The following is a 64,537-nucleotide window of genomic DNA, read 5'->3' on the forward strand; positions in this document are numbered from 1 at the left end:
ACATTTTTAGCAGCAGAATACGCACAATATGTGCACATTTTGCTTTGGATTTCACCCTTTCTACATTGAAAAAGCTGAAAGTCTGCAGCATTTCCATCCTGTGAATATCCAGCCTTACGCTCTTATGCCAAAAGTATGAAGAAAAGTCCTGATGTAAATATACCTTGAGTGACAATCTGCCTCTTTCCTCCCACTTAGGCCCTGTTCACACGGAGTTTTTTGACACGTTTTTTGACGCGGAAAACGCGTCGGAAAACGCGCCAAAAACGACCCAAAATGACTCCCATTGATTTCAATGGGAGACGGAGGCGTTTTTTTACCGCGAGTAAAAAAAACGCCTCGCGGCAAAAAGAAGGGACATGACCCTTCTTGATGCGGTTTCCGCGTCCAAAACCGCATTGAAAGCAATGGGGACACGTCAAAAAACACCTCGAACTAGTGAGGTGTTTTCTGACGAGTATATTGCCGAGTGTTTTGCAGGAGTCGTCTCCTGCTGCTAGTCCAGCCCAGCAAGGGGCTGTCATTTCCTGTCTGCTCGTGGAGCCTGAAAAACATCGTGGACAGAACTCAGGGATACAGAAAACCGAAGTCCTGCATCCAAATCGAATACAAGTAAGTGCAATTGCTCCTATGTTCCATACATGCTATACATGTATGGAGCTGTGCATTTTTTTTTTTAGAATTTTTTTTTTTAATTTTTTTTTTAGATTTTTTTTTTCAATTTTTTTTTTTTTAATTTTTTAATTTTGTTATGCAGTTGTTCATGTATGTCATCTCTTTTTTATTTTTTTTTAACATTTCAGGAACAGAAATGACGACAGCAGAGGTGTACCACCGAATGGACATTGATGTTGGGAAATTGATTCAAGAAGTAAGTATACTTTTTTTTTTTAATGTGGGCCTGTTCACATCAGCGTGGTTTCCGCTGAGGGGTTCCGTCGGTGCTTTCAGTCAGGGGAACCCCTCAACGGAAAGGCAAGTGTGAAGTGGTGACAGATCCGTTGCTAATGGTTTCTGTTTGTCCCCGTTGTGCAAAGGGTTCTGTCGTTTCGACTGAACCAATACCGCAGTGTAGGGAATCCCATTAGCAACGGATCCATCAGCATTGAAGTCAATGATGATGCAAACAGAAAACAATGTTTTTTTTAATGTGGGCCTGTTCACATCAGCGTGGTTTCTGCTGAGGGGTTCCGTCGGTGCTTTCAGTCAGGGGAACCCCTCAACGGAAAGGCAAGTGTGAAGTAAGTTCCGTTTGCATCACCATTCATTTCAATAGTGACAGATCCGTTGACAGAAGGATGTCAGGCTGGGTTCACACGACCATGTTACGTCCGTAATGTACGGAACGTATTTCAGCCGGAAGACCCGGACCGAAGACAGTGCAGGGAGCCGGGCTCCTAGCATCATAGTGATGTACGACGCTAGGAGTCCCTGCCTCGCTGCAGGACAACTGTCCCATACTGTAATCATGTTTTCAGTACGGGACAGTAGTTCCACGGAGAGGCAGGGACTCCTAGCATCGTACATAACTATGATGCTAGGAGCCCGGCTCCCTGCACTGTCTTCGGTCCGGGTCTTCCGGCCGAAATACGTTCCGTACATTATGTACGTAACATGGTTGTGTGAACCCAGCCTCATGCGTGTGAAAACCTCGGCAAAAACAGCCTGAAAAACCGCCTGGAAAACCGCCTCAAAAACCACGTCAAAAACCACGTCAAAAACCACATCAAACATGAAAACCTCCAGGGTCAGTTTTTACAGGAGGAATTTTCCTCCTGCAAAAAACTCCGTGTGAACAGGGCCTTAATGCAATCAGGGAGCATGCACACTAGTATATACACAGCCGTGTAAGATGCAGTTACTACACATAACCATTCTCTAATGCCCTGTGCACATCTATAAAAGAAAATGAATACAGAGCCATGTATTTAAATACAGTTTAATATATATATGACTTGTTCTTTTTCTAAAGGGTTTCCTGTTAAATGTGAAAGATTTTTCATCCCCTCTTCAGTGTGATCAGTCAGAAGCAGCTACATGGGGCAAGGGTTTCTCCCATTCAGAGGCCGAGGTGTGGCTAATCTGACACAAGTAACTTCCCACTTTTTACTGTTCAGATTCTTCCCCATACCAGCTAACGCAGCAGCAGCAGATATGGAGCTCTCTGCATTTGGGACACTGTTGCTTGTCTTCATGCTTACATTCCTAGTGACCATGTGGGTCAGAAGTAAAAGACAGCAATCCAAGTTTCCCCCAGGTCCTACTCCACTACCTTTCCTGGGGAATATCCTGCAAATCAATTTCAAGAACATTGTAGAAGAGTTTGTCCAGGTCAGTTTAAAGGTTTCTGATGTATTATTTTCAACCAGTTGTAGAAAACAAATACTAAAGGAGACCTGTCATTAGGTCATATAAATTGAACTGGTTTACTGACCTGGTATAGCACTGTCTCCCTGATTTCAGCACTGTTTTTCTTTTTCCCTGCCCCCCAATGTCAGAGATATGGTCCACTGTTGTGTTGGCTCCCTATATGCTAATTTGCTGTAGTTAGCCAATGGGGTGGAGTTAGCTTCCCTGCCTCTGATGCTGACCAATCAGGGATAGAGCACTATTGAGGTCAGTAAACCAGTTCAACTTATATGACCTAGGTCCTCTTCAAGCTTATGCAATTTTGCTAAGGAGTGGGGATAGTTATTAAGCAACTGCACTATAGGAAAATACAAACGCTTGACAGGTTCCATATTCATCTTAAAGCTCTATTTATGGCACGGAATGAACATTGTTAAAGATATAGTACTTATTTATAATATTGTACAGAATGGCACATTTTAAAACCTAAATAAGGTAGAAATCTCTTGTAAACCATGATTCTGCAACATAATTGACATGCTGCGGATTTGAAAACCTGCAGCATGCCCTAAAATCCACACAGATTTTTTCCGCTACATGTATTGTACTGCACTTTGCTGCGGATTTGCAGTCTGGAGTCTGCACCACAAATCCACTGCATTTAGACTTGGTTTTAGGATAGGTTGCCACCATGTTTGTCCATACAAGTTGACATATGCTTGTTTCAACAACAAAAAACCGCACTATACTGTCAAAAGAGATGCAGATGTACATAGCGGTACACCTACAGTTACATAAGGCCCCATGCACACGACCGTAAAAAACCACCATTTTTGCGGACCGCAAAAACGGAGCCATTCACTTTCATTGAACACTGACCTTTCCGTAGCACTACGGAAGGGTGTCCGTGCCGTGGAAATGTTCCGGGAATTATGGAACATGTCCGTTCTTTCGCATTTTGCGGGCCGTGCTCCCATACTTCGTATGGGAGCACGGCCCGAAAATGCGGCTGTCAGTCAGCGGCCGGCCGTGCCCGCAATCGCGGGCCGTGATTGCGGGCACGGTCGTGTGCATGGGGCCTAAGTCTTCATTTTCAGAGGTATATACCTTTTTTATTGTTGTGCTCTGAAATGTGTAGTTACACACTTTTCTGCACTGTCAAACAAAAGTTAATTCTGTCAAGGATATGCCAAAAGTACACTCTTCTGTCATATGTTGACCACATAGAAGCCTATTGTTAGGAGTATAGCAACAGTTGCAGCTGATACTGGAGGGGCTATATTCAAAGGACAGTAGATGGCGTTGTTTTAACTAGTGGGCTACGTGGCAACTTTGGCCGCGACACATATCGCACGGCCAAAGATTGATGTGTGGCGCTGCCTGCATCGCAAGCAATAAAAGTGAATGTGGCCACGTTGCTGCTACCGCGACACGACTGTTGCAAGAAATCCAAACCCGCAATGTGACCACATTCACCTTCATGACACGAGTTGGAGCCAGTTTCACAGCCTCTGACTCTGTCCAATCAGCACGAGGCAGCTTCAGCGTGGTCTCGTGAGATCACAGTGTCCGAGACTGTGAAGCCAGTTCCACCTGAGGAGTATCAGTGTAGTTCTCACTCTGTTGGCTAACTACAGGCAATTAATATGTACGGTGATAACACAATGTGGGGGTCATAACTCAAGAACAGGGGAGTCCCAGGAATAAAAGAAAAACGGCGCTGGAATAGGGTGGACAGTGGGATTTAGGTCAGATAGACAGTTACCATTATATGACACGTCACAGCTGGATAATGCGTCAAAAATTAGGACAGTTATATACTGATGGTGGATGTTAAGTGGTTAAAAAAATCTAATTACCATTATAGTGTGGACAACCACTTTAAGCTGGCAATACACTTTTTCCCAATATTTGTGCATGCTCAGATCGCCCCGTGTACATATTTATTTCCTGAGGAAAGGAGATAAGCTGTTGTCAGACAAGTCAATCATGCTCGATTCTTGTTTCTCCAAGAGCAAAGCAAACAAATACAAAGTCGCAGATGCACCCTTTGGGTGCTAAGATATATGCATACATTTAATTACTGTATTTTTTCAAATTGCATTACTGCTTTTTTTACTATACTTAAAAATGTGAGATACTTAGTGCACATTCTGATCAAATTGTGTGGGCACAAGACTTCTACAAATGGGTCCCTACACTAAAGATTTAAACTGTTCAACAGGAAACATACCGTATTTTTCAGACTTAACCCCTTTCCGACCCATAATGTGCAGGTAATTCATGAAGCGGGGAGGGGATGTTTGGAGCAGAGCGGGCTCACGTGCTGAGCCCACTCCATACAATGCAGGTGTCAGCTGTGTTTTAGAGCTGAAACGCTGCTCTAATGGCCAGGACCAGGGATTAAGCTATTCCTGGCCGTTTAACTAGTTAAATTCCGCAGTCAATTGCGACCGCGGCATTTATAGGGTCTTCCCATGAAGGACATTTATGAGGTCATAAATGTCAGAAAGATGCGGGTCCCACCTCTGGGACCTGCACCAATCCCTAGAATGGAGCCCTCTGAACCCCGTTCTATCTTATCCGGCTCCGTTGTCTCCCGGCCACTTCCTGGTTAGGTGGTCAGAAGTTACGGAAACAGCCAAGTGCTCACTGAGCTACGCTGCATCCATAACTCCCATAGAAGTGAATGGGAGTTACGGAAACAGGGTAGCACCGTGAGCTACGCTGTTTCCGGAACTCGTTAGCTACGAAAACAGCGTACATGGTCGAGTTACGGAAACAGCGTAACCCGCTAAGTTACGCTGTTTCCGGAACTCCCATAGAACTGAATAGTAGTTAGGGAAACAGCGTAGCATTCTACGCTGTTTCTGTAACTGCCATTCACTACTATGGGAGTTACGGAAACAGCGTAGCTCAGCGAGTTACGCTGTTTCCGTAACTCATCCATGTAGTGCAGTGTATTGTACCAGCGATCTAATGATCGCTGGTTCAAGTCCCCTAGAGGAACTAATAAAATGTGTAAAAAAAAAAAGTTAGATATATTTTCAGGAGTGTAAAAAAATATTAAAAGTAAAAAAAAAACAACCCTTTTTCCATTTTTCGCCAAGCACAATGTAAAAATTAAAAAAAAACAGTATCGCTGCTGTCGTAAAAGTCTGAAACTATTACAATGTAGCATTATTTGACTCGCACGGTGAATGGCGTAAAAAAAAATTATTTAAAGCCCCAGAATCGTTGTTTTTTGGCCACCATAGCGCTAAAAATAATGAAATAAAAAGTGATAAAAAAATCATATGTACCAAAGAATGGTGCTAATGAAAACTACAGCTCGTTCCGCGAAAAACAAGCCCTCACACCGCTCAAACGATGAAAAAATATGTCTCTCAAAATGTGGTAAAACCGAACAAACGTTTTTTTTTTAACCAATAGTTTTTTCTTTATAAAAGTAGTAAAATATGATTTTTTTTCCCTATTTTCTGTTGTCTAAAACCTGGGTGCGTTTTATAGTCAGGTGCGTCTTATAGTCTGAAAAATACGGTACCTCTTTCTCCTCGGCCCAGGCCTACAAAATGTATTCAGTATAGATAGGAACCATCTTCAGTCTACACTAATTAAAAACAGCCTTGGACAGGTGGGAAGAGCGCACGACCAAGATGAAGGGAGTCACCCCCAAAAGTACAATGCAAAAGACAAAGTTAGGGTGCATTTACAGCTGAAACTGTAAAATTAATGTTTCACCAGTAAACCAAACAGCCAAAAACTTGTCATGTAAATGCACCCTTAGGCTTCATGCACACGAACATGTTTTTGCGGCCGCAATTCACCCGCAAATGGTCCCATTAATTTCTTTGGGCACATGCACACGACCGTGGTTTCCACGGTCCGTGCATTGCTGGAAGCGTGGACTGCAAAAATATAGGACATGTCTTATTATGGCTGCATTTTGCAGTCCGGGCTCATTGAAATGAATGTACAGGGCCCGTGATTTGCGGGCGGCCCGCGGATGAGACTCCGCGGCCGTCCGAGCCGCAAATCACGGGCCGTGCACACCACTACGGTTGTGTGCATGAGGCCTTAGTCAGCACCTCCTAACATAGTGAAAGAAATGGACAGCAAATGCTGTGACTGCAATGCAAAGCAACACAAAGACACGGATGCACCCAAGAGCAGAGTCCACCAGCAATATTCTTATATAACTGCCAATGTGCCAGCTGGGACTTAAAGCGAACCTGCCAGGAACTTTATACTGCCCTCTCTGAGGGTAGCATAAAGTAGTGTCAGACACGCTGATTTCAGTGGTCTGTCACTTGCTACATAGTTAGTACGGTTGAAAAAAGACATATATCCATCAAGTTCAACAAAGGGATAGGAGAAAGGGAAGGGGGAAACAAAATTTCTACACATTGACATAGGAGCTGATATTTTTTCCTTCTAGGAAATGATCTAAGCCTTTTTTAAAGCCATCTACTGTCCCTGCTGTGACCAGCTCCTGTGGTAGACTATTCCATAGATTCACAGTTCTCACAGTAAAGAAAGGCTTGTCGCCTCCTAGAGATTGAACCTTTTCTTCTCCAGATGGAGGGAGTGCCCCCTTGTCTTTTGAGGGGGTTTTTCATGGAACAGGATTTCACTATATTTCTTGTATAGGCCATTCTTATATTTATACAAATTAATCATGGCCCCCCTTAGGGTATGTTCACACTACAGCGCAAAATACGTCTGAAATTACGGAGCTGTTTTCGGGCGAAAACAGCTCCTGAATTTCAGACGTAATTGCTCGTACTCGCGTTTTTCGCGGCGTCCATTACGGACGTAATTGGAGCTGTTTTTCAATGGAGTCAATGAAAAACGGCTCCAATTACGTCCCAAGAAGTGTCCTGCACGTCTTTTGACGAGCCGTCTTTTTTACGCGCCGTCTTTTGACAGTGACGTGTAAAATGACAGGTCGTCGGCACAGTACATCATAAAACCCATTGAAAGTAATGGGCAGATGTTTGACGGCGTAATGGAGCCGTTTTTTCAGATGTAATTCAGGGCGTAAAATGCCCGAATTACGTCTGAAACTTGGTTGTGTGAACATACCCTCAGTCATCTCTTTTCAAGGCTAAATAGGTTTAGTTCTTTTAATCTTTCCTCATAACTTAGATTCTCCATGCCCCTTATTAGCTTCGTTGCTCTTCTTTGTATTTTTTCCCAACTCCAGGGCATTCTTTCTATGAACTGGAGCCCAGAACTGAACTGCATATTCTAGATGAGGCCCCACTAATGCTTTGTAAAGTGGTATATTATATCCCTGTCCCGCGAGTTCATGCCTCTTTTAATATACAACAATATCAGCCAATTTTATTAATCAAATAAACATACAGTGATACAGCAACACCACACTCTATGAGCACGTCTGCACCCGGCCTGCCTACACAAGAACCGACCAGGCCGTCACCTGTCCAGGCTAACCTTCGTAGCTACCCGGGCCATGATCTTACCTGGAAACCTGCCGTACGGCTCGTGTTCCCCCACTAGCAAAGGTCACCCTGCCGTACAGCTTATGGCTTGCTCGCTGTGGCCAAACAAATCAATCCGCCCTTCTCAAAGCATAGTGTCGTGATCCGCCACCAAAAAGTAGGGCTCCCCCACTGAACCCTACTTTTTTCCCCCAAATGTAGACTTTGCTTATCTCCATACTCTCCGCTTTATGATTTCCAACCAAAATACCTTCTAATCCAGCCACTGGGCTGACAGTCCACCACCACTACCATAACTTCCTGTAACGAATCCAACATCTTTTCTTGAGATGTAGTTGCCGCTGACCTGCATGTAATACAATGGCAACTGGGCTGCTGTCACCTTCAGTCATCTCCCCGATGAGATGCCTCATCTGTTACCGCCGCAGACCCTCTCTTCCCATGCCCCCTTGTTTTAATCCTGCTGGTCAAACATTCCTAGCTGCGGACTGTATGGCCTCCTTTGTGCCCACTCAGAAGCACCTTACACAAAGGAATGACCGAGGATCCAGGCATTCATACACAACAAGCATTTTCCACATGCTCCATACCGTGTTCCCAATACATTGGCTGCAGATGACTTCCTCACCTCTTGTCCAAGCTCCTCTGTACGCTCGCTAGGTACTAGGCTCCAACGGATTTTCGATAAGCTGTTCTAAAATTGGGTCATAAACTGGCAAAAATTGTTAGGACATACTCTCGCATATTTCTGTGAATTGAGCACCAAAAGAAAATAAAGTTTTCCACTTCCCCCTGGGGACATCCGTGATGGCATTGTTGACACCTGGTACCTGCTCTTTCCTGAAATTTATGTTATATTTTATGCTTACCGAGGCCCAAAGCTACCGACTCCATGTGTGTGAAGTGCCGTAATCCCGCAACAAAAAGTATGGCTCAACCCACCACATACAAATCCTTCAAACGTCTGATGTTGAACAGACCATCCTCTCTAAACGTCCCTTACAGCCCAAGTGCTTGTGCTGCACCACCAAGCCCACTTTTTCAGCCAGCCATGCACATCTGCACCCAGCTGGCCCCCTAGGTAGCTGTTGATCGTCCTGACCAACCTTCGTGGTTACCTGACCATACCACCCTTGTCTGAGAAATGCACACCTTCTCCTATGAAGATACCATTACCATGCCAAGTACAGGTCCTTGTGCTTCATGACCTGTTGGCGCTGTATAAATGGCGAAATCCTGGCTTCTTTCACTGCTTCCCTCTTGAGTCCTGTAAGCACAAAACATTCTGAAATTATCCAATGCCACCCATGCATGCAGACCCTGTCCAGGTAATACGATAAACACTTATGTAAGCAGGTACCGAATGCTTTAAATTAAGCACACAACACGGCGCTCCCCATTAGAAGACATTTATCAACAAAGTTCTTGCCCCTAAACCAATACCCAGTTTACTTAAAACCCTCCGAGTGCAACAGAAATAGCTTTAAGCCCAACTTAATGTCCACTTTAGCCATTAGTGCTCCTCTCCCGCAACACCTCATCTGAATCTGCTATAAGGTAATGATTCTTTGCGAATCGCATCAATTACGATACACTCTTCTGCATAGAATAAATGCTGGATTATCTTGTACTTCCCCCTTCTCCTTTTTTTGAAACCATCCCTAGCGGGGAAGCAACCCTGCCTTTAACCGGGGGTTTGTGAAATGGTCCTGCCATTCTCAACCTTATCTCCTTTACTATTTAATTTTACTAATATTGCTTGCGACTCATCTGCTGATTTCAAATTTCTTCCTTCCACCACCACCCTTAGCCGATAGCTTAAAAACCTAAACCTAACCCCACTCTCCAGGAATTCCATTTTCTCCCTATCTGGATACTCAGCAGCTACATAATCTGTTTATGTTCACTTGAAACTATGCCTTCAAGCAAATTCACAAAAATAAATCGTCCTGGGCTTCCCTTGAAATTTATTTCCTGCAAATTCTACTTGGGAATGACATGTCCCACACTTAGAACATGCATGCAAATTCCTGGTCACAGTCACATTATAGGCCAACTGACCATCCTTTCCCTGCTCCCCTCTGCCCCTACTCCCATACTTACTTTCTTCTTGTCCATAAATCTTGACCACAGATCCAAATCCTTCTGATGAAAGCTAAACATTTTGCCCCCCCCCATCTTTTTCCTGAAAGCCCTATCATACCAGCCCATTCCGCTATAAAAAGCATGTGCGTCCACCACCAGATCAATTTATTTTACAAATTCACATATTCTGGCGTACACCAGAAAACCCTTTATTCCTTCCACTATGGTTTTCCACTGTTCTCTATCTGCCTGGTTAAGCCCCTTCTCCTTTTTCTACCTCCACTTCCTTAGACAAAACAAAGACAACCACATACTTTTCCTCTCTGAGGCTTCGTTCACATCTGCTCTAGGGATCCGTTCCGATGGAGCTTTCCGTCGGAACGGAGCCCTGACAGACACAAACGGAAACCATAGGTCTCCGTTTCCATCACTATTGATTTCAATGGTGACGGATCTGGTGCCAATGGTTTTCGTTTGTTTCCGTTGTGCAAGGGTTCCGTCTTTTTGACGGAATCAATAGCGTAGTCGACTACGCTATTGATTCCGTCAAAATGACGGAACCCTTGCACAACGGAGACAAACAGAAACCATTGGCACCGGATCCGTCACCATTTAAATCAATAGTGATGGAAACGTACGGTTTCCGTTAGTGTTTGTCAGGGCTCCGTTTCGACAGAAAGCTCCATCGGAACGGATCCCTAGAGCAGATGTGAACGAAGCCTCCCAGCATGACATGTGCAGAGGCTTGGACAGGGCGTATTTTTACTTTCGACCAAGTGGGCATTGTACAGAGGAGTGCATGACGCTGACCAATCAGCATCATGCACTCCTCTCCATTCATTTACACTGCACTAGTGATATACTTATATCACTATGTGCAGCTACATACACAAACCCTAACATTACTACAGTGTCCTGATAATGAATACACATGACCATCCAGCCTGGACGTCATGTGTACTCAGAATCCTGACACTTCTGACTCTTTTTTGTGAGGTTCCGGCAAGTGAAACCAAATCTCGTTTTGCTCCGTAATCTCGCGAGATTTGGTTTCACTTGCCGGAATCTCACAAAAAAGTGTCAGGATTCTGAGTACACATGACGTCCAGGCTGGATGGTCATGTGTATTCATTATCAGGACACTAGTAATGTTAGGGCTTGTGTATGTAGCTGCACATAGTGATATAACTATATCGCTAGTGCAGTGTAAATGAATGGAGAGGAGTGCATGAGGCCGATTGGTCAGCATCATGCACTCCTCTGTACAACGCCCAATTGGTCGAAAGTAAAAATACGCCCACTTGGGCATTAAGAAAGATCATTAGCATAAACCAAAATCGCTCCTAACGTTGTGAAAATAGATAGTTTTTTTTAAATAAAAAGCATTACTGTCACCTACATTACAGCGCCGATCTCCTTATATAGGAGACAGGACACTTATAATGTGGTGACAGTCTCTTTAAGAGTAAAGAAAATACACCAAAAATGTAGATTAATAAACTTTTTCAGCTTAGTCCTCTTCATTTTTTTTCTTTTTCGTTTCAATCCTTCTCATTGCATTGCCAGTAATGACCCCCCCAGTGATACTTTGCAGATGTGAAAGTAAAAAAATAACCCCGAACGTCACTTAAAGCGACCCTCTTACTAAGAATAATTTTTCCTCAGCATCTGTGCAGAATTTACCTGATAATCTGCTTTTTCGCAGTTGGTTCAGTAATCTGTAATTTATATCATTATAATTATTCTGTCCTTGCTGTAATTGAAAGCAGCTCTCCATGCACTGACTTCCTAGTGAGCCTTGTGTTTATACTCAGCAGCCAATCTGAGTAGGCAAAGCAACAGGGGGAGGGAGAGAGTAGCAACCTGAACCAATGATGAGAAGGAGGTGTGTCAGACTACCACACGCTACCTGTAGGCAGTGTAGCAAAATGTAGTCACAGATCACAGGTCTGCCCTAATAGAGTTAAAAATCAGCCAAGGAGCAAGATTTGAATAAATAAATAGCAGGTAAGCATCACGTCTGAAAATTGTGCAGATTTCCTGGAAACAGGTGAGCGCGTTTTGCTGCTGTTTCCGGAACTCCCATAAAAGGGGATGGAATTTACATCGTAACTCGCTTTAAAACACTGTTTCCGGAACTCCTATTCACTTCTATATGAGTTTTGTAAACAGCGTAGCAAAACATGCTTTGCTGTTTCTACTGGAAATTTATGGCATATCCTGTGGATATCACATAAATATCCAGGAGGCGAATAAAAAATCTTTAAATATTTCACACTGGCCACTAGAGCTGTTACAATAGGCTGATGCTTTCTGTAGCTCATTTGCCATCTTTCTTGTACTTTATTATATTCATTAGAAGGTGGACAAGTTAATGACTGCTCTATTGTAAAGCACACAACCTGTCGTACTGTCTATACAGACAATACAGTGAGGAAATGTGTCTCCAATATGGCCGCCACTAGGGAAGTTTTTAAAATTACTAAATAATTAGCTATAACATTTTATAGAAGAACAAACACATTATTTCTCTGTGACAGTGACTTAAAGAGGCTCTGTCACCAGATTTTGCAACCCCTATCTGCTATTGCAGCAGATCGGCGCTGCAATGTAGATTACAGTAACGTTTTTATTTTTAAAAAACGAGCATTTTTGGCCAAGTTATGGCCATTTTTGTATTTATGCAAATGAGGCTAGCAAAAGTACAACTGGGCGTGTTGAAAAGTAAAAGTACAACTGGGCGTGTATTATGTGCGTACATCGGGGCGTGTTTACTACTATTACTAGCTGGGCGTTCTGATAAGTATCATCCACTTCTCTTCACAACGCCCAGCTTCTGGCAGTGCAGATCTGTGATGTCACTCACAGGTCCTGCATCGTGTCGGCCACATCGGCACCAGACGCTACAGTTGATTCTGCAGCAGCATCAGCGTTTGCAGGTAAGTAGCTACATCGATTTACCTGCAAACGCCGATGCTGCTGCAGAATCATCTGTAGCCTCTGGTGCCGATGTGTCCTCGCTCGTCTGACACGATGCAGGACCTGGGGAAGTGACGTCACAGCGTGATCTCTCGAGAACACGGCTGTGTCTGCACTGCCAGAAGCTGGGCGTTCTGATGAGAAGTGGATGATACTTCTCATCAGAACGCCCAGCTAGTAAAAGAAGTAAACACGCCCCGATGTACGCACATAATACACGCCCACTTGGACTTTTACTTTTAAACACGCCCAGTTGTACTTTTGCAAGCCTCATTTGCATAAATACAAAAAGGGTCATAACTTGGCCAAAAATGCTCGTTTTTTAAAAATAAAAACGTGACTGTAATCTACATTGCAGCGCCTATCTGCTGCAATAGCAGATAGGGGTTGCAAAATCTGGTGACAGAGCCTCTTTAAGTATAATCAAATAAACTAAAATTAAATACATGGGGCATTGCCTTTAAGGTAAGAAAAAACAATAACCATCACAGTCGTTGGAGGGTGCAAGCTGCTCGATCCTTCATTGTAGATCCCATGCATTTGGCAGTGCATATACTAGTACTGTGTGTTACTATGTAATATTATAAACTCACGTGTATTAAGTTGTTTTAACTAAAAGTGATATTTTATCTAGTTTGGATCAAAGTATGGCCCTGTGTCCATGGCATACTTGGGACATAAGAAGGTGGTGATATTGAATGGTTATGATGTGGTAAGAGAAGCTTTCCTGGAGAACGGTGAAGTGTTCAGTGACCGACCAAGTCTTGTCATTCCAGAGATGGTTTTCAAGGGCCATGGTAAGCTTCCATGATACCACATCTGTCCTTCCAGAAAATAGTGAATTCCAAAAAGTGTGTTTAGATGTACAGTACTATAAAATGAGAAGTATTGTATTCAACCTTTTAAGATGTATTCAATCTTTTTATGATACAGGGGTTCTCTTTACTAATGGAGAGAGGTGGAAACAGATGAGAAGGTTCTCCCTTAGTACGTTAAGAAATTTTGGAATGGGAAAAAGAAGTTTAGAGGAACGTGTACAAGAGGAAGCACGGTGTTTAGGAGAAGAGTTCCAGAAGAGGAGTGGTATTGCAGATTCCTTTATTTCTTTGTCAATTTTGTTTTCACCTCGTTTTATACCCGTCATGCAATGTGTCTTGCTGCACTTATGCAGGTGTATTCAATTTGACACATTTATATACTTTTTTTTAGGAACATTCTTTGATCCCACATTCTTTTTGAGTTTGACTGTGTCAAATGTTGTCTGCTCCGTTGTCTTTGAAGATCGATATGATTATGAAGATAAGGATTTTTTAGACATGCTTGCTCTCATGAAGGAAACGTTCCAAATTGTGTCCTCGCCATGGGCTCAGGTTAGTGCTGCTTTAATCAGTAAGCTTCCAGGACTCTCTTCTCTTTATTCCCTTGCGTGCCAACAATTTTGAGCAGCACAATGAATGCTGGTACATGTAGTGCACAATTATTGTAGCTGGTGACTTATGCACGGGTAGAGCCGTGTGTGGGAGGTTGTACAGCTGCACAGATTCCCTGTGGCTCTGTAGTGCAATTGAAAAATACCTGGCAGAACAAGTTGTTAATGCAACAATAGTATACAAGATCTGTTGTATGTTGTTCTCCACATGTACTGTGAGAAATGCTAGAGATACATTAGGGATTCCTCATGTTTACATGTGTTGTAGTTGTGCTGTGAATTTATGTTTATTTTTGGTGAAATTTTCACAAAAACTGCAGCAAAAAAAGACATGCGTGAACTTGCAAATCTTCTGCCATCCCCATTTATGTGTAAAACATATTGCTGTCTCTGAAGATGGCAGTCACTTCTCCTGATTCAGCTGTGTTGACAACACATTCGGTGTGCAGTCAGCCTCCCCGGGCATATGCTAAACAGGTCCATAGGCACCTATAGACATGACATGCCAAAACAGTCCTTTTGACATCCGCCATGTGCTTATATTGGTATATCTTTTTCTTTTATTGTATAGGAAAGCAAAGCCTGCCAAGCTTACCTATAAAGTTGACAATGGCAAAAAAGATATATGGAGCGATATGTATTTACTGATAAGCTCATAGCATTAGTCTATCCAAGTAAAAGGGTTTTTAATTGTAACCTTGCTTTTATTGTTTTGTATAAACATATATGGGGTGTAATTCCCTTACGCCCATGACAGCACAAGTGAGAGACTGCCTCCTTTCGGACAGGAACCTCCAAGATCACTTTAACCCCTTGACGCATTATCACATACATGTATGTGATAAGGGTCATAGGGAAGTATGGAGGGCAATCTCCATACCCTGCGGGTGTCAGCTGTGTTTTACAGCTGACAGTCCACACGAACGGGTGGCAACATCGATCGCGTTGTTCCTGGCCGTTTAACCCCTCAAATGCTGCGGTCAATCGTGACCGCAGCATCTGAAGCGTTGAAAAGAGGGGGGCGGCCCCACATCGTGATGGGGGGCAATAATTGTCATGGCAGCCCAGGAGCCTAATGAAGGCCCCAGGTCTACCTTTTGTCTGCCTCTGTTAAGCCGTGTCTCTGGCATGGCTTAACACAAGCCTGTGAGAATGATGATATACTGCAATACATTCTAACGATCGCTGGTTCAAGTCCCCTAGGGGGACTAATAAATAGTGTAAAAAAAGTTTAATAAAGTTATTAGTAGTGAAAATATATATATATATATATATATATATATATTAAAAGTTAGAAAAAAAACCTCCTGTCCCATTTTTCCTCTAAAGTAATGTAAAAAATAAGCACAATTTGTATCGCTGCGTCCGTAAAAGTCTGAACTATTACCATATACACTGTTCAATAATAGATATAAGTGGTTTTCCCTTTGGGTAATATGTATATTTCACTGAGTGGATACCAATGGGAATTTATTGGTTAGAACCTAACCTTTAGTGTGAGGTTTGTTTCACTCTGTAGCAGTTTCTGATAGTGATACAATTGTATCTTTCATTCATTAGTGCTTGCGCACTTTACATTAACACATGTAATACATTCGGATAGGACAAGGATGCGTTATGAAATTTTAATGGTTAATACCATCACACTCTAGTATTTATATTTTTATTTTAACCCCTTCCCGACCTTTGACGTATCCATACGTCAAAGTCGGGTAGGGGAAGTACGGAGCAGGCTCACGGAGTGAACCCGCTCCATACGATGCGGGTGTCGGCTGTTTCGTACAGCCGACACTTCAGAGTAACGCGCGTCATCGCGCTCGAGCGCAATCCCGCTCGTTTAACTCCTTAAATGCTGCAGTCAATAACGCCCGCAGCATTTAAATCGTTAGAAAGAGGGGGGCGAACCCCTCTAGCAGCTCATTGCGCCCCCCGCAATGCAATCGCGGGGGGCAATGGTTGCTATGGCTGCCTGGGGGCCTAATGAAGGCCCCCAGGTCCGCTATCTTTGCGCACCTATTAAGCCCTGCCCCCGGCAGGGCTTAATAGTTGCCTGTCAGAATCACGATATACTGCAATACATTAGTATTGCAGTATATCGTGCAGCGATCTGACGATCGCTGGTTGAAGTCCCCTAGGGGGACTAATAAAAAAAGTAAAAATTAGTTAAATAAAGTTGTTTTTTTTTCTGCAAAAAAAAATAAAATTAAAAAAATTAAAAGTTAAAAAAAAAAACCTTTTCCCATTTTCCCCCTAGAGCATAGTAAAGAATAAATAAACATAATCGGTATCGCCGCGTCCGTAAAAGTCTGAACTATTACAATATGTCATTATTTAACCCACACGGTAAACGCTGTAAAAAATTAATTGTATACGCCAGAATCTCTATTTTTTTGGTCACCTAATCTCCCACAAAAAATGAAATAAAAAGTGATCAAACCATCGCATGTACACCAAAATGGTATTATTAAAAACGACAGCTTAATAAGCGACCGCAAAAAATAAGCCCTCATACCACTTAATCGACGGAAAAATAAAAAAGTTATAGCTCTCGGAATTTGGCAATACAATATAAATTTTCTTTTTTACACTTAGGTTTTTACTTGTAAAAGTAGTAAAATATAGAAAAAACTATATATATTTGTTATCGGCGTAATCGTATTGACCCACAGAATAAAATTAACATGTTGTTTTAATTGCACAGTGAATTCCGTAAAAACGGCGCGCAAAAAACCATTGAGGAATCGCTGTTTTTTTCATTTTCTACCCCACAAATAATTTTTTTCCCGTTTCCCAGTACATTATATGGCAAAAGAAATGGTGCTATGAAAAACTACAATTTGTCCCGCAAATCAAGCCATCATAGTACTATATTGACGGAAAAATAAAAATTATTAATTATATATTTTTGTAATGTCGGGGTAGGGAGACAGACAAGTGAGCCCTAATCTACCCGCCACTCTGTCCCTGCCTACTTGCAACGACCCGCCCTAGGCGACGGGGTACAACTGGGCGACAGTCCCTACACTCAATAGGTGCACGACAGACAGACAGACAAGGGTACAAGAAGCCAGGGAAATGGGGAAGTTGCCCACGGGGACACCGTGAGCAACAAGCGAATTGAACGAGCCGAGTCAAACCAGGAGATGAGCAAGGTACAAAAACGCAGAGCAGAAGAGTGGTCAGTAAAGCCAAGGTCAAACACAAGCAGAGGATAAGTAGTTCAAGAAGCTGCAGCAGGGCCAGGAAACCAGCAGAGAAGAATCACAAGCAAAGGAGGAACAGAAAAGGCAGGTATAAATAGACAGAGGGCGGGAGCTAGCTCCGTCTGGCCAGGCTGCGATAGGCTCTCCCACTCCTAAGCCTGCCATCCTGGGTGGTGGAAGATGGAGTCAGTCTCACAGACATAGAAGCAGGTGCAGACTGATTACCTATGGGCGTCGACACAGAAGTTGTGTCTGGCAGATCCTGGAGCACCTTCCTGACATGCTCAATGTGGGAGGACCAGTCCTTGGAAAACACAAGTATGTCATCAAGGTACACTACAAGAAATACCCCCAAGTAATCTCTTAAAATCTCATTTATGAAATTCTGGAAGACCGTGGGAGCATTGCACAACCCAAAGGGCATGACGAGGTATTCCTTACAGTGACCTTATTCAAGTTACGGTAGTCAATGCATGGCCTAAGACCACCATCCTTCTTCCCTACGAAGAAGAAGCCAGCACCTACCGGAGAAGTAGAGGGGCGAATGTAACCCTTGGCCAGGCATTCCTGGATATACTCTATCATGGCTTCACGTTCGGGACAAGAGAGATGAAATATCCTACCCTTAGGGAGCTTAGCTCCTGGTACCAAATCAATAGCGCAATCGTATTCTCTATGAGGAGGTAACACTTCGGAGGCCTCCTTAGAGAAAACATCAGCGAAGTCCTGAACAAACTCAGGTAGCGTGTTCACCTCCTCAGGGGGAGAAATAGAATTAACAGAAAAACATGACGTCAAGCATTCATTACCCCATTTGGTAAGGTCCCCAGAATTCCAGTCAAACGTGGGATTATGCAACTGCAACCAGGCAAGGCCTAAAACCAAATCGGACGATAATCCCTGCATCAACAGTACAGAGCACTGCTCCAAATGCATGGAGCCAACAAGGAGTTCAAAAACAGGGGTATGCTGTGTAAAATAACCATTAGCAAGAGGAGTGGAGTCGATACCCACTACCGGGACAGGTTTAGGCAAATCAATCAAAGGCATAGCTAGAGACATAGCAAATTCCACAGACATGATATTAGCAGAAGACCCTGAATCCACGAAGGCACTGCCGGTAGCAGACCTACCACCAAAAGAGACCTGAAAGGGAAGCAGGATTTTATTACGTTTCATATTTACGGGAAATACCTGTGCGCCCAAGTGACCTCCCCGATCACTTAGGCGCAGAAGTTTTCCGGCTGCTTATTCTTACGCCTAGGAAAGTTGTTCGCTTGATGCTTGTCATCCCCACAATAGAAGCAGAGACCATTCTTCCTGCGGAACTCTCTACGTTGTTGGGGGGAAACGGAGGCCCCGAGTTGCATAGGTACCTCCGAGTCTTCCGTGGAAGAACGAAGCAACGGAACCTCGGGAGGCATCATGGGGGAGTCAGAGGAGAAAACACAAAAACGTTCAAGTTGTCGTTCCCTGAGACGTCGGTCAAGTCGTACCGCTAAAGCCATAACCTGGTCTAGGGAGTCAGAAGAGGGATAGCTAACTAGCAGGTCTTTCAGGGTGTTCGACAGACCCAACCTAAACTGGCACCTTAAGGCAGGGTCATTCCACCGAGAAGCTACGCACCACTTCCTAAAGTCAGAACAATACTCCTCAACAGGTCTCTTACCCTGACGTAAGGTCACCAGCTGGCTCTCGGCAAAGGCAGTCTTGTTAGTCTCGTCATAAATGAGTCCGAGAGCAGAAAAGAAAAGATCAACGGAGGAAAGTTCAGGAGCGTCAGGAGCCAAGGAGAAGGCCCATTCTTGGGGCCCTTCCTGGAGCCGGGACATAATTATACCCACCTGCGGCTCTCAGAACCTGAGGAGTGGGGCTTTAAGCGAAAATAGAGCCTACAACTCTCCCGAAAGGAGAGAAAAGTCTTCCGGTCCCCTGAGAACCGGTCAGGCAACTTGAGGTGGGGTTCAAGAGGTGAGGGGCACTACCATGGTAGCATCAGGCTGGTTGACCCTCTGAGCCAGGGCCTGGACCTGTAGGGAGAGACCCTGCATTTGCTGAGCCAGGGTCTCAAGGGGGTCCATAGTAGTGTCAGGAACAAGGGTAGACTAGGTATATGGGCTTGTGATTATGTAGGCGACGGGGTACAACTGGGCGACGGTCCCTACGCTCAATAAGTGCACGACAGACAAACAGACAAGGGTACACAGAAGCTAAGGGAAATGGGGCAGTTGCCCACGGCAACACCGTGAGCAACAAGAGTGGTGAACGAGCTGAGTCAAACCAGGAGTGTACAAGGTACCAAACGCAGAGCAGGAGAGTAGTGAACAAGCCAGGGTCAATATGAAGCAGGGACAAATAGTTCAAGAAGCTGCAGCAGGGCCAGGAAACCAAACGAGAAGAATCACAAGAAAGGAGGAACAGGAAAGGCAGGTATAAATAGACAGAGGGCGGGAGCTAGCTCCGTCTGGCCAAGCTGTGATAGGCTCTCCCACTCCTAAGCCTGCCATCCTGAGTTGTGGAAGATGGAGTCAGTCTCACAGACATAGAAGCAGGTGCAGACTGATTACCTATGGGCGTTGACACAGAAGCTGTGCCTGGCAGATCCTTTACATAATGACTTTATTATTCAAAGTGACTGGTCATACAACGTCTCTTTAGCTCCATCAATCCCTATATAAGGGACAAATGTGCCAAGTGATGCGGTACACCATAACAAGCCCCTGCCCGGCAAGGTAGGAACCGCCATGTGCACAAAACAACCAATCACCTGTAGAATATATAAAGGGGCAGTGTCCCTCACCGTATGTATAGATACAGTACCACTACTCCCCAAATGAATGTCGCTATTTCTAGAAGTATTGTCGGGTGTAAGAGGTCCACCAAAAACCCGAACAAAACTGTAATAAAGCCCATAGTGTATTGATAAGGAACAGCTCGCTTATTAGAAATCCTCAGAATAAAAAGAAAAAATTATGCCGTATCCCCAGTCAGTAACAGCTATTTATGGCAGGACATAGTCATAACGGAAAAGGAAATAAAAAGCTTTCAGGGCACAATTTTATCTTGAATGAATTTCAGGGCCTTATTCCACTTTATATAACTGGGTTATATCCCAAAATGACTCAATCTAGAAAAGTATATTTCCCTCCCCCCCAAAAAAAGTGATTAAAAAAAAGAAATCTCTAAAAGAACCCTAAATTTTGTCATCTCCTAAATATACAGCGAAGCTGCTTCCCTAAAAAAAAAAAAAAAAAAGAGATGTACAGAAAAATAAAATCCTAAATAAATCCTGCATTTTAACTTTTATAGCTCACAAAAGAAAATTAGTAATGTGCGACGGTATGATAGATTTCAAAACAGGGACTTATGCATAGACCAGGGTTGGAAGGACAAGCGGAACAATAATATTGTGACTCACTTCGCTGTCCTCGTTTGCTGCAGACTCTACACTGTTTTTTGGGGTATTTTTGATTAGATGTTGAAGGGATGGGGTGTAAAAAATGTTTTTCAACAAGTCGGCGTACATCCTCTGACTCATGGACTACTCTCTGGTCTGAAGATTGAAATAGGAGATCTTCAATCACTTTCTCCTGAAATTCAAAGAATGTAGCCCTGCCCGCTGATTTTTTGTACAGGACAAATGCATTGTGCATCGCAACCTGGATGAGGTATATTGCCACTTTCTTATACCACGTTCTGGTTTTCCCTTTAACCAGATAAGGTTGTAACATCTGGTCGCACAAATCTACCCCACCCATGAATTTGTTATAGCCGATGACACACACAGGCTTTTGTCTATCTGCAGAGGCCCCACGTTCTCTAACAGTTGCTGTTGCACTTGTATGGATAGTGCCGATCATGTAGATGTCCTTGCGGTCACGAAATTTTAAAGCCAGCATCTACTCAATTTGAAAAGTGCATGACTCCCCCTTTCGTAGTTTTTTATCCACAAGTTGACGTGGGAAACCTTTGCGATTCCTGCGTATTGTGCCACAGGCTCCGGTGTTGGCACAATGAAGGGCGCTAGACAATGGCACACTGGTATAAAAACTGTTCGTGTATACATGATAACCCTTGTGTAGGAAAGGGCCAATTAAATCCCACACAATCTTACCAGTGGTACCAATATTTGGAGGGCACCCTGGTGGATTAAATTCACTGTCTTTACCCTCGTAGATTTTAAACGCACACGTGTAGCCAGTAGTGCTTTCACATAACTTGCAGATCTTTACCCCGTATTTTGCACTTTTTGAGGGTATGAATTGGCGGAATGAGAGACGCCCTTTGAAATTCATTAGCGATTCATCCACTGCTAAATTTTGTTCAGGGGTATATGCTCCTAAAAAGGCGGAATTAAGAAAATTTAGCAAAGGCCTTAATTTATACAGCCGGTCACGGCTTCTGTCGCTGGAAGGGGGTGCCTGTAGGTTGTCACTAAAGTGGAGAAATCGCATAAGTATTTCGTACCTGCTGCGTGACATAATGCCAGAAAAATGGGGGTGGCATGTATAGGGCTTGATGCCCAATATGACCTAATCGAGGTTTTTTTTATAATTCCCATGTATGAGGCCCAGAATTTTTTTTTATTTCCATTGCATTTGTGGGATTCCACAACCTGGCATGAGGTGACAAACGCTTATTTGCAATGTACTGCCTGGCATACAAATTTGTTTCCTGCGCAAAATGTTCCAAAACTTGGTCCGTAATAAAAATATTAAAATAATTTAGTGGTGAAAAATTACTGACATTGGGACTTATGCCAGGAGTAGCAATAAAGTCATTTATGGTGGGAGAAAATAAACTTGTGGGTTCCCACACTAAATCGGTTTGGTGGGGTTGTGCAATTTCAGGGGCTGCACTTTGAACGGACGTTGTGGCAACTGCACCATCTCTCATATCACTGGTGCTGGGTCTCATATCCGTAGAATCCCTTGAAGCGACACTTTCACTGTCGCTTTCAAGTAAAAGCTCAACTTCAGATGCAGAATCCGTATCTGAGCATAGTATCTGATAGGCTTCCTCAACGCTGTATCTTCTGGCAGCCATAATGATTATATAGTCTAAACCGCAAATAATAAACGTAACTAGCGGTTTAAATTTTTTTATCAACTAAGAACACTAAAGGAATTAAACTTTTTATTTTTTTTATTTTATTTTTTTCAAACCTAAACTCTACGCCTAACACAAACCGTAAACCCAAGCCCAGAACAGCACCCTACGCCGTCTAACAGCGTACACACCGTCTAACAGCGTACCCTAAAAACAAAGTAGTTTATAGTACGATTCTTAGTATATACAGTAAATATACTTATATTTATATATATATGTATATACTATAAAATACTGAAAAAATTGTTGTTTTTTTTTAAACTGTGTGTGAGGAGCAAGTGATTTTGTGAGGGGACACTGACACACTTGTATCTGTTTCTCTCCACATCTAGAACAGAGTGAGGAGAAACAGATACACTAAGATTGGATCTCATAGTGAACACAAAAGATCAGGAACCAATACTATTGGCTCCTGATCACTGCTCTAAGAACAGAGCTGGTAGCAACAGCTCGTTCTTAGAGCAGGAGCTGTCATTTAGACACTCCCGACGGCTCTGTACACAGTAACAGCATGTGACCGCTGTGATTGGCTGTCACAGCGGTCACATGCTGTTACGACGAAATTGGCAGGTCCTGATGGCTGCACTAAGAACCGGACCTGTTACTTACAGCCGGTTTTTAGTGCAGACTTCACCAGGGTGCCGCTAAACCCCCCTCTACTACAGCGACGCCAAAAGGCATCGTTGTAGACTGAGTACATGCACCGCCTGACGTCAAAAGACGGTGGGTGGTCGTTAAGTGGTTAAAGAGGCTCTGTCACCAGATTTTGCAACCCCTATCTGCTATTGCAGCAGATAGGCGCTGCAATGTAGATTACAGTAACGTTTTTATTTTTAAAAAACGAGCATTTTTGGCCAAGTTATGACCATTTTTGTAGTTATGCAAATGAGGCTTGCACAAGTCCAAGTGGGTGTGTTTAAAAGTAAAAGTCCAAGTGGGCGTGTATTATGTGCATACATCGGGGCGTTTTTAATACTTTTACTAGCTGGGCGCTCTGATGAGAAGTAACATCCTCTTCTCTTCAGAACGCCCAGCTTGTGACAGTGCAGATCTGTGACGTCACTCACAGGTCCTGCATCGTGACGGCCACATCGGCACCAGAGGCTACAGTTGATTCTGCAGCAGCATCAGCGTTTGCAGGTAAGTCGATCTTACCTGCAAACGCTGATGCTGCTGCAGAATCAACTGTAGCCTCTGGTGCCGATGTGGCCGTCACGATGCAGGACCTGTGAGTGACGTCACAGATCTGCACTGTCAGAAGCTGGGCGTTCTGAAGAGAAGAGGATGTTACTTCTCTTCAAAGCGCCCAGCTAGTAAAAGTATTAAAAACGCCCCGATGTACGCACCTAATACACGCCCACTTGGACTTTTACTTTTAAACACACCCACTTGGACTTTTGCAAGCCTCATTTGCATAACTACAAAAATGGTCATAACTTGGCCAAAAATGCTCGTTTTTTTAAAATAAAAACGTTACTGTAATCTACATTGCAGCGCCTATCTGCTGCAATAGCAGATAGGGGTTGCAAAATCTGGTGACAGAGCCTCTTTAAAGGCACCAGTAATGCTTATGGTATGTAATTGAGATGCCAGCTCACATTCTGAAAAGACCTCCCTAGCATCACACAACCACTTGTCAGTGTTTATGTCAGTTGTATAACAAGTGTAAAATACAGCTCCGTTTAAAAGTTAGCTATGGTAGCTCTTTATGGGCTCCTTGTTTAATGAACTTTATCCTTTTAGCATTCCGTGCGATGGGTCACAATTTACAACTATTTTTCTACTCATAATGTTTACTGAGATGGGGCACTGAGTGTGCTCTATAGTTCGTTGTTTTGTTTTTTCATCCTACGCACCCAATTGCTTACATCTACAATCGGGTGTTTAGACAGGACTTTGTCATCGGCATAAACTGCAACTGATCACCGCTTCATTGACACAGCCAGTCTGCTCTGTGTTTAGCACACATGCACACTTACCTGTTTATGCAGCAAACGTACTTGTAAACCGCCTGAATCTCCCCTAGAAACTGCTGATGCTTTATGCATCTCTCAGATTGGCGTTTTGGTTACTATGGGCAGGTCGGATCGGTGGGCGTTACTCATACGCTGTGATACACCGATAGGCTCTGTCTGATCTATTACGCCTCTCGTATAGGTGGGGCTAGCTGTATAAGTCTTGTGAGAGTCTCCGGCGCGCGTTAGACCAGGCATTCGTGTCTCATTGCGCTCCGGAGAATACACAAATTCAGCAGCATAATATGTGCTGTATGGTAGCTGCTCAAACTAGTACAAGCAATTAACAAAACCCCTGAGGACGCTTCCCTTTGGTTAGAGGGTTGCAGAAACGCGTTGGGAGATTGCTGGAAAATTGCTTATCTGTGGCAAACAGACCACATTTATTTTTGCTAGGTTCTCTGTTCATGTTTCAAGTAGTGCACATAGTATCGGTGCATGTGGAACATTCATATGGGGCTGAGCTATTTTGTATCGTTACGGCAAACGGACGAGTAGTGTGAATCACTACTCCTGTCGGGTGTTGTACCGACACTAAGGTGTACCAATCACTACCTTACTTTTACACCTGATCAGGGAACTGTGTCTCTGTTTTGCCAATGCCTATTCACAGTAATTTTGGCATGAGTGCCCTATTTTAAATACTACACTAATAAAAATATTTTAAACGTTTATTTAGGCAAAAATTATATGTACCCCAAAATGGTGCAATTAAAAAGTACAACTAATCCTGCAAGAAAATGTCTCCATACAGCTATGTTGACGGAAAAATAAAAAAGTTAGAGCTATTTAAATGCGACGATGGAGAAACGAAAAAAAACAAACTGGTTATTAAGGCCTAAAATAGGCTGGTTAAGCGGTGCGTCACAATACTTTATATAGTATATGTATAAGTGTGTGTGTGTGTGTGTGTGTGTGTGTGTGTGTGTGTGTGTGTGTGTGTATAGTAAAATACCCACTTATAGGTCCATGAAATTTGTTATAGAAGGAGGATGGGTGTGTTCTGCCTTTTAACCCCTTCCCGCTCCTTGACGTACTATTACGTCATGGCAGCTGTATCGTTCGCGCTCCATGCCGTAATAGTACGTCTCGGGAGTAACGGCCGTTTCGGCCGTCCTCCCGACACATACAGGAGCTGTGACGCTGCTGTCTTGTTCAGCAGCTGTCACAGCTCCTACAGCGGGGACCGATCGCTGTGTCCCCGCTGATTAACCCCTTAAAAGCCGCGTTCTATAGAGATCGCGGCTTTTTAGGGGTTAAGCTGCCATCGCCGGCCTGCTACGCGATAGCGGCCGGCGATGGTGACTATGGCAACCGGACACCAAACAATGGCGTCCGGCTATGCCATAGACGGAAGCCTAGTGGGTCCTGACAACGTCAGGACCCACTATGCTTGCTGTCAGTGAGTAGCTGACAGTTCTAATACACTGCACTACGCATGTAGTGCAGTGTATTAGAATAGCGATCAGAGCCTCCTGCCCTCATGTCCCCTAGTGGGACAAAGTAATAAAGTGAAAAAAAAGTTAAAAAAAGATGTGTAAAAATTAGAAAATAAAAGATTTAAAAGTAATAAAAGTAAAAATCCCCCCTTTTCCCTTATCAGTCCTTTATTATTAATAAAAATATATAAACACACAAATAAACTATACATAATTGGTATCGCCGCGTCCGTAACGGCCTGAACTACAAAATTATTTCATTATTTATCCCGCACGGTGAACGCCGTAAAATAAAATAATAATAAACCGAACCACAATCACAATTCTTTGGTCACTTCACCTCCCAAAAAATGGAATAAAAAGAGATCAAAAAGTCGCATGTACCTAAAAATGGTCCTGATCGAAACTACAGTTCGTTACGCAAAAAATAAGTCCTCGCACGACTTTATTGATTGAAAAATAAAAACGTTATGGCTCTTAGAATAAGGTAACACAAAAAGTGAATGATTGTTTACAAAACGTATTTTATTGTGCAAACGCCATAAGACATAAAAAAAACTATAAACATCTGGTATCGCCGTAATCGTATCGCCCCGCAGAATAAAGTGAATATGTCATTTATAGCGCACGGTGAACGCTGTAAAAAAAAACGAAAAAAAACCAATAGTAGAATTGCTGTTTTTTAGTCACCACGCCACTTAAAAATAGAATAAAAACTGATCAAAAAGCCGCATGCACCCCAAGAAAACTACAATGGATTCCTCAAGGGGTCTAGTTTCCAAATTGGGGTCACTTTTGGGGGGTTCCCAATGTTTTGGCACCACAAGACCTCTTCAAACCGGACATGGTGCCTAATAAAAAAGAGGCCTCAAAATCCACTGGGTGCTCCTTTGCTTCGGAGGCCGGTGCTTCAGTCCATTACCGCCCAAGGGCCACATGTGGGATATTTCTCTAAACTGCAGAATCTGGGCAATACGTATTAAGTTGCGTTTCTGTGATAAATCCTTTTGTGTTATAAAAAAAATGGTATAAAGAGGATTTTCTGACAAAAAAAAAATGTAAATTTCACCTCTACTTTGCTCTAAATTTTTGTGAAACACCTAAAGGGTTCATAAACTTTCTACATGCTGTTGTGAATACTTTGGTCTAGTTTCTAAAATGGGGTATTTGATAGGGGTTTCTAATATATGGGCCCCTCAAAGCAACTTCAGAACTGAACTGGAACCTAAAAAAATTAATAAATTAGGCAATACTTCGCTTCTTACATTATACTGATAATGAGCCGTGCCACCCCGAGATGACCCCAGTTTTGACCGTTTGTATAAACGGAGACCCCTATTAGACCGTTCCAGTGCCCGGTTTTCCCAAGCATACACCCCCGAGAAGTGTATTTCTATTGATGAGTCCCTGGTACATTTTAAAGGGAGGGTTCAATTCCGCGAGTACCTGCCGGGTAAGAGGGCAAGGTATGGCGTGAAGATGTATAAGCTGTGAGAGTGCATCATGGTATACCTACAGGTTTAGGATATATGAAGGAAAGGCCACCCCCAAACCAGACTGCATCCTGGACTACAATAGGTACATGGGAGGGATGGACTTGTAAGATCAAGCCCTGAAGCCCTACAGCGCCATGCGGTGTGGTATAAGAAGCTGGCCGGGAACATCATATAGATGGCTTTGTACAATGCGTACGTGCTACGTCGATGTGCAGGCCAGACGGGAACTTTCCTGGAATTTCAAGAGGTGATTATCAAGAACCTAATCTTTAGGGACCAAGAAGGGGGGGCACCCAGTACTTCTGGAAGCGAGGCCACACGCATCGTACCAGAGCAACACTTTCCAGGGGAAGTTCCCCAAACTGGCAAGAAGGGAAAAAGTCAAAAGAGGTGCAAAGTCTGCTATAAGAGGGGGATAAGGGAGGACACAATATATCAATGTGACACGTGTCCCGAATAACCAGAGCTCTGTATGAAAGTGTTTTAAAATTTATCATACATCCCTTGGTTTATAATTTACCCCAATTTTACTTACCCTGATGCACTCCGCACAGCTTATCCCCCCTCGTCTTTCCCCTCTGGGCCCTGCTGTGTGTCCAGGCAGCTGATAACAGCCACATGTAGGGTATTGCCATACCCGGGAGAACCCACATTACAGTTTATGGGGTGTAGGTCTCCGGTCAAAATGCTCACTACACCTCTAGATGAATGCCTTAAGGGTGTAGTTTTTAAAACGGGGTCACTTCTTGCGGGTTTCAACTGTACTGGTACCTCAGGGGCTTCTGCATACATGACTTCGCACTAGAAAATCCAGAGTAGGCCAAATGGTGGTCCTTTCCTACTGAGCCCTCCCATGGGCCCAAACGGCAGTTTATCACAACAAATGGGGTATTGCGGCACTCAGAACAAATTGCGCAACAGAATGGGGTATTTTGTATCTTGTGAAAATAAGAAATTTTCAGCCAAAACTACATATTATTTGACAAAAATAATTTTGTTTTCATTCCCAGCCCAATTCAAATAAGTTCTGTGAAGAAACTATGGGGTCTAAATGGTCACATTACCCATAAATGAATTCCTTGAGGGGTGTAGTTTCCAAAATGGGGTCACTTCTGGTGGGTTTCCATTGCTTTGATACCTCTGGGGCTCTGCAAATGTGACATGGCACCCGAAAACCAATCCAACAAAATCTGTACTCCAAAGAACACACAGCGCTCTTTCCCTTCTGAGGCCTCCCATGGGCCCAAACCGCAGTTTATCACCACAAATGGGGTATTGCCGCACTCAGGACAAATTGGGCAACAAAATGGAGTATTTTATTTCTTGTGAAAATAAGAATTTTTGAGCTAAAATGACATATTATTGGAAAAAATATATTTTTTTTAAATTCCCAGCCCAATTCAAATAAGTTCTGTGAAGAAACTATGGGGTCTAAATGGTCACATTACCCATAAATGAATTCCTTGAGGGGTGTAGTTTCCAAAATGGGGTCACTTCTGGTGGGTTTCCATTGCTTTGATACCTCTGGGGCTCTGCAAATGCGACATGGCACACGAAAACCAAACCAGCAAAATCTGTACTCCAAAGAACACACAGCGCTCCTTCCCTTCTGAGGCCTCCCATGGGCCCAAACGGCAGTTTATTGCCACAAATGGGGTATTGATGCACTCAGGAGAAATTGGGCAACAAAATTGAGTATTTTGTTCCCTGTGAAAATAAGAAATTTTGGTAAAAAATTACATCTTATTGGAAAAAATGACATTTTTTTAATGTCACAGCCCAATTGAAATAGGTGCTGTGAAAAAACTGTGCGGTCAAAATGCTAACAACAACCATAAATGAATTCCTTGAGGGGTGTAGTTTCCAAAATGGGGTCACTTTTGGTGGGTTTCCATTGCTTTGATACCTCTGAGGCTCTGCAAATGCGACATGGCACCCGAAAACCAATCCAACAAAATCTGGACTCCAACAAACATATAGCGCTCCTTTCCTTCTGAGCCCTCCCATGGGCCCAAACGGCAGTTTATCACCACAAATGGGGTACTGCCACACTAAGGACAAATTGGGCAACAAAATGGGGTATTTTGTTCCCTGGGAAAATAAGAAATTTTGCTCACAAATGACATTTTATTGGAAAAAATGTCATTTTTTTCATTTCAGAGCCCAATTCAAATACGTGCTGTGAAAAAAATGTGCGGTCAAAATGGTAACAACAACCCTAAATGAATTCCTTGAGGGGTGTAGTTTACAAAATGGGGTCACTATTGGGGGATTCCTACTGTTTTGACACCTCAACACCTCTTCAAACCTGGCATGCTGCCTAAAATATATTCTAATAAAAAAGAGGACTCAAAATGCACTAGGTGATTCTTTGCTTCTAGGGCTTGTCTTTTAGTCCACGAGCGCAGTAGGGCCACATGTGGGACATTTCTAAAAACTGCAGAATCTGGACAATACATATTTAGTAGTGTTTCTCTGGTAAAACCTTCTGTGTTACAGAAAAAAAAATGAATAAAATTGAAATTCAGCAAGAAAAATGAAATTTGCAAATTTCACCTCCACTTTGCTTTAATTCCTGTGAAATGCCTGAAGGGTTAAAAAAACTTTATAACTGCTGTTTTGAATACTTTGAGGGGTCTAGTTTTTAAAATGGGGTGTTTTATCAGGGTTTCTAATACATAGGCCCCACAAAGCCACTTCAGAACTCAAGAGGTACCTTAAAAAAAAGGCTTTTGAAATTTTCTTAAAAATATGAGAAATTGCTGTTTATGTTCTAAGCCTTGTAACGTCCAAGAAAAATAAAAGAATGTTCAAAAAACGATGCAAATCTAAAGTAGACATATGGGAAATGTGAACTAGTAACTATTTTGGGTGGTATAACCGTCTGTTTTACAAGCAGATGCATTTAAATTCTGAAAAATGCAATTTTTTCAAAATTTTCTCTAAATTTTGCAATTTTTCACCAATAAACACTGAATATATCGACCAAATTTTACCACGAACATGAAGCCCAATGTGTCACGAGAAAACAATCTCAGAATCGCTTGGGTAGGTTTAAGCATTCCGACGTTATTACCACATAAAGTGAAATATGTCAGATTTGAAAAATGGGCTCTGAGCCTTAAGGCCAAAACTAGGCTGCGTCCTTAAGGGGTTAAAGCAAACTTCAAGGTTACTGTTTCCGGTCTATGAGGAGACGTCTCTCACTGCTGCTGTTATAGCCTCATAAAAAATGGATTACCGGTGAGTGTAATCTTAATTTATTGCTAATGGCAATGTCTCCACTTTGTATTCTACTTAGGCCTCATGCACACTTCTGTTGGCCGTTGTATGGCTGTTAATGACGGATCCGTAAAACACGTACCGCACACGGATGGCTTCAATTTTTTTCTTGCCATATTTTTGACGGAACGGCCACATGGTTCCGTTAAAACAACGGAAGTGTGCATGGCCCCATTTAAATGAATGTGTCAGTGTGCTATCAGTTAAAAAAATAGATAGCACCCTGAAGAAAAAACTGAAGTGGGCATGAGGACTTAATATGTCAAAAAAGACAAAAATTATGTAAAAAGTAGCGACATGCACATGTAAGTTTTGTTTTATCACATATGTGGACATGTCTGTATTTGATCATTATTCAAACAGTATATACAGACAAAGGTGATTTAACTGAACAAAGAAACTTTAACAAATTTACTTTAAATTCCAGATATGCCTTTATATCTGGGATTTATAATAGCTCTAATATCTGGTATTGCCGCTTTTGACAGAAACAACCTACAGCAGGCATTTCTTGTAACTGTCTACTAGTCTCTGACATTGACTAAGAGAATTAGTTCCCACTCAACCATGGAGAATATTTTCAACTATCTACATGAACAACCAGTTTAAATTGTCTTCACAGGGTCTCAATAAGAATTAGGCCTCATGTACACAAGTGTGTGTATTTTGGCCAATAATACCATTCACAAATGAACTCCAATTGTGTATTGTATTGCGGCCGCTTCGTTCCTAGTGAGGTTCAATTTCATGGATCAAATTTTCCTTTAGAAGTACTGCACTTTTTTTTTAAGCTGACTGCATGGCTCCATGGAAATGCACAGATACCATATTGCATTTGATACAGATTCAAAATACGTTCATGTGCATGAGGCCTAAGATCCGGGCCTTGGATTGGCCATTAAAGAAAAGAATGGAGGGTTCCTTTTTTTCCCCAGCCATTCTTTGGTAAATGTACTGGTATGTTTAGGGTCATTGCCATGTTGGTCCACTTTTGGATGAGCGTCAATCTTCTGACAGATGTCTGAAATTATCCTCAAACACCAGAAAAGCAGCGTTCTAAAGAAAAAATGCTCCAGTAATTTAATTTTATGGGGAATGCAAGTTTTACTAAACAGACATGTCAACGTACAGGAACGTCTCTTATCAGCTAGTGGTAAATTTACTTTAGTTACTAATGTACTTTCCACAAAAGGAAATGGCATATCTGTGAATTTTTTATTATTATTATCTTTATTGCTATAATCTTATCAAGACCATTTCATTTTCATAGATATTTGATTTAGCTCCAAACCTTTTCAAGCATTTACCTGGGCCTCTGGACAGACTTTTGAAAAACTTTGCCAAATTGAGAAAATTTGTAATGGATAAAGTAGAAGCACATGAGGAGACACTGGATGAGAATTGCCCAAGAGATTATATTGATTGCTTTCTCATAAAAATGAGGCTGGTAAGTTTTTTCTAAATTCATGACAAATGAAGTGGGCTTCCAAAGGCATCATTGCAACTGATCATCCATTTGCTTACCAGCAGATATAGATGTAGGTATTAGGGCTCATTCAGACGAGCGTAATACTCGTCCGTGTGTTGTGCATTGAAATAACTCACAGCACATGGACCCATTAATTTCAATGGGGCTATTTAGACGTGCGTGAGTTTTCAGGCAGCGAGTGTCCATTGCGTGAAACTCACTACATGTCCTATATTGGTTCGGTTTTGCGCACCTAGTCACCCATTGAAGTCTATGCGTGCATGAAAACCACGGACAGCATATGGACGACATCCGTGTGCTGTCTATGTTTCACGCATCAGTTACATAGAAAAGAAGAGAAATCAATTTTAAAAAAAGTGCTTGCACGGACGTGAAAAACGCATACCACACACAAAGCACAATATGCAATGCGCACGCACATGAAATGTAGGAAAAACTGATTTTTTTTTTACGCGCGCAAATCGGACACGCTCGTCTGAATGTAGCCTAAAACCTCTGCAGATGCACAGGTATTAGTGGATTCACATGTGGGAGATTTTGTTTTAGAAATTTCTTTGACTGAAAATCTGTTCCATTCACCTGAATTGGGTTGTTTTTGTAGCTAGCTCATGGATTTTTGCAAGTTCCACTCAGATGAAAGGAAATTATTTTCAGTTGCAGAAATGTCTGCAACAAAATCCACCGCCTGTAAATCCACCCTACGGGTATGTGCACATGGGGCAGAATAACGTGCATAAATTGATCTCCGGTGCAGTTTTTAATTCGCAGAATGTCACCTTTGCTGCGTTTATTCCCCATTGAGTTTAATTGAGAGGTAAAAGCCGGAAAAAGAAATGTTGCGATTTTTGTGGCTTTTTCCTGTTTAACCTCTTCCCGCGCTGCTCCGCAATAGTACGTCCTGCAGAGGGGTTAGTTCCCGCATCCAGACGTACTATTGCGGAGTAGTTCCCGGCGAACCGGGAGGTCAGCTGTCCCTGACAGCTGACACTCCAGCCTTGCCGGTCAGCGGACCATCGCCGCTGATTTCGGCAATTAACCCCATAAATGCGGCGAAGTGATCGTGGGGGCTACCGATGCTTGTCGTGGCAATCGGAGGTCAGACAATGACCTCCGGGTTGCCATGTACGGAAGCCTCGGAGGAGCAGCCTCCTGCCGCTCCTCCGAGACTTCCTGTCAGTGTGACTGTCACGTCACAATGACAGTTCGAGTGCATTACACTACGTGTGTAGTGTAATGTACTCTAGCAGCGATCAAAGCTGCAAGTCTAAGTGTCCCCTAGTGGGACAAGTGAAAAAAGTAAAAAAAAACATAATAAAAATGTTTTAAAAAAGTGTAAAAATAAAAGTTAGAAGTTCTATAAACAAACACTTCATTTTTTTCCTATAATAAGTCTTTCATTATAGGAAAAAAATTAACACGTTAAAAAAAGTACACATATTTGGTATCACCGCGTTCGTAACGACCCCAACTATAAAACTATAATGTTATTTTTCCCGCACGATGAACACCCCAAAAAAAATCAATAAAAAATGACACCAGAATCGCTATTTTTTGGTCACCACCCCTCCCAAAATAGAGAATAAAAAGTGATCAAAAAGTCGCATGTACCCGAAAATAATACCGATAAAAACTACAACCCGTCCCGCAAAAAACAAGCCCTTACACCGCTTTTTTGACTGAAAAATAAAAAAGTTACGGCTCTCAGAATATTGTGACACAGAAAATAAATTATTTTATAAAAAAGTGATTTTATTGCGCAAACGCTGCAAAACATTAAAAAAAACTATATACATATGGTATCGCCGTAATCGTACCAACCCGCAGAATAAAATATAATGGTCATTTATATTGCACGGTGAACGGCGCAAAAAATAAACTAAAAATCATTGTCAGAATTGCTTGTTTTTGGTCACCCGGCTTGCAAAAAAATTTAATAAAAAGTGATCAAAAAAATCACATGTACCCCAAAATGGTACCAATGAAAAGTACAGATTGTCCCGCAACAAATAAGCCCTCACGCAGCTCCGGTGGTGAAAAAATAAAGAAGTTCTGGCAACATCCGACACCATTTATCAGTGCGACACCGGCCACACATCTATGAATTATTATTTATTTACCACATTTTTATACCCTCTTATTATGCCCTGATGTTCTTCGCACAGATTACATATGCCCCCACATTATAAACTGAAATACCAGCGAAACCCAAAACAGAAAAACTACCAAGCAAAATCTGCGCTCCAAAAGCAAAATGGCGTCCCTCCCTTCTGAGCCCTGCAGCGTGCCCAAACAGCAGTTTGCGCCCACATATATGGCATCGCCATACCCGGGAGAACCCGCTTAACGTTTTATGAGGTATTTGTCTTCAGTGGCACAAACTGGGCACGACATATTATGCACTAAAATGGAACATCAGTGCAAAATTTTAATATTCACACCATCCGCTGTGCATTAACCCCTTTGAGCACTATGACTTAATAGCACGTCATGGTGCGGGGGTGATGTATGGAGCGGGCTCACGTGCTGAGCCCGCTCCATACGCTGCGGGCGTCGGCTGTGTATTACAGCTGACACCCAGGACTAACGGACAGGAACAGCGATCACTTTGTTACAGGAGCCTGTAAAAATAACAATATACTGCAATACATTAGTATCTCAGCATATTGTACCCGCGATCCAATGATCGCTGGTACAAGTCCCCTAAGGGGACTAATAAAATGTGTAGAAGAATTCAAGTTATTAGTAGTGAGACAGAAAAAAAAGTTTAAAAAAAAAAAACCTTTTCCCATTTTTCTTCTACAGTAATGTAAAAAAATAAACAGAATTGATATCGGTACGTCCGTAAAAGGCCGAACTATTACAATATACCATTATTTAACTCGCACGGTGAACACCATAAAAAACTTAAATAATTTAAACTGCCAAAATCGCTGTAGTTTTCGTTTTTACCGCACGCCGAAAGCTGTAAAAACGAAAACCCCAAAAAATGGAATCAGATTTTTTTCCTATATCACTATATTTTCCAGTTTTTTTACAGTTTCCCAGTACTTTTTATTTAAATGGTATCAATAGAAACTACAATTCCTCCCGCAATAAATAAGCTCTCATATCACTCTACTGACGGAAAAAGAAAAAAGTTATGGCTCTTGGAAGGCGGGTAGTGAAAAACGAAAATAAGAAAGCGAAAAAATGGATCAGTCCTGAAAGGGTTAATTCATTTCTAATGAAAAAAAAATGTATGACCCCATGTGGGGTATTTCCGTACCCGGGAGAAATTGCTTTACAAAAATTGGTTGTTTATTTCTCCTTTATCCCTTGTGAAAATGAGAAAATGCAACATTTTAGTGGAAAAAATTGTGATATTAATTTTCTCCGCCTATTTCTAATAAATTCTGCAAAAGACCCGTGGAGTCTATATTCTCACTATACCCCTAGAAAAATTCCTTGAGGGGTGTTTCCAAAATGGGGTAACTTGGGGGGCTTCCACTGTTTTGGTCTCTCCAGGGCGTTGCAAAGGCGGCATGGCACCGAAAAACAATCCATCAAAATCCGTGCTCCAAAATCCAAATGCCGCTACTTCCCTTCTGAGCGCTGCCATGGGTCCAATCCGCAGTTTATTACCACATATGGGATATTGCTGTAATCAGGAGACATTGCTTTACAAATGTTGGGGTGATTTTCTTCATTATTCCTCGTAAATATTAAAAATGTCTATGTTTTTTCAGAAAAAAAGTAGATTTTAATTTTTACAGACTAATTCCAATATATTTAGTGAAAAACCTGTGTGGTCAAAATGCTAACTATACACCTAGATAAATTCCTTGAGGGGTGTAGTTTCCAAAATGGGGTAACTTTTGGGGTGTTTCCACTGTTTTGGCACCACAAGACCTCTTCAAACCTGACAAGGTGCCTAAAATATATTCTAAAAAAAAGGAGGCCCAAAATCCACTGGGTGCTCCTTTGCTTCTGAGGCCGGTGCTTCAGTCCAGTAGAACGTTAGGGCCACATGTGGGATATTTCTAAAAACTGCAGAATCTGGGCAATAAATATTGAGTTGCATTTCTCTGGTAAAACCTTCTGTGTTCCAAAAAAAATGTATTAGAAATTAATTTTTGCAAAACAAATAAAATTTGTAAATTTCACCTCTACTTTGCTTTAATTCCTGTGAAACGTCTAAAGGGTTAAAACACTTTGTGAATGCTGATTCGAATACCTTGAGGGGTGCAGTTTTCAAAATGGGGTGACTTCTGGGGATTTTCTAATATATAAGGCCCTCAAAGCCACCTCAGACTGAACTGGTCCCTGAAAAAATAGCCTTTTGAAATTTTCTATAAAATATGAGAAATTGCTGCTAAAGTTCTAAGCCTTGTAACGTCCCAGAAAAATAAAAGGACGTTCAAAAAACGATGCAAACATAAAGTAGACATATGGGAAATGTTAACCAGCAACTATTTTGTGTGGTATTACTATCTGTTTTACAAGCAGATACGCTTAAATTTTGAAAAATGCTAATTTTTGCAAATTTTTTCTAAATTGTGGTGTTTTTCAGAAATAAATACCAAAATTATCGACAAAATTTTTTCACTAACATAAAGTACAACATGTCACGAGAAAACAATCTCAGAATCGCTTGGATAGGTAAAAGCATTCCAACGTTATTACCACATAAATTAACACATGTCAGATTTGAAAAAATCGGCTGGGTCCTGAAGGCCAAAACAGGCTGGGTCCTGAAGAGGTTAAATAAAAAAAGTCCATACTTGCTTCCCTGTCGTTTTGATAGCAATGGCTCCTTCTTTCCTGGCTGTTTTTCGTGCTGCTAGCCTCCTGAAATGATGTTTTATCCCATGTGACTGCTGTAGCCAGTCAGTCTATAGGAGTCACATGGGCTGCTGTGTCATCACAGAAGACCAGAGGTTGGGAGCAGGGGTTCACCGCTATGGTAATGCCAGTGAGGTAAGTATTGATTTTTTTTTTCAGCAGCGACGATTCTTGACGTAGTTTTTCTTACACAGGACATCAATCCAACTTTAAGGGAGGGACCCCTTGAGGAAAGCCTCTATATATATTTCCATTTCCCAACTTCATTTTTTTTCTCACATTTAATAGTTTATGTAAATTAAACACATTCCATGTCTCAGCAATAATTTCCATAAATTTCCAGAATTTACATAGGAAAAAAGCGCTGAAAACTGGGGTCAAAGCTTAGTTCTGACGTAACATGAGGTCAGAGTGATACAAAACAGTTAATAAAAACAGAAGCAATTGCAAACATTGAAGGTAGAAAACATACATATGATTCAGACACAATAAAATCAGAAGATCCAAATCAGCATCGCTTCATTAATTAAAATATTAACTATAATGTTTGCCGAGATAACCTAAAGCCCTTTTACATTGGGCGATTATCGGTCAGACAAGTGTTCACAGAACGCTCGTTCCCAATAATTGCCCTGTGTAAACAGGGCTGCGATCAGCAGATGAACGAGCAAGTGCTCGTTCATCTTCTGATCGTACCATTTTTAAAAAGTTAAATATTATCGTTGTCGGCAGCACATCTCCCTGTGTAAATTCTCCATGATAACATATGGGGACAAGTGATCGGAGTAACGACCGCTCGTCCCAATAGCTCCGTGTCACAGGAGCATAGGTGCGCCGATCAACGATGTCTCGTTGATTGGCGCTCACTGCACCGGCCGAATAGTGGAAATGAGTGAAGAATGCTGCTGTAGGGGAGAGAGACGGGGAACGGCACCTCAGCGAAGGAAGATCACTATCAATGACCCTCATAGAACTGTGTTCCGGACTGATGTCTAACATTAAATGGGTTTTCCGAAGTGTCGGGATTGTGAATAGACATCGCGTCCTGGCTGGACGTGATGTCTATTTACTGTCAAGACACTTCAGTAACGTTAGTGTGTGTGTATGTGATTGCACATCATGATCTAGCAAGATCACTATGTGCGGAGTAAATGAATGGAGAGAAGTGTATGACGCTGATTGCTCAGCGTCCTACACTTCTCTCCACAACGCCCACTTGGTCAAAAAGTAAAAACATACCTAGTTGGGCATTAAGAAAGTCATTAGCATAAATCTAAAATAGGTCATAACTCTGTCAAAATTGATTGTTTTTCTAAATAATAAAACACTGATGTAATCTACATTACAGCACCGATCACATTATGTAGAAGATAGGCCACTTATAATGTGGTGACAGAGCCTCTTTAATGTTAGGCATCGGTCCGGAACACAGCACTACGAGGTTCCTTGATAGTGATCTTCCTTTACTGGCGTGCCGCTCCCCTTCACCTATGTTGATTTGTTCCCCGTCTCTCTCCCCTACGGCAGCATTCTTCACTCCTTCCCCTTCCTCGAGTAAGTTATCTCCGTTACAATTTCATTCATAAAGCAATGCTTATTTGGATCTTCTGAGTTTATTGTGTCTGAATCATGTTTGTTTTGTACCTTCAATGTTTGCAATTGCTTCTGTTTTTATTAACTGTCTGTTTTGTATCACTCTGACCTCATGTGATGTCCGAACTGAGCTTTGACCCCAGTTTTCAGCACTTTTTTCCTATGTAAATTCTCCTCTATATAAGAGAAGCCTGTTCGTCTTTGTACACTTGGCCTGAGGAAGACGTTGGTAGCCTATATGTCCTATTAAAACCTATGTTGTATAATGCAACTAATTTATTTGCCTTTATTCAAAAACTATAAATCCAGCAGCGTCTCACCATAGGTCCCCAACCTATTATTTCTCTTATCTAACTTCATGCAGGAATGTATGCAACATCAGGAATTACCAACACAGTTATCACACGGGCAAACAGAGGAATACTTTGTTTCATTGTTATTATTATAATACTACTGTATGTACACTGCAGGCTACAGTAACATGAACGGAAATCGTGGACAAACAGAGTTATGCTCAGTTTCACTGTTCCAATTCACCTAGTACAGTATGTAACACTACTACAAATTGCGAATGAGAACAATGAAACCGAGCATCACTGTTTGTTCACGACTCCCATCCACTTTACTATAGCCAGCAATGTAACATAGTAGTAGAATGAGGAAAATTATACAGAACGTCACTTTTTGTCTCCCAGGCTTCCATCCCCCTTACTATAGCCTGCAGTGTACACAGTGTTATAATGATAAGAACGAAACAGTGCATCACTCTGTGTGTGCCACGGCTCCTGTCCCCGTTTCTGTTGCCAGCAATATGAGATTCCCCGTTAAATGGGAAATTTGATGCTGAGCGCCCTGCTGTGTTTATTCTAAGGGTATGTGCACATGATAACGTCAATTACGACTGAAATTACGGAGCTGTTTTCAGGAGAAAACAGCTCCTGAATTTCAGATGTAATTGCTCGTACTAGGGTTTTGCGAGGTGTCCATTACGGACGTAATTTGGAGCTGCTCTTCATTGAAGTCAATGAAAAACGGCTCAAATTACGTCCCAAGAAGTGTCCTGCACTTCTTTGACTAGGCTGTTATTTTACGCGCCGTCTTTTGACAGTGACGCGTAAAATTACAGGTCGTTGGCACAGTACGTCGGCAAACCCATTGAAATGAATGGGCAGATGTTTGTCGACGTATTGGAGCCGTGTTTTCAGGCGTAATTCGAGGTGTAAAATGCCTCGTTTATGCCTGAAAGTAGGTCGTGTGAACCCAGCCTGAGGCTCACGTCCCAGTTAGGGTATGTTCACACACACTAATTACGGACGTAATTCGGGCGTTTTTGCCCCGAATTACGTCCGAAAAATGCGGCTTGAAAGCGTTGACAAACATCTGCCCATTGAAAGCAATGGGCTGACGTTTGTCTGTTCACACGAGGCATATATATTTACGCGCCGCTGTCAAAAGACGGCGCGTAAATAGACGCCCGCGTCAAAGAAGTGACCTGTCACTTCTTGGGGCGTAATTGGAGCCGTTATTCATTGACTCCAATGAAAAGCTGCGCCAATTACGTCCGTAATGGACGCGGCGTTCAAGCGCCTGCACATGCCGTTACGGCTGAAATTACGGGGATATTTTCTCCTGAAAACATCCCCGTAATTTCAGCCGTTATGGACGCTGCCGTGTGAACATACCCTTACTGTGGCCAGTGCTACACTTGGGGCAGAAGATATCTGTTGATCACAGCAGAATAGGACAGCTCAAACTCTACTACACAGTGCAAAGGCAGCCCTTGCTGCAGGGACGTTGCAGTGGCCGTATACAATGGAAACTACACATAAGCAACAGAAAGGAGCTATTAAGAAAGAGGATGCCGCAAAAAAATAAGTTTCATAACTCTGCACAGGGACAATATATGGTTGCTTTAATTTGTTTATTTAGTCTTTTCAGTTAACTCGTCTCTGCCAGGTCTCAGGCTTGTAGACATAAACACAGAATGACCCAGAGGCTACACGTGAGGGGATTTTCTCTGCCTGAATACCTCAATAATATTATTGTTCACAGTCGCTATGTACAGTTGAATAGATATCTGAAAGGAAATTATAGGTTGACAAAAATTATTTTTTCAAACTAATTACACAAAAAAAGTGTGTACTAAAATAAACATCACAACACAGTAAATAACAGACATATTTGGTATTCCTGTAACAACCTGTAGAATTCAGTTATCGCATGAGTCATGGTGATCCAGCGTAAAATAAAATGGCAGAGTTGCTTATTTTCTGCATTTCCCCATAATAAAAGTTGATATTAATGAAATACCAGCTAATGTTTATTACAGTGAGAGTGTTAAATTGCAAACTTTGCGGCATGCGAACACCTCTCTCCTACAAAGGTGACTAACAATTTGTACCATTTTTAAAGACTCATAAATTTATGTACCCTATGAAATTATTTAACATCCTTTTGTGTTTTTATGCTTCTTACGATTTTATCACTAGGAAAAAGACAAGCCGATTACAGAATTTAACTATGAAAATCTAATTTACAATCTGATGCACCTATTTTTGGCTGCGACAGAGACCACCAGTACCTCACTGAGATATGCACTCATCATTCTGCTAAAATATCCAAACATTACAAGTAGGTGGTCAGCTTACGGTACGTTCACACCACATTTTCCCGTCCTGGAGAAAGTTTATTTTTCACATGTAGCAGATACACTACGGATTTACCGTCTAGATTTGTGGGTGTAAAATCTGCAGCGTACTACAGGAGCAGCATAGTGGATAATATTGTAACAAATCTCATCTACACACTGTAGAAAGTTTCTGCATGGAAATTGACCTGTAGTGCGTATTTTAAAATTCACAGCATGTCAAATTATGTTGCAGATTTTCATTGCAAATATCACTACTTTCAATGAGAGGTGAAATCTGCAAGCCGATTTTGCTATGGATTTACAGTGGATTTGCAGCGAAATTTGAAGGCAGCTTTTTCATGATTTTTTCGTCCTGTGTGGATGTAGTCTAAAACAGCATGCAACAGGATACCTATCCTGTTGCACCCTATTGCCATTGACTTCTATTATAAAAATCTAAATACCAGGCTCAGTCTGGATCCTGTTCTTCAACAGGACAGAAAAAAACAGCCTGTATCATTTATGTGTATAGTTGCATCCTGTTTTAAAAATAAATGTGACCAAACCCCCACTCCCAACAGGATGCAAAAATATGATTTGAACCTAGCCTAAGGCTGGTTTCACACGGGTGTTTTCGGTCCTTAATATACAGACCGTATGTCGGCAATATTTCCCGGACCGATCACAGTTTAGGAAGGCCGTCTCCTAGCGTCATAGTTATCTATGACGCTAGGAGTCCCTTCCTCCTCGCGGGAATACTGTCCCGTAATGAAAACATGATTACAGAACGAGACAGCATTCCTGTGGGTGGCAGGTACTCCTAGCATCATAGATAACTATGATGTTAGGAGCCCGGCTCCTTGAACTGTATTCGGTCCAGGAAATACTGCCAACCTACAGTCCGTATATGACAGGCCGAACACGCCCGTGAAACCGGCCCGTCATTTAATATGTGGAACATAAGTATGGAGGGAAGCAGTTAAATCTTTTTTAAAAGAGTATCTCTTTTTCCCTGAGGCTCTGACTAAATGAGAGTGGCACAAAAAAGCTAAACCACACCCTTCCTTGTAAAATTAATAGAATTCATGGTTGGACAAATTACATCAGAATTTCTAATGCACATCCACTGTGTTAAGTAGTGCAGGAACTTGGGTACCAAATTGAGAATACCTTTGTCATACTCTGCTCCCGGAAGCTCTGCACTAGGCATTACAGAGTTTATCAGTTTTGCTTGGAGTTTTTCTTCAAATTAAATGTCCATCTTTTGAGCTACAAATTAAAATTGTTTTACACCGTTTGTATTATTAGTATTTTACATGATGATATACATCTAAAACGCTTCACTTTTTTTTAGCATGTTTTTATGTTGCTTGCAAAGTCTGTGAATAAAGACAACAATGGGGATCTAGCCTTCAACAAATTGTGACTACCTGTAAAAAATGCTTTTATTCAGCAGGCAGTGCCAAGAGAACAGATATGGGCTGCTGCTATTTTCCATCAAACAATTTAGATAGGGATTTCTTAATAGAAGTAAAGATTGTTCAGATGTATATTTTTTAATATAAATATACCATGTTGTGATTGTGCTAAATTCTCCACAGAGAAAATGCAGAAAGAGATTGACCATATCATTGGAAATTCTCGATGCCCTTCATTAGAAGATCGGATAAGGATGCCATTTACAGATGCAGTGATTCATGAGATCCAGAGATTTGCAGATATTGCACCATTAGGATTACCCAGAGCAACCAACCAGGACACAGTTCTCAGAGGATACCATATTCCAAAGGTCAGGAACTTCAAAAATCTAAACTGAGGCAGCAATTCAACTACTTATTTCTTGTATTAGTGAACTGGTGAGCATGGTCTGCTGTTACAGGGAAGTAATATGTAAATTTAGCACTTGACTGGCAGCAGTGAGACCATAGAACACAACCCTCCTAGGGCCATATACAATGCAATAATAGCTTTATAATAATAATAATAAGAAGAAGAAGAAGAAGAAACAATACAACTGTGTATGGATAAAGTGGGGGTAGGCCACAGCTTTATTAAAACAAGAAATAAATGCATATGGAGACGTTTGCCCATAGGTTTTTTCATATTTAGCCACCTAGCATGCCACGCGGCCGTGGTGGGCATGTCATTGTTGATCTGTCAGGTGACGACTACGATTTCCTGTGGTATGGAAAGGGAAAAGGTCCTGCCATATGCCAAAGGAGCAAGAGTACCCCTACACGGAGCTCCTACCCCCACCCAGAAAAATGGCCCTTCGTATGGCGTCTTGAAGTCCTGAAAAAAATATATCCAGGCCAATATCATTTAAATGTGCACCATCCTGCAACATGAGTCCCCGGGTTATCACTCTCGAGTTGGCGGTGGTGGATGACTACACCTCCCAAAGATCTGACATGGCGGGACACGCATATTAAGGATGCGTCGAGCACGTTCTATAGAAGCGTAATTACGCGCACCGCTCCATATGACTCGAGGAACTATCTTGGACCATATGACTATAGCCTCCTGAAACAAGGCAGAAGAACGGTTAATGTCCAAGCAAATGACCAAAATAAGTTCAGCCAAGCGTCTATGGAACATAAATCATTGCCGCCGGCATGGACAAGTAAAGCAGCTGGGGTATGTGTTGTCTTGCTAACTGATACTATTTCGGACAAAACCTGTAACCATTTTAACTCGCAGACGCCTCTCCAGGAGAGATCCGCATTGGTGAATCCCAAGTTAAATCCACTGGGCTGGTTCGAGGCCCGTTCAGCCAACCAATAGACCAAAGAATGACCAATCAACCAAACTTTCGGGCGACAGGAACCTGAAATAGGGAAAGATAACGATCATAATTAACAGGAACCTAACACGTCAATAGATTAGGATGTTTGTAACATTTACAACAATCTGTTGACCTTCTACCCAAACATTTTACGTCAGATTCGGATAAGCCCAGAGCATCGGCAGTGGCACCGATGCAAAAAAAGTGGGTCTCGAACTCTGATAAAGGGACGCCCACGACGTATAAACACAAGGATTCGAACTGTAATTTAGTCAAGGGCAGACCAGAGTCATGCACCAAAAAACAAATAGAAGGGGGTCTAACGGCAGCATACCTAGACACTAAGGTCACAGGGCAGAACAGGAATCTTATTAACCATCAACCATGTCCCCCTACCAAAAACGTCTGTTTTCGAGCGACTAATACGAATTTTTAACGAATCTGGGAGAACTACCACGTCTTCGGCTAGAAGACCCGCAAGTTTTACATGCGAAGGAGAAACAAGTTCGCCGACTCGCAGGGCACAAAAGAAAGCAATTGTGCCTTTTCATTGAAGTAAAAGTGCCTCGAAGTCTAAAGTGCAGACACACCTGTCGTAGTTATAAGACATCTGAGTAGGGGAAGCGATATAGGATGTCTGTCATCGACCTTAACCCTTTCTTTATTCCAAGCCTTCAAAATGAGACTAAACACGAATTGCTTAGTAACGTCACCCAAACCCCATGATCTCAAGACAAAGGAAACCCCCGCTAGATGTTTTTGGGCTACTGCAGCGGACGAACCCATGACGCGCAATCCATGAAGATAGGATATCATCACATGTTTTATAGTCACCAAGTCCAGAACCTGGTCTGCCCGCACGTAGGACAACCATTCCGACCACGCCTTACCGTGACATGCCCCAGTTGATGACACCAACAAATTTTTCAGCACCGGCATCAGTGTAGCATGGCTATATCCCACAGGGAAGGTGGGCAGGGGATCCCTCCGGGTCCACCAGCAGATGAAAGTCCCTTAAATGATCCCACTGTAAACGAGAAAGTGCATCAGCTACCACATTAATAACACCAGGAACATGCTTAGCTCTAAAAACTATATTGAGTTGTAGACAGGTAGCGAACTATATGTAAGGTTATTAATTGCAGACACTGTGCCTTAATTTGTTCCGACCAAAACAGAATACGTTTGTTCGACATTGCAGAACCCCACAATTCAATGCCAAAGATAACTGGAAACAATTCCAAAAGTGTCCGATTTTTATGGAAACCATTATCCTTCCAACGTTGGGGCCACCCCTCGGCCGACCAATGAGAACCAACTATGGTACCAAAGCCAACAGAGCTAGCTGAATCTGTAAACAGCTGAAGATCATAGTTATTCATTTCAGGCTCCGGGAAACTAGATACACCGTCGAAGTCCATAAGGAAAGATTTATAAACTCGTAGATCCTCTCTCAACACCCAAATGATATGCATAAAATGGTCAGGTCTTTTAAACGCCGGTCGTCGTCATCGACAACTGACGCAAAAGGACTACTCATGGGGAATATCTTGCAAGCAAAAACAGGCGGACCTAAAAGGGACTGCAAATGAAAAAGAGTAAACTTTTTTTAAGTAATGCTGACATCCAATTTTGCATGCAGACGTGATAATTTGTCCTCTGGCAAGCGAAGGATCATGCGGTCCATATCAATAAGTATCCCTAAGAAAGAGAGTCAATGTAGTGGGCCCTCCGTTTTCTCCTCAGATAGGGACACCGAAAAACTGAGTAAGGAAACTTAATGACTACAACAAATACTGACACTGCTGGGAACTAGAAGGGCCTATAAAAAGATAATCATCAAGATATTGTATCACCAATGAACAGCCAGTCTCGTAACGTAACACCCATTCAAGAAAACAACTAAACTTCTAGAAATAAAGATACGAAATGGAGCAGCCCAACGGCAAACTCATATCAAAGTAAAAAGAACCCTCTACATGGCAACCCAACAGGTGGAAACAATCAGGATGGACCGGGAGGAGACGGAAAGCGGACTCAATATCAGACTTGGCTAGCCAGACGCCATCTCCAGCCGCGACTAGAAGAGAAACCGCCCTGTCAAAGGACATATAAGAGACTACCACATCCTCGCGGGGTATACCATCATTAACCGACTCGCCAGGGGGAAACGACAAATGATGAATGAGTCTAAATTTACTAGACCCTTTTTCGGGACCAAACCTAGGGGCGAAACTCTCAAATTTGGAAGAGGAGGTTTAATAAAGGGACCGGCTACTCTACCCATCTCAACTTCTTTAGCCAATTTTTCCCTAACCAAATCACATTTGTTACTAACTGATTTCAAGCAGTCAGTAGCAGCATGAGGAAAATGAGGGATATAAAATCCTGCAGAAAAACCATTAATTTAACATGTCTGCCTCCTGAGGTACAGGTCAAGCCACAGGAGCATCCTTGCTACGCTCACTGGTGTCCTCGGGGTTTCTGGCAGAGGCAGCCGGTCTCCTGGGCGATTTACCTCTCTTAAAAAAACGGAGGGCTGACCCCCCCGCATATAGAGAATTCGTGCTTGAATTTGCACAGAGCGAAAAATTTACAGTGCTCTTCATTGAAGAGTCGGCAAGCCGCTGGCCACCTTTTTGCTGCCGCTGAGGCAGGGACTCCCGCGGAGGCACCAGCATGAAAGGGAGTTTGTAGTTTTTGGGATAACATAAGCTGTACCCATACAACCATGGCCTTAGTGGCCAAACCAACCTCAGGCTTCAAAGCCAACCTACGCCTGAACTCCTCGTCATACTGCCACCACGCTGAACCGCCATGCAACTTGTGTGCTGGAAAAATGGTATCTACGTAAGTAAATAGTTCATGAGAAATTTCAGGTCTCCGTTGACACAATATACTCACCATAATGGAAAAGGCCTGTAGCCAATTCCCAAATGTTTTAGCCATGTTTGGCTTCTTATCATCTGATTTCTCAAAATGCCTCTCCCTGTCTACTGTTATCTGGTCAATCGAAACTAATGACCAAATATCAGCAAATTCCATATTTAATATTTTCTCACGAACATCCATAGGACTATGCGCACCCAGCATTGCTACACCGCAGATATATGAATCCCTGAATAACATACCTGAGGGATTCATAACCGAAAGAGGCTGCAACAAAGTCGTACTTCGTGGAGATGATATACTTGTCGTATCAATTTTAGCTGAAACGGCTTTTAAAAAATATTTTTGTTACTATTAGAATTTACCCATGCATGAGAACATGGCAACCCACCACTCGGAATGACCACAGGCTGCGCGACCGATGTCGGGAGTTAAGGTAACGGAGGCACCACAGGAACGGCAACCGAAGGTGGCACCGTAACACCCGGAGCTGCGTGTCTGCTGGAACGAGAACTCCGCCTTCGTCGCGGCTCCTTCTACTATGCCTACTGACTCCGCTAGTGAATGAGGAAGAGGAATGGCAGAAACAGAACACACTCTGCAGGAACTCCTAGACCGCTTGCTCACTCGTTCACTGGCCACGGAGCTTCTACGTTAATGCCTGCGCTCAAAAGACCTGGAGCGCCCACCAGGAGTGTATGTCTAATAACAGTCGGCCATGAGTGGGGGGCCTCTCCTGCAGATTAACCTAACCACTGCCAGTCAACAGCTCCATGGCTTATGCAGCCAAAAAGCAGGGAAGGTAGTAAAATTTTGTGAAGTTGTCAGCTCTCTTCAGAAGAAGAGAAACATCGTTAAAATATTTAAAAACTTTACTTGGAGGTTATTTTATTCATGTTACAATGTATGTTTTTGTTCCATAGGGTGCGACTGTGTTTCCTATGCTAACCTCAGTTTTAAAGGATTCCAAATATTTTAAGGATCCAAAGATATTTGATCCAGGACATTTCTTAGATGAGAAAGGCAACATGAAGAAGACTGAAGCTTTTATCCCTTTCTCAATAGGTAATGACTAGTCGTACATCTCTTAGACATCATGCACATGAATATATTATGGTTCCATAGAAGATCTGAGTTTTATGGAGCCATAAATAAGTACCCATAGAAATCCATGAGCCCATACTATGTACTCACAGATTCATACAGAATCGCGGCATGTTCCATCAGATGCCTTATTATGTAGGTATTCTCCCTTAGAGGTGATGCTTCTAGGATCAAATATTTCCACAATACAGTATATTACAGAGACCCCATATAAACCCATCAGGACTCCTCATGCCACCATATATTTGCATAAGGCCTTATATATTGGGAAGGGGATTGTAAAAATTGTGTATTAATCATAAAAAAACCTATGTTCTCTTTTTATAGGGAAACGTGTTTGTCTTGGTGAAGGACTTGCACGTATGGAAATTTTCTTGTTCCTTACACACCTTTTACAGAAGTTTGACCTCAAATGTGACAAGGACCATGAAGACATTGATATTTCCCCTATCCCTAATACTGGCTCTCATGCACCACGACCATATAAGATGTCTGTGACTTTACGATAACCAGCATACAGATGACAGTGAATGATTTATCTTAAAGGCTATGTACACCTATGAAATCGTTTTTTTTTTAATAATAATAAAAATGTCAGTCAGTCAGTGTGTTTGGTACAACTTTTCTAATTACTTTTTATTAAAATGTATTTTTACTTTTGTTGATACAGCTGCTCTGTATACAGTACACAAAGCATTTTTATCTCAAAAAGTAAAAAGTGCGTCCGTGTGCCGTGCGCGGTTTTCACGCACCCATTGGCTTCAATGGGTGCGTGATGCGCGGAAAAAGGGAAAATATACGACATGTCGAGAGTTTTACGCAGCGGACATACTGCGTGGAAATCACGGACAGTCTGAACGCCCCCATCGACTAACATAGGTCCGTGCGACGCACGTGAAAATCACGTGCGTAGAACGGACGTATTATACGTTAGTCTGAATAAGCCCTAACTACAATCCCTGTTGAGTTATGAGCAGAGATGAGTCCACACAGTGTTAGGCCTTACTCACACTAACATGTCCATTTTGCGCAATTAAAAAAAACAAAACGTTTTTCCTGCGTTGCAGTTCCGTGTGGCATACGTGTACGGTACACGTCTGCGTTTTTTACATGCGTATGTCATCCGTATCTGAAGGTGTTTTTCTTTTTCTCATCATTTCTTTATCAACCGGTGCGTGAAAAACACAGACCGTACACGAATGACGTCCGTGTGCTGTCGATTTTTTTCACGCACCCATTGACTTCAATAAGTGCATGATGCGCAAAAAATGCACAAGAATAGAACATGCAGTGAGTTTCATGCAGGGGACGCATGTTGCGTGAAAAACACTGAATGTCTGAATGGCCCCATTGAATTGCATAGGTCCGTGTGATGTCCGTTGTTTTAACGCGCGTAACATGGACGTGAAATACGCTCGTGTGCATAAGGCCTTATGCTGACAGGACTGACTGCTGTCTCAGGTAAAGAAGAGGGTTCAAATTGTCATGAGGTAGTAAGTGTTGGTGGGTTGCACTCTAGCAGCACTATTATGGGGGAATTGTTTGTCTCCCGCAATATATTTAAACAAAAATGTGTGTGTATCTATCACCATTTGTCAATTTGACTGTGCAGGGTAAATGTATTCAACAGATAACTCTGTATACATTTTGCATACAGTTTGTGTTTTATTTTAAACCCTTCCAGACATCAGCCTTATATATACGACGCTGTCGAGCTGGGCTTCCCGCAAAGCGCAGTACTATTACGTCGCAGTGATAGTGCGGGCTCAGGAGCTGAGCCCGCACCATCACTGCCGGGTGCCAGCTGTATGTTAAAGCTGGCACCCTGATGTAACAGCCAGGACCGGAGCTAGCCTCCGATCCGGCCGATGAACCCTTCAGATGCTGCGTTCAATAGAGATCGCAGCATGTGAGGGGTTTTTAGCCACCGGCACCCCAGCAACGTGATCGCTGGGTTGCCGGTGCCTGCAATGGCTACTGGAGGCCTAATACTGGCCTCCCGGTCTGCCAGCAACGGAAGCCTCCTATGCCCCGATTGGCGGTGGGGCCTTAAAGGCTTCCGGTACCATCAGCAAGATCATCTAATTAAATCTGAAATTACATCAGACATAAAAAGATGCGCTTAATATCCAGTTCCCTTTCCGATCTAATATAATTTTATGCCGCGGCCTTATTCTCAGTGAATACAACGTCGCCATGACTACGGCGTCGCTACGCTATACACAACCCCCGAAGCCCAGGTGACCGCTCTGCCTCATTTCCATCAGCGCTTTACCCAGAAACTGGAAGTGACAGCGACGCGGCTTCCGGTTTTCCCTCACTAGGCACGAACTACACCACTACAGCTCTATTTCTATCTCCACACAGAGCGTCCGGCAGACGCCTTATACTCTTCCAAGCTCGTCCTTCTCTGTGCACAGGTAACTTTTCTTGCCGGTATTTTATGGTAGGGTTGTGAGGGTCCTATACTGAGACCCTCCTCTATATTAAGAAAGTTCATGTGTCTCAGGATTCTGTATTTATTCTTCTGTTTATATGCCTTCAATCCTGATAGTATGTATTATAACCTTGTAATAGAAAATGTTGGACCAATGCTTTTTCTCCATCATGTCTGTTCCACTTATATTACCATCGTAAACCTACTAATACGACACATAACCTAGTCTCTTGATATACCCATAGTTCTCTCCAGAATATGTGTTTAATGTCTCTCTACAATTATTATAAATGCTCTGCATCATAGTTAACTGATGATACTTCCATCATATTCGTACTCAGTGGTACCAAGCATTTGTGCTTTTTCTTCTTATATTTTATTTTACGCGTACCCTGATTCCAGGCTCTCCCATCTTCCCCTCCACCCCACCCCCCCTTTTTCTAGGCATAGATTATGCTCAAATTTGTGTCATTACAGATTTAACATAGATTCTCTAATGTCTAATATATTTCTACTTAAAGAGGCTCTGTCACCAGATTATAAATTCCCTATATTGTACATGATGTGATCGGCAGTGTAATGTAGATTACAGCAGTGTTTTTTATTTAGAAAAACGATCAATTTTGACGGAGTTAAGACCTATATTAGCTTTATGCTAATGGGTTTCTCAATTGACAACTGGGCGTGTTTTACTATATGACCAAGTGGGCATTGTGGAGAGGAGTGTATGACGCTGACCAATCAGCGTCATACACTTCTCTCCATTCATTTACACTGAAGATAGCGATATAGTTATATAGCTATGTGCAGCCACATAAACACACTATAACATTACTGCAGTGTCCTGACAATGAATATACATTTCCTCCAGCCAGGACGTGATGTCTATTCAGAATCCTGACCACTTCTGTAGCGTCTCTGTGAGTTACAGGCGTAGTCTCGCGAGATTACGCTGTAAACTCGACATCTCGCTGTGCAGTGCTGTAGTCTCACAGAGACAATACAGAAGTGGTCAGGATTCCGAATAGACATCACGTCCTGGCTGGAGGTAATATATATTCCTTGTCAGGACACTGCAATAACGTTATATTGTGTTTATGTGGCTGCACACAGCGATATAGCTATATTGCTATCTGCAGTGTAAATTAATGGAGAGAAGTGTATGACGCTGATTGGTCAGCGTCATACACTCCTCTGTACAACGCCCACTTGGTCAAAAAGTAAAACACGCCCAGTTGTCCATTGAGAAACTCATTAGCATAAAGCTAATATAGGTCATAACTCAGTCAAAAATGATTGTTTTTCTAAATAAAAAAACACTGCTGTAATCTACATTACAGCGCCGATCACATCATGTACAATATAGAGAATTTATAATCTGGTGACAGAGCCTCTTTAACGAACATACCTTGGATTAAACGTACCTGTTGTATTGATATTTTACTCCTCCTCTTCTCACAGTGACAACGGCCTGAGATAGGCCGAAACGTCATCGGATTATAGTCGCTTATATATTTATGATCCAGATATATATGTGAATTAATGAAAATACGACAAATAAAACCTCACTGCATCAAAATTCTCCTTCTGTGTGTGCTGGCTTAACTAGTGTGACTATATTATGGGTACCCACCCCAACCCCATAACACCACACCACAGATACAGGAGTGCTACCCATTTAGACTACTAATTGAATATTTTTTGCAGGGATATATTAGGGTTAGTTAGCAGTGCTGGAAAGCTCTTTTGAGAATGAACTTGTGTTTTCAGGTTGCTTTAAAGGGACAGTACACATAGGACTAGACGGAATTTAAAGGGAATGTGTTGCCAGCAAAACATGTTTTTTTTTTTTTTAGTTAAACAATTAGTGTGTAGGTGATTAAACATTGTTCTAATTTTTTTTTAAATTGGATTCAATTTATAATATTTCCCAGCAGTGGTCACTAGATGGAGCAATTCCCAAAATTGCAGCATTGCATGTGGTAAAGCAACCACATTGCTTTATGCTGCAAAATTGTGAAAAAATCCCTCGCTCTAGTGAGCTCTCAGAATCCCCCCCTCCTTTATCCTGGCTAGTGCCGGGAGAAACGAGGGGTTTGAACGGTCTAACCTCCTACACTGTGTGTCGCCATTTTTTGAGCTAACACACAGTGTAGAAGGTTTACATACACTAGTAAAACACACTGAAACACGAACATACATAGAAATCACTTACCTGCTCCAGTCGCCGCCGCTCCCTCCGGTCCGTCCGCTCCGTCTGCTGCCGCTGCTCCATGTGTACAAGTCCGGAAGCCGCGACCGGAAGTAGTAATCTTACTGCCCGGCCGCGACTTCCGGTCCACAGGAAAATGGCGCCGGACGGCACGCATTTCAAATCTGACTGTGTGGGAGCGGCGCATGCGCCGTTCCCACACACACACGGCGTACACCATAGTGGATGGAACGGGCCCCGTTCGCAGTCCCTATGGGACTGGAGCTGCCGTATTCCATGTCTGTATGTGTCGTTAATCGACACATACAGAAATGGAAAAAAAAATGGCAGCCCCCATAGGGAAGAAAAAGTGTAAAAATAGAAAAAAGTAACACACAAACACACAAATAAATATAAACGTTTTTAATAAAACCCTAACATAAAACTGATATAAAAAAAAATAATTTTGGTGACACTGTTCCTTTAATAGAGGCACGCATTAAATGACTACAATGGTGCACTAAGGAAGTCAGTCCATATTTAAGTGTCACCTATACATAACCCATCAGAAATTTAGTATTGACAATTTATTGGGGACAAAATGAATGAAATACTTTATATAATTTAACTACCGCTTTTGTGTTTTAATGCATACTAAATAAAAGTTATATCTTATTATAATTGGATACTCCTTTGCAGTGACAGTGCTATTTGAAAGCCTATAATCTTTTAGTACTATTTGTATGCCTTTAATTTATTTGCACAAATTGTACGCATATAACTCTTTAGTACACTGTGTACGCATACATTTTTTTTTGTATAATTTGTATGCATATAATTTTATAGTACAATTTGTACGCCTATACATTTTTAGTACTATTTTTAGGCATATCCTTTTGTAGTAATATTTGTAGGCACATAATTTTTATTACTATCTGTACCTCTATAGTTTATTTAATCATTACTCCAGTTGGTAATATTGCCAAGAGGCTTTTCTCTGATGAAGAGACATTCGCCTTTCTGGCATCTGACACTAAATCAGCTAGCGAGGATGACACTTCTTTTCTCTTGTCATCCTCTTCATCCGCTAGTGACCTTCGGATGAAGAGGATTACAAGGGAAAATACGTGTCATCTTCGCTAGCTGACGCCTTGCCCAAGGACTGCCACTGAAGCGGCCCCTGACTCCATTTGGGTAATCCCCGAAAAGGCTGCACCCATGATACATACGGCATGGGATACAGTGAAGGAAATAAGTATTTGATCCCTTGCTGATTTTGTAAGTTTGCCCACTGTCAAAGTCATGAACAGTCTAGAATTTTTAGGCTAGGTTAATTTTACCAGCGAGAGATAGATTATATATAAAAAAACAAAAAACGAAAATCACATAGTCAAAATTATATATATTTATTTGCATTGTGCACAGAGAAATAAGTATTTGATCCCCTACCAACCATTAAGAGTTCAGCCTCCTCCAGACCAGTTACACGCTCCAAATCAACTTGGTGCCTGCATTAAAGACAGCTGTCTTAAATGGTCACCTGTATAAAAGACTCCTGTCCACAGACTCAATTAATCAGTCTGACTCTAACCTCTACAACATGGGCAAGACCAAAGAGCTTTCTAAGGATGTCAGGGACAAGATCATAGACCTGCACAAGGCTGGAATGGGCTACAAAACCATAAGTAAGACGCTGGGTGAGAAGGAGACAACTGTTGGTGCAATAGTAAGAAAATGGAAGACATACAAAATGACTGTCAATAGACATCGATCTGGGGCTCCATGCAAAATCTCACCTCGTGGGGTATCCTTGATCCTGAGGAAGGTGAGAGCTCAGCCGAAAACTACACGGGGGGAACTTGTTAATGATCTCAAGGCAGCTGGGACCACAGTCACCAAGAAAACCATTGGTAACACATTACGCCGTAATGGATTAAAATCCTGCAGTGCCCGCAAGGTCCCCCTGCTCAAGAGGGCACATGTACAGGCCCATCTGAAGTTTGCAAATGAACATCTGGATGATTCTGAGAGTGATTGGGAGAAGGTGCTGTGGTCAGATGAGACAAAAATTGAGCTCTTTGGCATTAACTCAACTCGCCGTGTTTGGAGGAAGAGAAATGCTGCCCATGACCCAAAGAACACCGTCCCCACTGTCAAGCATGAAGGTGGAAACATTATGTTTTGGGGGTGTTTCTCTGCTAAGGGCACAGGACTACTTCACCGCATCAATGGGAGAATGGATGGAGCCATGTACCGTCAAATTCTGAGTGACAACCTCCTTCCCTCCACCAGGACATTAAAAATGGCTTGTGGCTGGGTCTTCCAGCACGACAATGGCCCGAAACATAAAGCCAAGGCAACAAAGGAGTGGCTCAAAAAGAAGCACATTAAGGTCATGGAGTGGCCTAGCCAGTCTCCAGACCTTTATCCCATCGAAAACTTATGGAGGGAGCTGAAGATCCGAGTTGCCAAGCGACAGCCTCGAAATCTTAATGATTTACAGATGATCTGCAAAGAGGAGTGGGCCAAAATTCCATCTAACATGTGTGCAAACCTCATCATCAACTACAAAAAACGTCTGACTGCTGTGCTTGCCAACAAGGGTTTTGCCACCAAGTATTAAGTCTTGTTTGCCAAAGGGATCAAATACTTATTTCTCTGTGCACAACGCAAATAAATATATATAATTTTGACAATGTGATTTTTTTTTTTTTTTTTTATATATATAATCTATCTCTCACTGGTAAAATTAACCTAGCCTAAAAATTCTAGACTGTTCATGTCTTTGACAGTGGGCAAACTTACAAAATCAGCAAGGGATCAAATACTTATTTCCTTCACTGTATGCCTATGTTATTTGTATGCATTTCACTTGCCTGATGAAGATGCCGGTCCAGCGTTGAAATGCGTAGCATCTGTTCTAATTTTACCTTCCATTAAAACATGAACTTGGGTTCATTTCATCATTAAGCAGCGCCTGTATGGTCCCTTTCTTTTTGTTCTTTGATCCATTTAAAACTTACCATTGTGAAGCCTGGACTATACAAACTGGCCAGTACATAAAATATTGGTTCAAAATATGACATTTGTCCCTTGAATGTTATTATTTATTTGGGCCCCCTTATTATGTACCCTGGTGTTCGCCGCAAAACTTATTCCCCCACCTGTCCAAATTCTCACAACACCACTAGATGAATGCCTTAAGGGGTGTAGTTTACAAAATAGGGTCTCTTCTCGGGGATTTCCATTGCAGTGGTATCTCAGGGACTTTGCAAATGTGACATGGCACCCAAAAACCATTACAGCAAAAAACTTTGCTTCAAAACCTTTATGGCGCTTCTTCCTTCTGATATGTCAGTTAGTATCCGTTATGCATTACTTTTAACAGATCCGGGTTTTTTTTCTGCACATCTGCAGACTAAGGGCTTATTCAGACGAACATAAAATACGTCCGTGAAACGCGCGTGATTTTCACGCGCCTCGCACGAACCTATGTTAGTCTATGGGGCCGTGCAGATAGTCATTGATTTTTGCGCAGCGTGAGTCCGCTGCATAAAACTCACGACATGTCCTATATTTGTGCGTTTTTCGCGCATCACGCACCCATTGAAGTCAATGGGTGCGTGAAAATCACGCGCACTACACGTGATTCGCGCAACAGCAGTGAAAAGTATGAATGAAAACAGAAAAGCACCGCGTGCTTTTCTGTTTACAAACATCCAAACAGAGTGTCATAATGATGGCAGCTGCACGAAAAGCACGCAGCCACGCACCATATGATCATGACACACGGAGCTGTTAAGTGCCTTTTGCGCACGCAAAATGCTGCGTTTTTTGCGTGCGCAAAACGTACACGCTCGTGTGAATCCGGCCTAAAAGTGAAAGCAAGGAAGACCTCTAGTGAAAGACTTCATAAAATCCGACCCCACAGTCTTATGACAGGCTGAGCCACCATTTTAGAAAACGTATTGATTCCCATGTGCAGCATCATCTGCTGCTGAAAGAAAATCTTCAAATACATCATATATTAGGTAAGTGTCATTATTTTTGTTTGTTTGTTTGTTTATGTTATGTCTGAGTAGTCACTATGTGCACCAGGGTCTGTAGACGTGTTTATTTTAATTTCTTTTTATTCTTTTTTTTTTAAAGTGTAAAAAACTTGTGACATGTCAGAAGTTTTGATTGGTGGGGGCCTGAGCACTGAGACCCCCACCAATGGCTAAAACAAAGCAGGTGAAATGCTCGTGTGAGCACTCCACCGCTTCATTTCTGTTCTGCTTTTTCCGTAAAGCCGATGTATCGGAGTACGGGCTCATAGACTTTATATTGAGCTCGTACTCCGATACATTGATTTCCGGAATTAGATGAACAGAAATGAAGCAGCTGCTTCACTTTAGCAATTGGTGTGGGTCTCAGTGCTCGGACCCCCACCAATCAAAACTTCAGACATGTCACTATTATCCACAGATGTCCCCATGACAGTGTATCCTCCACAGATGTCCTCATAACAATGTATCATCCATAGATGTCCCCTAACAGTGTATCATCCACAGATGTCCCATAACAGTGTATCATCCACAGATGTCTCCATAACAGTGTATCATCCACAGATGTCTCCATAACAGTGTATCATCCACAGATGTCTCCATAACAGTGTATCATCCACAGATGTCTCCATAACAGTGTATCATCCACAGATGTCTCCATAACAGTGTATCATCCACAGATGTCTCCATAACAGTGTATCATCCACAGATGTCTCCATAACAGTGTATCATCCACAGATGTCTCCATAACAGTGTATCATCCACAGATGTCTCCATAACAGTGTATCATCCACAGATGTCCCATAACAGTGTATCATCCACAGATGTCCCATAACAGTGTATCATCCACAGATGTCCCATAACAGTGTATCATCCACAGATGTCCCATAACAGTGTATCATCCACAGATGTCTCCATAACAGTGTATCATCCACAGATGTCCCATAACAGTGTATCATCCACAGATGTCTCCATAACAGTGTATCATCCACAGATGTCCCATAACCGTGTATCATCCACAGATGTTTCCATAACAGTGTATCATCCACAGATGTCCCATAACAGTGTATCATCCACAGATGTCTCCATAACAGTGTATCATCCACAGATGTCCCATAACAGTGTATCATCCACAGATGTCTCCATAACAGTGTATCATCCACAGATGTCCCATAACAGTGTATCATCCACAGATGTCTCCATAACAGTGTATCATCCACAGATGTCCCCTAACAGTGTATCATCAACAGATGTCTCCATAACAGTGTATCATCCACAGATGTCCCATAACAGTGTATCATCCACAGATGTCCCATAACAGTGTATCATCCACAGATGTCTCCATAACAGTGTATCATCCACAGATGTCCCATAACAGTGTATCATCCACAGATGTCTCCATAACAGTGTATCATCCACAGATGTCCCATAACAGTGTATCATCCACAGATGTCTCCATAACAGTGTATCATCCACAGATGTCCCCTAACAGTGTATCATCAACAGATGTCTCCATAACAGTGTATCATCCACAGATGTCCCCTAACAGTGTATCATCAACAGATGTCTCCATAACAGTGTATCATCCACAGATGTCCCATAACAGTGTATCATCAACAGATGTCTCCATAACAGTGTATCATCAACAGATGTCTCCATAACAGTGTATCATCAACAGATGTCTCCATAACAGTGTATCATCAACAGATGTCTCCATAACAGTGTATCATCCACAGATGTCCCCTAACAGTGTATCATCAACAGATGTCTCCATAACAGTGTATCATCAACAGATGTCTCCATAACAGTGTATCATCAACAGATGTCTCCATAACAGTGTATCATCTACAGATGTCTCCATAACAGTGTATCATCCACAGATGTCTCCATAACAGTGTATCATCCACAGATGTCTCCATAACAGTGTATCATCCACAGATGTCCCATAACAGTGTATCATCAACAGATATCTCCATAACAGTGAATCATCCACAGATGACTCCATAACAGTGTATCATCCACAGATATCCCATAACAGTGTATCATCCACAGATGTCCCCTAACAGTGTATCATCCACAGATGTCTCCATAACAGTGTATCATCTACAGATATCCAATAACAGTGTATCATCAAGATGTCTCCATAACAGTGTATCATCCACAGATGTCCCCTAACAGTGTATCATCAACAGATGCCTCCATAACAGTGTATCATCCACAGATGTCCCATAACAGTGTATCATCCACAGATGTCTCCATAACAGTGTATCATCCACAGATGTCTCCATAACAGTGTATCATCCACAGATGTCTCCATAACAGTGTATCATCAACAGATGTCTCCATAACAGTGTATCATCCACAGATGTCCCATAACAGTGTATAATCAACAGATGTCTCCATAACAGTGTATCATCCACAGATGTCCCCTAACAGTGTATCATCCACAGATGTCTCCATAACAGTGTATCATCCACAGATATCCCATAACAGTGTATCATCTACAGATGTCCCCTAACAATGTATCATCCACAGATGTCTCCATAACAGTGTATCATCTACAGATGTCTCCATAACAGTGTATCATCCACAGATGTCCCATAACAGTGTATAATCAACAGATATCTCCATAACAGTGTATCATCCACAGATGTCTCCATAACAGTGTATCATCCACAGATGTCTCCATAACAGTGTATCATCAACAGATGTCTCCATAACAGTGTATCATCCACAGATGTCCCCTAACAGTGTATCATCCACAGATGCCTCCATAACAGTGTATCATCCACAGATATCCCATAACAGTGTATTACCCACAGATGTCCCCATTATAGTGTATCATCAACAGATGTCCACATGACAGTGTATCATCAACAGATGTCTCCATAACATTGTATCAACAGATGTGTCCATAACAGTGTATCATCCACAGATGTCTCCATAACAGTGTATCATCCACAGATGTCCCATAACAGTGTATCATCCACAGATGTCACCATAACAGTGTATCATCCACAGATGTCCCATAACAGTGTATCATCAACAGATGTCTCCATAACAGTGTATCATCAACAGATGTCCCCATTAGTGTATCAACAGATGTCTCCATAACAGTGTATCATCAACAGATGTCTCCATAACAGTGTATCATCCACAGATGTCTCCATAACAGTGTATCATCCACAGATGTCTCCATAACAGTGTATTACCCACAGATGTCCCCATTATAGTGTATCATCAACAGATGTCCACATGACAGTGTATCATCAACAGATGTCTCCATAACATTGTATCAAAAGATGTCTCCATAACAGTGTATCATCCACAGATGTCCCATAACAGTGTATCATCAACAGATGTCTCCATAACAGTGTATCATCAACAGATGTCCCCATTAGTGTATCATCAAGATGTCTCCATAACAGTGTATCATCAACAGATGTCTCCATAACAGTGTATCATCCACAGATGTCTCCATAACAGTGTATCATCCACAGATGTCTCCATAACAGTGTATCAACAGATGTCTCCATAACAGTGTATTACCCACAGATGTCCCCATTATAGTGTATCATCAACAGATGTCCACATGACAGTGTATCATCAACAGATGTCTCCATAACATTGAATTCAACAGATGTCTCCATAACAGTGTATCATCCACAGATGTCTCCATAACAGTGTATCATCCACAGATGTCCCATAACAGTGTATCAACAGATGTCTCCATAACAGTGTATTACCCACAGATGTCCCCATTAGTGTATCATCAACAGATGTCTCCATAACAGTGTATCATCAACAGATGTCTCCATAACAGTGTATCATCCACAGATGTCCCATAACAGTGTATCATCAACAGATGTCTCCATAACAGTGTATCATCAACAGATGTCCCCATTAGTGTATCATCAAGATGTCTCCATAACAGTGTATCATCAACAGATGTCTCCATAACAGTGTATCATCCACAGATGTCTCCATAACAGTGTATCATCCACAGATGTCTCCATAACAGTGTATCAACAGATGTCTCCATAACAGTGTATTACCCACAGATGTCCCCATTATAGTGTATCATCAACAGATGTCCACATGACAGTGTATCATCAACAGATGTCTCCATAACATTGTATCAACAGATGTCTCCATAACAGTGTATCATCCACAGATGTCTCCATAACAGTGTATCATCCACAGATGTCCCATAACAGTGTATCAACAGATGTCTCCATAACAGTGTATTACCCACAGATGTCCCCATTAGTGTATCATCAACAGATGTCTCCATAACAGTGTATCATCAACAGATGTCTCCATAACAGTGTATCATCCACAGATGTCCCATAACAGTGTATCATCAACAGATGTCTCCATAACCGTGTATCATCCACAGATGTCTCCATAACAGTGTATCATCCACAGATGTCTCCATAACAGTGTATCATCCAGAGATGTCTCCATAACAGTGCATTATCCACAGATGTCCCATAACAGTGTATCTTACCCACAGATGTCCCCATTATAGTGTATCATCAACAGATGTCCACATGACAGTGTATCAACCACAGATGTCTCCATAACATTGTATCAACAGATGTCTCCATAACAGTGTATCATCAACAGATGTCTCCATAACATTGTATCTACAGATGTCTCCATAACAATGTATCATCAACAGATGTCTCCATAACAGTGTATCATCCACAGATGTCTCCATAACAGTGTATTACCCACAGATGTCCCCATTATAGTGTATCATCAACAGATGTCCACATGACAGTGTATCATCCACAGATGTCTCCATAACAGTGTATTACCCACAGATGTCCCCATTATAGTGTATCATCAACAGATGTCCACATGACAGTGTATCATCCACAGATGTCTCCATAACATTGTATCAACAGATGTCTCCATAACAGTGTATCATCAACAGATGTCTCCATAACAGTGTATCATCCACAGATGTCTCCATAACAGTGTATCATCCACAGATGTCTCCATAACTGTGTATTACCCACAGATGTCCCATAACAGTGTATTACCCACAGATGTCCCCATTATAGTGTATCATCAACAGATGTCCACATGACAGTGTATCATGCACAGATGTCTCCATAACAGTGTATCATCCACAGATGTCCCCATTATAGTGTATCATCAACAGATGTCCACATGACAGTGTATCATCAACAGATGTCCCATAACAGTGTATCATCCACAGATGTCTCCATAACAGTGTATCATCCACAGATGTCTCCATAACAGTGTATTACCCACAGATGTCCCCATTATAGTGTATCATCAACAGATGTCCACATGACAGTGTATCATCAACAGATGTCCCATAACAGTGTATCATCCACAGATGTCTCCATAACAGTGTATCAACAGATGTCCCATAACAGTGTATCATCCACAGATGTCTCCATAACAGTGTATCATCCACAGATGTCTCCATAACAGTGTATCATCCACAGATGTCTCCATAACAGTGTATTACCCACAGATGTCCCCATTAGAGTGTATCATCCACAGATGTCCCCATGACAGTGTCTCATCAGTGTATTATAAAAGCGAGAAAACTATTATTATTATTATTATTATTATTATTATTATTATATACATCATGTTTGCAAATCTTTCGTTTTTATTCTGTTTTCCTTGTCTAAATGTTTGTTGTTTTTAAAATTCTAAAGTACATTTTATTTCTTATTTTTAAATCCAGAAGATCAACCTCACTGCCCTGTACACAGTGGAAAAATGTTTATTATAGTAAATTTATATAATATAATTATAATATAATATATAATAATTGATTACTGTGTTTATTAAATGCATTTTCTATTCATTCTTTGTTTATTACTTTAAAAATAATTCTAATTTTTTTTTCCATAGATGTCTTCTAGTGGTGAGGATTACCCTCAAAGGTCCAGACTGAGAATAGTTGTAAGTTTACTTCTTTACTTTCTAAATTATTATTGAAAATGTGTCCTACATGGTTTTTTTTCCCATGGGAAGCTTCCTCTTCCCCTGATAATGAAAATTATTGTAAGTTTTAATTATATATATATATATATATATATATATATATATATATATATATATATATATATATATACAGTGAAGGAAATAAGTATTTGATCCCTTGCTGATTTTGTAAGCTTGCCCACTGTCAAAGACATGAACAGTCTGGAATTTTTAGGCTAGGTTAATTTTACCAGTGAGAGATAGATTATATTAAAAAAAACAAACAGAAAATCACATTGTCAAAATGATATATATTTATTTGCATTGTGCACAGAGAAATAAGTATTTGATCCCCTACCAACCATTAAGAGTTCAGCCTCCTCCAGACCAGTTACACGCTCCAAATCAACATGGTGCCTGCATTAAAGACAGCTGTCTTACATGGTCACCTGTATAAAAGACTCCTGTCCACAGACTCAATTAATCAGTCTGACTCTAACCTCTACAACATGGGCAAGACCAAAGAGCTTTCTAAGGATGTCAGGGACAAGATCATAGACCTGCACAAGGCTGGAATGGGCTACAAAAATATAAGTAAGACGCTGGGTGAGAAGGAGACAACTGTTGGTGCAATAGTAAGAAAATGGAAGACATACAAAATGACTGTCAATCGACATCGATCTGGGGCTCCATGCAAAATCTCACCTCGTGGGGTATCCTTGATCCTGAGGAAGTTGAGAGCTCAGCCGAAAACTACACGGGGGGAACTTGTTAATGATCTCAAGGCAGCTGGGACCACAGTCACCAAGAAAATCATTGGTAACACATTACGCTGTAATGGATTAAAATCCTGCAGTGCCCGCAAGGTCCCCCTGCTCAAGAAGGCACATGTACAGGCCCGTCTGAAGTTTACAAATGAACATCTGGATGATTCTGAGAGTGATTGGGAGAAGGTGCTGTGGTCAGATGAGACTAAAATTGAGCTCTTTGGCATTAACTCAACTCGCCGTGTTTGGAGGAAGAGAAATGCTGCCTATGACCCAAAGAACACCGTCCCCACTGTCAAGCATGGAGGTGGAAACATTATGTTTTGGGGGTGTTTCTCTGCTAAGGGCACAGGACTACTTCACTGCCTCAATGGGAGAATGGATGGAGCCATGTACCGTCAAATCCTGAGTGACAACCTCCTTCCCTCCACCAGGACATTAAAAATGTCTCGTGGCTGGGTCTTCCAGCATGACAATGACCCGAAACATACAGCCAAGGCAACAAAGGAGTGGCTCAAAAAGAAGCACATTAAGGTCATGGAGTGGCCTAGCCAGTCTCCAGACCTTAATCCCATCGAAAACTTATGGAGGGAGCTGAAGATCCGAGTTGCCAAGCGACAGCCTCGAAATCTTAATGATTTACAGATGATCTGCAAAGAGGAGTGGGCCAAAATTCCATCTAACATGTGTGCAAACCTCATCATCAACTACAAAAAAACATCTGACTGCTGTGCTTGCCAACAAGGGTTTTGCCACCAAGTATTAAGTCTTGTTTGCCAAAGGGATCAAATACTTATTTCTCTGTGCACAATGCAAATAAATATATATAATTTTGACTGTGATTATTTTTTTTTTTTATATATATTCTATCTCTCACTGGTAAAATTAACCTAGCCTAAAAATTCTAGACTGTTCATGTCTTTGACAGTGGGCAAACTTACAAAATCAGCAAGGGATCA

The 64,537-nt window shown here is 42.0% G+C and overlaps 1 protein-coding gene across 2 annotated transcripts; it reads left to right on the forward strand.

The window, feature by feature from the left end:
* Positions 1-438: 438 nt before the first annotated feature.
* On the forward strand, positions 439-48,766 carry LOC142651821 (cytochrome P450 2C28-like). 2 transcript variants are annotated; one of them, XM_075826953.1, is made up of 10 exons: positions 439-612; positions 804-871; positions 13,513-13,675; positions 13,812-13,961; positions 14,088-14,248; positions 32,122-32,298; positions 41,244-41,385; positions 42,985-43,172; positions 47,981-48,122; positions 48,489-48,766. In XM_075826953.1, exons 2-10 carry the CDS (start codon positions 812-814, stop codon positions 48,668-48,670), a joined length of 1,365 nt encoding a protein of 454 aa, XP_075683068.1. In that variant the 5' UTR covers positions 439-612; positions 804-811; the 3' UTR covers positions 48,671-48,766. The 2 variants fall into 2 exon arrangements, with proteins under 2 accessions (XP_075683068.1, XP_075683067.1); XM_075826952.1 differs by lacking the exons at positions 439-612; positions 804-871 and adding an exon at positions 2,112-2,331.
* Positions 48,767-64,537: the final 15,771 nt, after the last annotated feature.

The sequence above is a fragment of the Rhinoderma darwinii genome, chromosome 5 (assembly GCF_050947455.1).
Source record: "Rhinoderma darwinii isolate aRhiDar2 chromosome 5, aRhiDar2.hap1, whole genome shotgun sequence".
Classification (NCBI taxonomy): Eukaryota; Metazoa; Chordata; class Amphibia; order Anura; family Rhinodermatidae; genus Rhinoderma; species Rhinoderma darwinii.

Excerpts from the sequence above, each read along its gene's own strand:
- LOC142651821 (XM_075826952.1), top strand. The coding sequence starts at position 2,155 with ATGGAGCTCTCTGCATTTGGGACACTGTTGCTTGTCTTCATGCTTACA. Across the intron at positions 13,676-13,811 it reads GATGGTTTTCAAGGGCCATG|GGGTTCTCTTTACTAATGGA; the intron begins GTAAGCTTCCAT and ends TTTATGATACAG. Across the intron at positions 32,299-41,243 it reads TTCTCATAAAAATGAGGCTG|GAAAAAGACAAGCCGATTAC; the intron begins GTAAGTTTTTTC and ends TTTTATCACTAG.